Raw genomic sequence first — 72,089 nt, forward strand, 5'->3', positions numbered from 1 at the left:
TTGCAGCATATACTATGTGACTGCTCATGCTCGTAAAGAATATTACCATCTTCCCCTTTTCCAGTGATCTTTAACCAATGAGCAGGGGACACCTCAATAGATTGGCATCAGAACATCGGACCAGTGTGCCTGCCAGCAAGTGACATTGTGGAGGCGATGAGGCGTGGACCTCTCAATCACAGAGCCTGGGACATCCAAGATCACCACTATGCTGGATGATATCTGTGGGCTCCTACAGGGCCTTGCGTTAATAGTCAACACTCACCTTTGACTATTTCAGATCCAACACCCTCTAAACCGATTGGATGGTGAATTGCACAGGCTTCAATCAATTCCATCCAGAATGACAACTGTGCAACTATTTAAATCATTGGACACCGATTTCTACATTAGAAGCAAAATAAAACAGGCACGCTCTTGGGTCAGCTAAGATTTGGCTTCTTTCAAAAGGGATCGCATTGTGGGTTCTACACTTTCTTTCAAAAAGGTGACTCATCCATTTTAGAGACATTAATGACAGGCAAAGGCAGTGAATTTTGACACTGATAAGTACAGTTTATCAGGTATTCAACTGTTGAGGGGAACAATGCCAAGTATCAATCAATTGTTGCCCATTGTCAGCAAACATACACTTTCCAGAGAGACCATTGGATTATTATCAAGATTGAGAGCTCCCATTTAGTTTTCTTTTCCAAAATCTGTGGAGCATGTGGCTAGTTTTATTACTTTGCAATGAGCTAGACTGACATCAACTAAATCAGCATAAACCTGCTGGGTAGAGAAAGGTTCGCTCACCACAATATGATGATACACTCATCTACTGAGTGATTAAGGAAGCTTATTTTATGCTTTCTAAGGCAAGTAACAAACAATGGGAGCAAAGCACGGAATTGTGTTAATAATTAAGATAGAATTAAAAACTAGTGATATCCAAAGGGAATTCTTTTGAGGATTAGGAAATTATTACAGCATACTCTGATGATAGATGCATTTCCTATATTTTATGGGTGTAATTACAATGTTTTTTGGTGATTAAGCAAATATTGAACTGCCTTGTATGTTACACCTGCTCACAGATATATTGAAAATGCATAACCCTTAATTCTATTAGAGGTCATTCAGAATAGATTCATCCCTTCCCATGGATACAGATTCAAATTATAAAACGTTTTTATGTGCACTTGTACTTTACTGATAAATTTGAATTTTAAACACTAAGAAAGAGCCTAATTGATCATTGGTGGTATTGTAATGCAGAGAATTGCAGTTTATTTCAATGGGGTATGCATTAGTCCTAACCTGATTCAACTGAATGGAGGAGAGTCCATCGTGACAGCTGTGATGCCGTTGGATGTAAGGAAAATCAGGTAATGGTATCACACAATATTTTCAAAATTCTAAGCATTAAAGTTAATTAAGGCAATAAAAGTTAAATTGAAAAATGTTATTTGGCTGAATTCCTTTGTTGAAATAATGCACACAAATTTGTGTGAATGTGATAATTCATACTCGAAAAACAGCACAGAGAACCCTCAAAAATTCTACCATTTGTATAAAACAAAAAGTCTCTGGATTTGAATCATAAACTCTGTTTCTCCAATAATTTGTGTTTCTGCTCCTAATATTTGAGCTGTAGAGAATACAACAAATACACAAATGACTTAACAGATACCAGATTGTCTGATGGCTGCAATGAACTTTGACATAAGCAGTTGAGTTTGAATTTTAATTAAACCTTTAACTCGGCTGGTTGACAAAATTTAGTTGACTTGCTGAGTGGCGGACAGTGGGGGTCAGAGAGTCATTGGTAAATATCCAGCCGTGTACCTTTGTCAATTACAGGGATGTTTTAAATTAGATTATATTCCTTACGAAAACAGGCCCTTCGGCCCAAATGACCCTCTGAAGAGTAACCCACCTAGACCCATTCCCCTAGCCTATATCTGTACATTCACTTTAACTTTCTACTCCTGGTGATCATGTAGCCCTGCTATACAGGAAACTGTCCAAATTTCTCACAGTAGTGCCTAGCAGATTAGTCTTTTTTCTGGAGACCCCTGGAACAATTGAGGGGTAGGATCAGCATTCGTATCGCCTTGTAGTCTGCTGCCTCTCCAGCAGATGCTTAGAATGCCCACAGAGTCATTATCATAGAGTCATAGAGACGTACAGCACGGAAACAGACCCTTCAGTCCAACTCGACCATGTCAACCAGATATCCCAACCTAACCTCGGCTCACTTGCCAGTACGTGGCCAGATCCCTCAAAACCCTCCTGCTTATATACCCATCCAGGTGCCTTTTAAATGTTGCAATTGTACTAGCCTCCACCACTTCCCCTGGCAGCTCATATACACGTAATACCCTCTGTGTGAAAACGTTGCCCCTTAGGTCTCTTTTATGTCTTTCCCCTCTCACCCTGAACCTATGCCCTCGAGTTCTGGACTCCCCAACCCCAGGGAAAAGACCTTGACTATTTATCCTATCCATGCCCCTCACGATTTTATAAACCTATAAGATCACCCCTCAGCTTCTGAAACTCCTGGGAAAACAGCCCTAGCCTATTCAACCTCTCCTTATAACTCAATCCTCCAACCCTGGCAACATCCTTGTAAATCTTTTCTGAACCCTTTCAAGTTTCAGAACATCCTTCCGATAAGAAGGAGACCAGAATTGCACGCAGTATTCCAAAAGTGGCCGAACCAATGTCCTGTACAGCCACAACATGGCCTCCCAACTCCTGTACTCAATATTCTGACCAATAAAGGAAAGCATACCAAACACATTCTTCACTATCCTATCTACCTGCGACTCCACTTTCAATGAGCTATGAACCTGCGCTCCAGAGTCTCTTTGTTCAGCAATACTCTCTGGGACCTGACCATTAACTACATAAGTCCTGCTAAGATTTGCTTTTCCAAAATGCAGCACCTCGCATTTTTCTAAATGAAACTCTTAATGGGATCCTCAGGCTCTTTCTCACCTAGAACCTCCTCCAACTAAATTATTGCATGTAACTGGTAGCAGCATTGCAGAATTCACCTCCAAAGTTTGTTAAAATGTCCAACACAAAACATTTACACAACAGTGAGGTTAAATTTTGGTGTTCTCTCCAACAGACTCCATTTATCCTATTCCAAGTTATCAGGCGCTGGCAGGAATACCATTAGGAGTTTGGCACTGGCTGTGGAACCTTATACAAAACTCAGCAATGTGGTCAGTGGTGAATGTGGCAGAATCAGATGAGAACCTATCTCGATTTTGGGAGCACTTCACACCATCTATTATACTTTTCACACATATTGCTGCAAGATTCTGGCTGGGCAGCAGCAAATTGCCAGTTAAACACATTGTTGACACCACTACTCAGCTCATTAATATTCAGCTTTCTACCTTAAAAGATTCTCCAAAACAGACATCAAGAAAACTCAGCATGGAGATCAGAATTCAAGTTCACTGCTTGTTCCGAGGGGCTTCCAAGTTGCGCACAAACAAAGTGCAGCTCTTAATATGATACATGGACACCAGCTATGTGCCCTCCTCATCCACATGTATTGACATCTGCCAACCCATTGCCCCTTCATGGAACCTCTCTGATACACAGGCATGCACTTGAGGGCACTCCAGCATCTAACATTGAAAGGCTGCAGCAGGGACATTGTGAGTGCACAGATCATGAACTGGAGTAGGATGCACATCAGGGCTGGTCCCTTAGTGCTTACTTGCATAGCATCAATCTGCCTGACCTCTGTGTCCAAGCTTAGCATTGCCTTACCTTGCTTTGCTATGACTGTTAGCATGTTGACACTTCAGTTAGAGCTAAAGTCTTTCTGTGCTGCTGCAATGTGGTGTAGACATACTGATCTATCGGGGTAAAAACAATGACTGCAGATGCTGGAAACCAGATTCTGGATTAGTGGTGCTGGAAGAGCACAGCAGTTCAGGCAGCGTCTATCGGGGGTCAAGAGGAGTTGCTGAAACCTTGCTATACAGTACAATGAGATATTAAGTTAATACTTACAGCATACAGCTGCCTCACCAAAGCAAGCACACTGCATATGCATTCAGCCAAATGGCCATGTCTGAAACTGGTGAGGGCTAGTCCTCATTCCAGTCAAGGGGGTGACACTGGTGGTAAGAAAGTCCTGGAACCAACAGTTATGGGCACAGTCTCACACAATACAGGGTTTCACCATGATCAGTCAATCAGTGGAGGCACTCAAGATGAGGAGATCTGTCCAAGTGCAGTCCAGGATGTGTTCAGCCTCAATCCTGTGGGGTCATCACAAGTAGTGAGGGGAAATAGGAACAGAGGAACAAAAGTAGGCCAGTTTGCCCCTCGAGCCTCCTCCGTTAATCTGCCTTGGGCCCATATCCCTTGATTCCTTTGCTTAATAAAACACTTATCTATCTGAGATTTGAAGTTAACAATTGAATTGGCATCGACTGCCATTTGAGGAGGAGAACTCCAAGCCTCCAGTACTCTTTGCATATACAGGTGCTTTCTAACATCTCTTGTGAATAGCCTGGCCCTAATTCATATGTCATCAGCCAGGGAGCTGTAAAGACAGTGGTCAAGGGTCTGGTTGGTCATATCTAAGTGTTGCTCATCAAAGTTGGTTAGAGGTGTAGGACGAAAAATGTCTTGTGGGTCCACCGATTGATTTTTCTGGAGGGCTCAAGAGGGGGCCTGTAGAGTCAATGAGGGGCCACTGTCACAAGAGTTGGGAAAATCAATTTGAGGAGGAGAAAGCAGAGGCATCTTCAAAGGTGTGGACAAGAAGTCAATGGGGGAGATAGAAGGTAAATGGAGGGTATGCAGAACAGCAATCCTAACGAATAGTAGGCTAAGGGAGGGTGGTTAGTGGCAGTGTCCACCACTCTGGCCTTTACAGACAGAGCATTAAGGGCCAGGGTTGGCGTCATTAAGGTGTAATGTGGGGATTCAGAGGGCAGTCAGAACAACTGGGGCAAAGTTCAAAGTGTGTCTCCACATGTGGGTGAATGGGTAGAAATGGGATGTTGGGGTTGTGCAAAGTGATGGGGAACATAGGCAGCTCTGGGAGAAGTAACAGGAGCAGTAACTAATATCCACTACAAACTGTGTTCACTGGAATTGTTTTCTGTTGTTGAGAAGTGAATTGCTACCAGAATTATTGCTGGGATAATGCCCAAGGTGGATGAGTATCAGTTTGATACATTTTTCTGGGTACCAAGACATTGCAGCAACAAATACAAGAAACTGCTATTTGCAAAATCCAGTTAGGTTAAATATGCAATTATTTAATCACTTATTTGCTATGCATGCCAGAGTGCAGGTGTTTATGGGTCAGATGTTGGTCAAAACCAATTTGCAATATACCACTGATAATTGCAAATTGAGCTTAGACATCTCAATAATGTGTAAGTTAGTAGCAATTACCTTGCAAAAGGCCAATGCTGACTGAATTATAAGGGCCAATTCTAAGAGTCCTATGTGAGCCACACAACATCACTTCATCAACTGTTGTGTAACAGTGGCCTGTACTGACTGAGAAGATGGACATTTGATGGGCATGGGGTCACAGGGGGGCTCAAGGCTCTTCCTTTACAATCACACAGCCAGCACAGCACCTTGTTGTTCATACTGAATCTGAAACTGAATGAATGATGGAGTCACATCTCCAGTTATCAGAAGGCAGCTTGTTTCACGCTATGGAGGAGTGTGCTTAGCCCTCATCTGCAGGATATACTAGTGAATATTGCTCTGTGTTTTAAGAAACTCTCTCATTCCTTCTATTCCCATTTTTGCTCATTTCCCATGAGTCATAGGCTGTGCCACCCATAGCATGTTGGTTGCTGTGGCTACTTCCCTAAAAAGGCAAAGAGAGTTGCTGGCACCAAGCTGAAGAACAGCAGCAGGCCAGCATGGTTAACAAGGAATGCCCTGGTCAGGGAGAGCTCACAAGCATCTTAGGATGCTTGGGGAATGCAGGAGGCTTGAAGTCCTTCAGCTACAACTTCATTTCCTGGGGATGAGCGAGGCGCAATGCTAACTCAGGCTCGGTATGCCCAGAGACACTTGTGATGGAACTATGCCTGATGCTAGAGAGGGACCTGATGACTGCAGGAGTAGGAGGCTATCCTCGCCTGGTGACAGAACGTCTATATGGTTGGCTCCCTCCAATGAATGAGCTCTGGGTGAAGCAGAAAATTGCGAACTTCCATGATGCTGAAATTTGGTTTGCAGTGTGGCCATGAGCTTCAGCCTCTATTCTGTTCACTTGCTGTCAGTAAAAGTTCATGTTTGTTTTTTCTGGCTCCTTCCGTGTGTCCAATGCACCCTTCCTGCACAAAAACAAGCTGCAAGTCTGCATCGGGTGCATGGTAGCACTAACTTAGAGGGTGTTCAGTGCGATGTAACTATGGACAGGAAAAGAGTGCAGCGTACTGGTTAAACTGTAACAAGAGAGAAAGACGGGATTACATGCATGAGGGGGAGTCAGCTATGTCAGTGTCCTGATGAAGGGCTTTAGCCTGAAACATCGATTTTCCTGCTCCTCGGATGCTGCCTGACCTGCTGTGCTTTTCCAGCACCACTCTAATCTAGACTCTGATTTCCAGCATCAGCAGCCCTCACTTTTGCCTATGCCAGTGATATGTCATGGGCATCATGGCTTTGTGCCAGCTGTGCTGTCATGTTGTTGGCGAGGGGCAATGGTGGATTATCGATGCTTGCCCAGGTGTAGACCTTTCAAAAATGGTGCGGGCACAAGGGGGCTTCTTTTGACAGGTAGCTGCTATGTGGTGAGTCATTTCAGGAATGGGCATGGTAAAATTGGATAGAATTGAATGTGCTGGACACAAGAGAGGTAGTTAATGGGGTGTATCTTGTAAGAAACGATGAGAGAACTCAGTTGACTTTGTGGCGAAGAGTCCTGCAAAAAACTCAATGCTTCTCGGATTTAGCAAAACAAAAAAGATTCAGCACTAGATTTTGAATCGTCTGCAATAACACAGTACAATGAATAAAATATCTTGAAACAAACTATGACTGGTTTCCTGCAAATAGTTAAAATTTAGTTGACTACCAAGAATACAGAGCTGAATATTTGTTGTTTGGAAAAATAAATAATTGCCTTGTTATGCAGAATGTAGGCTGTGTAAAATTGAAAATAATTGCTGTAAGAATGCTCCATAACATCATCATTATAATTTTCTCCATTATAAAGCTATCTCAGTGTCAAGGCCTCTGAACTTAGGTTCCTCATACTACATTTTATTCAGTTTTCTGAGATTCTAACTTGATCCTCATTCAAATACACAAAATAAATGTCTCTGAAGTATCGTGTAATAATGAGGCCAGAGTGTTGTCTCACCAATGTGATATATGCTTGATTTTCCACTTTTTGTCCGCAATACGTTAGGGAAGTAAGTTTGAGAGATGTTTAATGTGGTTTATGTGGTATTTTCCCAGTTGACCATTTCTGCTATCTTATGGCATTTGCTACATCCATCAGTGAACGATACTTTGTAAGGGCTGATGTGGAAGTGCCGGTGTTGGACTGGGGTGGACAAAGTTAAAAATCACACAACATCAGGTTACAGTTCAACAGGTTTATTTTGAAGTACAAACATGCTCTGAAAGCTTGTATTTCCAAACAAATCTGGTGGACAATAACCTGGTGTTGTGTGGATTCTAATTTTGTAAGGGTTGTTTGAGGCAATTTGATGCCACCAATCTTTGCACTGTCTTTGGTCTATGCAGTAATTAGCGGTAATTTTATCAATAGGAGTTTTTATTAGGTAACAAGAAAATGCATAATAACAATAAGTACAAATACATCTGATCAGGTATAGTTATTGGACCTTAAGGAACTGATACAGATATATCAGTTCCCATTGAAAGCAGAAGTAGCATTTCTTTTGTTTAATTACAACCTGTGTATGACATCAATAGAATGGATGAAACCTACTATCTGATGCAAGGCAATAAAATACTACAAACTGGACCACAACTGAGTTTCCAATGGGAGGTGGCTCCACTCTGATGTTATGTAGTAACACGTGTCATTCATGAAACAATGGATGATAGTTGAGCAGAAAAGTTTGCCCCGCATAGCTCCTACAGCAATATTTTACCATGACCAAAATGATTAACCGCTAATCTTCCATTTTATCTGCCCTAAGTCCAGCTAAGTCCCCTCAACACCCACCCCCTTCACCAACTCTCCACCCACTAACCCAATAACTTTAAATTTGTGAAGATACCTTGGTTTCATACAGGTCAAATTCTGTCCTGATCACAAAGATAGTCACTTTCAGCATACCTTTCAGATTCAGCTCTTGTGTTCATGTGTAGACAAATCTGTAATAATACCTGGGGCCAAGTAATTCTTGCAAAAACGCAACAGTGCTTTGCTGACCAGATTAGGGCTGTGTAAGTGTCTTATGATAGCGCTACTGTTGAATCTTTAAATCTGCTGATTGAGACTAGGCTGACGGCATAGCAATTAGTCAGTTTGCATTGTTGTGGATAGGGTATGCTTTGGGAATGCTCTGGATTGAAGAGTCAGTATCACTGTTATAACTTGCTTGGAGCCAGGGTCTATTCTGGAGCATGCGTGAAACTGGAATGTAATTGGATGCTTTACTGCATCAACCGCACTAAGTCATTTCTTGATTTTACATAGAGTGGCTCATATCAGGCGAAATCTACCAACCATGATGATGGAACCTCAAGAGGAAGGTTGGGAAAATCATTGAGTCAGCACTTCCAAATAACTTCCAGGTCTAGGTTTTCCGATTATGATGTCAACCACCAACCATTAAAATATGTGAGGTCCAATTGACATTAGAATCTGAAACTCAAGCCACTGACTTTCTCAGCTTTAGTTTTTTCTCTACTCCTTGGTATTATTAATGCATTTCTCCTTGTTTCACTTCAGCTCTTATGGCCTTTTTACTGTGGCATTTGATGTGTGCTGCTCAATGAAAAGAGGTATTTCCCGCAATGCATTACACAATGTTTTCTGACATGCAAACCAGTTGGGATATTCCTTGCGATATTGTAATTCCAGTATAATCTCCTTTTATGTAGCCTCTCAACTCAGTTTGAAACAACTTGCTCAGTAGTTTATTGGTTATGATGTCATACAAATTATCCTGGCATGTACAGTGGTGGTAAATGGGCAATAAGTCATGGCTAATAAGTCATATGAGTCATGATTCATAACTGATAGAGCTAGGTTTGGTTGGTCAGCATCATGAAAGATTCTTTTTAACATTTCCAACCACCAGCCGTGACACATTGCGAAAATCTTCTGGCCAGCTGCATCATTTCCTTTGGTGTAGCATGTGTGGAGTGAGAATGGAGTTCTTAGAAAATAATGAGAAAGGATCATCACAATTTAACGGTAAAAATCACCATTCCCAATTTTCCAATTGTGTCCTACAGATTACTCTGCGCAGTTCACTTACCCTCAGAAAGTCACTTTTAGAGGCCTCCAGTCATTTCTTTGACTGTCAGGAGATAACTCCAGCGTGAATCACTGAATTATTGATTGCTGTACAACTGAATTTTTGAAAATGGGTATCTTCTGCTTAAATATTTTTGAGGTAAAGGTAAAGAACAAAAGGAAGGTGTGACAGGGATGGTCTTAGATTAATACATCCTTTACTGGTAGTCAATAGACTGAAAATCCTAATGTGCTCTTTTGAGGATATTTAATTTCAAAATCTTGAAAGATTTCAAATCAGGAGAAATAGCTTGTAGACGCATGAGGACGAATAGTTAAGATAATTAGCAAAGAAAAAATGCCAAGAAGAGGTGACAGTGATATGCATGTTCTGCCTGAAAAAAACTGATGGGTTGATTTAATAATAATTCTCAAAAAGGAACTGGATAAATATTGAAAAGGGAAAAACGACACAGGGCTATGGGGAAAGAGGAAGGGAAAGGAAATTTTTTAAAAATATTCTACCAAAAACTGACCATGAAAGATTGAGAAAATGGTCTCCTTATATCATTCTGACTGTGAAATCAAATTTATGAAGCCAATGACAATATTCAACGCCCCTGGTGCTCACCTTCCACCCTACCAACCTTCGCATAAACCAAATCATCCGCCGACATTTCCGCCACCTCCAAACAGACCCCACCACCAGGGATATATTTCCCTCCCCACCCCTCTCCGCCTTCCGCAAAGACCGTTCCCTCCGTGACTACCTGGTCAGGTCCACGCCCCCCTACGACCCACCCTCCCATCCTGGCACTTTCCCCTGCCACCGCAGGAACTGTAAAACCTGCGCCCACACCTCCTCCCTCACCTCTATCCAAGGCCCCAAAGGAGCTTTCCACATCCATCAAAGTTTTACCTGCACATCCACTAATATCATCTATTGTATCCGTTGCTCCCGATGCGGTCTCCTCTACATTGGGGAGACTGGGCGCCTCCTAGCAGAGCGCTTTAGGGAACATCTCCGAGACACCCGCACCAATCAACCAAATCGCCCAGTGGCTCAACATTTCAACTCCCCCTCCCACTCTGCCAAGGATATGGAGGTGCTGGGCCTCCTCCACCGCCGCTCCCTCACCACCAGACGCCTGGAGGAAGAACGCCTCATCTTCCGCCTCGGAACACTTCAACCCCAGGGCATCAATGTGGATTTCAACAGCTTCCTCATTTCCCCTTCCCCCACCTCATCCTAGCTTCAAATTCCAGCAACTCGATCCCCTGACCTGTCCGGACTTGTCCGACCTGCCCAGCTCCTTTTCCACCTATCCACTCCACCCTCTCCTCCCTGACCTATCACCTTCATCTCCTTCCCCACTGACCTATTGTACTCTATGCCACTCTCTCCCCACCCCCACCCTCCTCTAGCTTATCTCTCCATGCTTCAGGCTCTCTGCCTTTATTCCTATGAAGGGCTTTTGCCCGAAACGTCGATTTTGCCTGTCCTCGGATGCTGCCTGAATTGCTGTGCTCTTCCAGCACCACTGATCCAGAATATTCATGAATTGTCTGGTAAGAATTAATTTCACAGGCTGAGGTTTTCCAGGAACTAATTGTGAGGTTGTGGCATCTTCATCTGACCTGCAGATAGATTGCACTGGATGGTTGTAATCATCAATCGCAGTGAAGGCAACAACCACTCTCACATTTTATGTATGAGCACTTGTTGACCACTTTGACTGGGACAACACATCCATCCTAGGACAAGCCCAACAGAGACATGCACGAGAATTCATAGAACCATGGCATTCCAACCAGAGCTCTATCAACAAACACATCGACTTGGACCCCATTTACCACCCTCTGAGAAAAAAGAACAGGAAATGACACCACCAACCCAAGGAAACCCAAACACATAAATAGAAAGTGGATCATAACATCAGTGCTTCACCAGAGGCTCACAGATGATGTTACCTAGTATGCTGACAAAATGTCTGAAAACAAAACTTCCAGCTCAGCGAGCAAGCTTACATCCAGAACCATGTATTGGATTAGGAAGGAATATGGCAAAGGTAAACTTACCCATCATGAAACAAACGGACTGACATTAATGTCACAAAATGTTCTATTGCACTGTGTTAACTGATACCCAATACCAACCATTCACTTTTACTTCCAAATCGACATTTTTTTGTTTTCTACGAGTAGAAAATAAACTTGAATGCTGCAGGAATCAGGAAAATGTACCATGATGCCTAACATACAGCTCATCATGCATGAGTATGTGAATTCATGTCAAGAAGCTACATTGTATTGATGACAGTTATTGTGTGAAACAGTTTTAAGACCATGCTAGGAATATCAGTGATAAATGCCTGAACAATGGTATACATTAAAATGATTGAAAGTTAGTGTGGATGTTTTGTCCATGGCATTTATACTTAGTGCATCTTCTTTACTGAAGATACTGATGGTTAGATTTACTTGGTTGACTTGTTTGGGTCAAAATTGTTTTTCCTAATTTGATGCACCACTGGAGACTGAAAATACACATCATACAGCTGACTATGGAGACCATATGTTGAAGCAAGAAATATCTTGAATCAGCACATTTTCTGCTACATCTATAGAGCTGAGCATTCTTCTTTTGATTTTATTTCACATCCCCTGAACATTTCAGGCAAGACCAGCATTTATTCTCCATTTCAAGCTGTCCTTCAGAAAGTGATAGTGAGCTGTCCTCTTTAATCACTGCAGTCCATTCAGTACAGATGCATGCACAGTGCAGTAAGGGAAGCAGTTCCCAGAGTTTGACTCAGTGACAATGAAAGACCAGTTATTTAGTTCTAACTCACCTGGAATGTGACATATAGAGGAATTTGCAGGAATGGTGTTCTCATTGTTCTTCTCGGTCATTGAATTCATGACTTTGGAGGGTTTTGTTGAAAAACCCTTGGCAATTTGTTACAGTGCATTTTATATATGGTGTACACTGCTGCCACTATATATTGGTGATGGAGGGAGTAAATGTTTCAGTTAGTGAATGTTTTGATATCTAAGCAGGCAGTTTGTCTGAGATGGACATTGACACTTTTTGAATGTTGTTGCATCTGTACTTATCCAAGCAATGGAGGGTATTCTATCATATGCCAGACTTATGTCTGGACAAGTTATTGGAAGATAGGAGTTGAATTCCTTATCATTTAACTCCCAGCCTCTGGACTCCAACCTATAAATATTTTCTAATCAACCTGTTCAGAGATGCTCTTACACATCTCTGGAGCAGATTGTACCTAAAACCAACCTCGCTACCACTGTGCCCTACAAGTCTAACTTGTATAATTGTTTCAATTAGTTTTCTGGTTAATGCTGAACTCCAGGATATTGATGATGGGGAAATTCAGCAAGGATAATGTAATTAAACAATAAGGAAAGATGGTAGGATTGTTTCTCATTGGGGTTGGTTATTATCTAGAATTTGTGTGGCATGAATTTATCAACTCAATCCTGAATGATATCCAAGTCTTGTGGCATGCAAGCACAGTGTCTGTAGATGGTTTCGCACCTTGTCCAATCATCAGGGAACATCTCATCTCCACTTCAAGTCACATCGAATGAAGTGAAAATCATTTATGAATGAGCTGAAAATTCTTGGGACACTACCCTGAGGAATTTCCACAGTGATGCTCTAGAATTGGAATGATTGACTTTCAATAAGCGCATCTGGCTCCCTTTGTGCTAGTTATGATTTCTTTGAATCCTGTTGACTTAATTTTTTCTTGAGTTGCTTGAAGTCCTTCAGTCAAATGCTACCCTGTTATTGGACAATCATTATCACATCACCTCGAGCATTTAGCCCTTTTGTTCACCTTGGACTAAGGCTATAATGCAGTTCCCCTTTAAAGTCAAACTTTTTTTTCCTATCTTTTTGACTTCCAAAATGATAAGCTTCCCCTTAAAAGATTGCAGCTGTTTTAATTGTGAGAACAATCCTGGATAAACCATTTGGAAAACTGTGCATTTGTAACACTTAATGACAGTGAATAACCGTGAGCTCCTGATGATTTGTCACTGCTGGTTTTGTTTGTACTCTCCTAGCTATAAGATCCCTGCACCAACCATCTTGGAATGAGTGACCTCCTCTGAATTATCTAATCATTTTGTATCTATTCTTTTGCTCACAACTACACAAGTTGCAGAGAAGCACCTTCTTCCAGTTTGCAACAAGTAAGACACATTCTTAATAAAACACAATACTTTGTGTATCTATTAGAAGCCTTTATCATTTAAAAAATGCACCAAGGTGCTTTAACTGAAATACAGGAGAAAGTGAGGTCTGCAGATGCTGGAGATCAGAGCTGGAAATGTGTTGCTGGAAAAGCGCAGCAGGTCAGGCAGCATCCAGGGAACAGGAGAATCGACGTTTCGGGCATAAGCCCTTCTTCTTTCCTGAAGAAGGGCTTATGCCCGAAACGTCGATTCTCCTGTTCCCTGGATGCTGCCTGACCTGCTGCGCTTTTCCAGCAACACATTTCCAACCCCGTAACTGAAATACAATCAGACAGCAGTGGATGCTGTTGTATAGGTTTCCTTTGTTGTGTTAACTTATTTAAAAAAGTAACTGCTTACTGATATTGTTGTGAGTTGTGATGTTCATCTGCCTCAGAATTTCATTGAAATTGTTGAGTCAGACATGTAGCATACTTGCCTCTGAATCAGAAGGTTTTGGGTTGAAGTTCCACTCCAGCAAATGAGCTCAAACAGCAAAGTTGTTACTCTAGTGCAAATCTGCACTGTTCTGCCATGGTTGATATCTTTCAAACAGGGTATTAAATCAAGGCATGCCTCATCTCTTTGGTGCATGCAAAAGATTCTATTTTGAAGAAGAGCAGAGGAATGGCCTGACCATTATTCATCCCTCCATCAACCACAACAAAATAGAATCTCTACTCACTGTCACATTGCTAGTTGTGAGAGTTCACTATGCCTACTTTGGCTGCCTACAGTACAACGGTGACTACACTTCAAAAGTACTTAATTGCTTAAAGGTCAGCATGATGGCTCAATGGTTAGCACTGCTGCCTCACAGCACCAGGGACCCAGATTCAATTTCAGCCTGAGGCGACTGTGTGGGGTTTGCATATTCTCGCTGTGTCTGCATGGGTTTCCTCTGGGTGCTCTGGTTTCCTCCCATAGTCTGAAGATATGCAGGTTAGGCCATGGTAACTTGCTCTTGGTGGTAGGTGCATTAGTCAGAGCGAAACGGGTCTGGGTGGGTCACTCTTCGAAGGGTTGGTGTGGACTTGTTGGACCAAATGGCCTGGTTCCACACTGTAGGGAATCTAATCTAATCCTTAAATGCTTTGCGACATCAGGTAGTCTCAAAGGAGGTTATGTAAGTGCAAGATTTTGTTTCTCTACCCATAGTAATAGCTGCTTTTGGAAATTGTGCTGGGCAGAATAGGCAGCAGCAAATACAATGCTAACAGGCATGTAAGGTTCTTCTTGGCCAATCTCCAACTCAACATATGAAAGAAGAAAATGCTAGAAAAACTGAGTGTGTTGGTAGGGTTGCCAAAGGTGATTAAATCTGTTCATGGTGTTTTTATCACGTGATGCTCCATCAACATATCAGTGCCTGTGATATACTGTGTCTTACACGAGTTGGTCAATTGACTGTCAATCATATTGTACATTTTTAACCAATTTTATTTCCAATATTTTCATATCTGGTAAAGCAAAATACCCAAACAAAATTTCTTCTTCATGTGCTTTAACTTAAAACTGCATTTAGCGATACTGTTCTGGAATATGTCGAGGCTGTAGATGACTTCATGTACATTGTCTCTGAGGCTCTTTGCTCCTTATCACTAAATAAAGTTCTTCACCTCCTGATGTACTGTGAAACCTCCTTATTCACAAAGAACCTGAAAACCATAGAGTTTCTTCACAGCACAGGAAGAGGCCCTTCAGCATATTGATTCTGTGCTGGTCATCAAACATCCAACTGTTCTGATCCCATTTTTTTAGCACTTGGCCTATAGCCTTCAATGCTATGGTATTTTAAATATTCATCTAAATAGTTCAAAAATATCTTGATTTCAACCTCTATTGGCCTCTCAGGCAGTAGTCTAAGATGCCCACTTAGTGAAGACATTTTCCTCAAATCTCCTCTCATATCCCTGCTCCTTACTTTAAAACTGTGCCCATGGGTTATTGATCCTTATACTCAAGGGAAAATTGTCTATCAACTCTGTCCATGCCCCTCAAAACTTTGTACACCTCAGTTAGATCCTACCTCAGCATGCATTGCTTTAAGGAAAGCGACTCAGAATGCCTAGTCTCTCTTCATTGCTGAATCGTTCCAGCATAGGTAACATCTTGCTGAATCTCTTCTGCACCTTCTCTAATGCAGTCACATCCTTCCTATAGAGTGTTGATCAAAACTGAACACAGTATTCTAGCTGTGGCCTAACTAACATTATATAACCTCCTCGCATTTATATTCAATGCATTGACTATTAAAGTATACTAGTTGCCATCTGTAGTGATTGGAACCAGGAGTTTCTGGGAGTAATTGAGGATTCACAGCGGAGATTCATCCCGAAAAAGAAGAAGCATGGTGCAGTGAGGATGACGCAACCATGGCTGGCTAGGGAAGTCAGGGACAGCATAAAAGCAAAACAGAAAGCATACACAGAGGAACTTCGAATACTCGAAGACAACAGACAGGCAGTATTTTGTTCGGTTAAACGAATTCTGGATAATCGAATGCCGGATAACATAGTTTAGTCAAGAATTGGGACTTGCAATCTTGCCGGGTAATCCGAAACTAGGATAATTGAATGCCAGATAACCTAGGTTCCTCTTCAATGTGGTGAAGGGCAGTAGGAAATCAGAGGATTGGGAAGCTTTCAAAGACCAACAGAGTGTAACAAAGTTTGTGCGAAGATTTGTAGATCGGGTGCTCGTTGTTGTGGTTCTGTTCGCCGAGCTGGAAGTTTTTGTTGCAAACGTTTCGTCCCCTGGCTAGGCGACATCATCAGTGCTTGGGAGCCTCCTGCGAAGCGCTTCTTTGATGTTTCCTCCGGTGTTTATAGTGGTCTGTCCCTGCCGCTTCCGGTTGTCAGTTTCAGCTGTCCGCTGTAGTGGTTGGTATATTGGGTCCAGGTCGACGTGTTTTGTTGATGGAGTTTGTGGATGAATGCCATGCCTCTAGGAATTCCCTGGAAACACGTCGACCTGGACCCAATATACCAACCACTACAGCGGACAGCTGAAACTGACAACCGGAAGCGGCAGGGACAGACCACTATAAACACCGGAGGAAACATCAAAGAAGCGCTTCGCAGGAGGCTCCCAAGCACTGATGATGTCGCCTAGCCAGGGGACGAAACATTTGCAACAAAAACTTCCAACTCGGCGAACAGAACCACAACAACAGAGTGTAACAAAAAAAGAAATAAGGACGGAGGATATTAAATATGAGGGTAAGCTAGCCAGTAATATCAAGGATGAATAGGAAGGGTTTAGAGGGATATGGGCTAAGTGAGGGCAACTATAACTGTATGACTATAAGACTAAAAAAATTTCTTTAGATATATATAGGGCAAAAGAGAGGCAAAAGTGGACATTCATCCACTGATAAATGATGCTGGAGAGATAATAAAGGGGAACAAGGAAATGGCTGAGGAACTGAATAATTACTTCATGTCAATCTTCATGATGGAAGGCACAGGTAATATCCCAAAAGTTCAAGAGAGTGAGGGGGCAGAGCTGAGTATGGTGGCCATTACTACAGAGAAGGTGCTAGAAAAACTGAAAGGTCTGAAGTTGGATAAATTACCTAGACCAGATGGATTTCACCCCAGAGCTCTAAGGAAGATAGCTGAAGAGATGGTGAAGGTGTTAGTGGTGGTCTTTCAGGAATCACTAGAGTTAGGAAGGGTCCAAGAGAACTGGAAAATCACCAACATGACACTCCTGTTTAAAAAGGGAGTAAGGCAAAATAGGGAAAATTACAGACTGATCAGCTTAACCTCAGTCGTGGCAGAACTGGGAATCCATTGTGAAGGATGAGATTCCTGAATACTTAGAAGTGTACAGTAGAATAGGGCAAAGTCAGCATGGTTTCATCAAGGAGAGGTCATGTCTGACAAATCTGCTGAGGCTACTGTGTGAGATCAGGCCCTTGGAGTCAGAGGCAAGGTGCTAGCAGAGATAGAAGATTGACTGTCTAGCAGAAAGCAGAGATTGGGGATAAAAGAGTCCTTCTCAGGATGGCAGCTGGTGACAAGTGGTGTTCTGCAAGGTTCAGTGTTGAAGCCTCAACTTCTGACTTTATACAACAATAATCTAGATGAAGAAAGTGAGGGCATTCTCGCTAGGTTTGCAGATGATACAAAGATAGGTGGAGAGACAGGTGGCATTGAGGAGGTGGAGAGGCTGCACAAGGATTATTCAGGTTAGGAGAGTGGACAAAGAAATGGCAGATGGAGTACAACGCAGGAAAGTGTGAGATCATGCACTTTGGGAGGAAGAATAGAAGCATGGGCTACTTTCTAAATGGGGAGAAAATTCAGAAGTCTGATCTGCAAAGAGACTTGAGAGTTCTAGTTTAGGATTCTCTCAAGGTAAACTTGCAGGTTGAGTCGTAGTTAAGAGGACTAATGCAATTATGACATTTATTTTGAGAGGATTTGAATATAAAAGCAGGAATGTACTTCTGAGGCTGTATAAAGCTCTGGTCAGGCAACATTTGATGTATTGTGCACAGTTTTGGGCCCCATATCTCAGGAAAGATGTACTGACCCTGGAGGGTTATTAGAGGAGGTTCACAAAGAAGGTCCCCAGAATGAAAAGCTTAACATATGAGGAATGTTTGAGGACTCTGGGTCTATATTTAATGAAGTTTAGCAGGATGACGGGAGACCTAATTGAAACATACACATAGATTTGGGCAGCATGGTGGCTCACTGTTTAGCACTACTGCTTCACAGCACCAGGGTCCCAGGTTCGATTCCAGCCTCAGGTGACTGTCTGTGTGGAGTTTGCGCATTCTTCCCGTGTCTGCGTGGGTTTCCTCTGGGTGCTCCGGTTTCCTCCCACAGTCCAAAGATGTGCTGGCCAGGTGAATCGGCCATGCTAAATTGCCCATAGTGTTAGGTGCATTAGTTAGAGGGAAATGGGTCTGGGTGGGTTACTCTTTGGAAGGGTGGTGTGGACTTGTTGGGCTGAAGGGGCTATTTTCACACTGTAGGTAATCTAATCTAATCTCATACAGAATACTGAATGGCCTGGACAGAGTGGATGTTGGGAAGATGTTTCCATTGGTAGGAAAGACTTGTACATGAGGGCACAACCTTCGAGTAAAGGGAATACCTTTGAGAACTGAGATAAAGAGAAACTTCTTCAGCCAGAGAGTGGTGAATCTATGGAACTCATTAACACAGAAAGCTCTGGAGGCCACGTCATTGAATATATTTAAGACTAAGATGGATAGGTTCTTGAGTATCAAGGGGACGAAGGGTTATGGGGAGAAAATGGGAGAATGGGGTTGAGAAGCTTATCATCCATGATTTGTTATGGACCAGGCAAGACCCCCTCAAAATATTTCAAGAAAGTTGCCCAGGCCCTAATGTTGCTAGTTGTTTTAAGCAGGTGTAACACAGAGATTCCAGAATGGATGCAGTTGGTCAAACCACTTTGTTTTATACAAAACAGAATTTATTTACAAGATTACCGAATGAAACACAAACAAACGAGAACAGAATACAGAATACAGAATAATTTAGCCTAACAGAAAATCCAACAGATTATCCCAACTTTAGGATGCTGTTCCAAATACTTGCAACAATCCCCATAAACACCCCTTGGCACCAAAGGTAAACTCAAACACACTGTCCTACACGAGAGAAGTTAGAGAGAGAGAGAGAGAGTACCAGCCTAGATCTACTTCTTTGGGTTCAGCTGCTTCAATACACTACTGCCAAAAACCAATCCAAACCAGAGAATAGCTGAGCTGGGAGAACTGGCCACTCCCCTTTCATTGTATAAGTGTTTTTGTATTAAACTTAGAAGCCTTTTGCTTGGCGTAGTATCTGTTAGTTAAAATCAAATTGGCCGTAAAACCCTTCAACATAGACTTTTCAGAGTCTTTTACAACCTTTCTGAAAAAAGTCCGAAAGAGAGCATACCCTTGTTAAAGGAGCAGCATTGTCACATATTGAATGGCACAGCAGACCCAATGGGCTGAATGGACTAATTTCTGGTCCTAAGTCTTATGGTCTTATGGAACGTGGCGGACCTTGTCTTTTGCGAGGTCCTTGATTGAGGTTGTTAACCTGGTCCAATCAGGAAAGCCTTGGCTAACCAATGTAACCAGCAAATGAGAATCTCCTCAGTTGAGGACTGACTCTGAGCTGGCTGGCCACAGCCAGTATGCTGTGCAGTAGGAAATAAAGGGTGACTTGGTGACAGGACACCAGTCTCCATGCAATCGTTTCACCTTCTATCTACCTTTCCACATGTCCTGCTACTTTCAAGGATCTATGAAGATGTACACTACAGTCCCTCTGATCCTCTGTACATGATTAGATTAGATTTCCTACAGTATGGAAACAGGGCCTTCAGCCCAACAAGTCCACACCAACCCTCCGAAGAGTAACCCACCCAGACCCATTTCTGTCTGACTAATGCACCTAACTCAATTTAACTTGGCCAATTCAGCTGATCTGCACATCTTTGGACTGTGGGAGGGAACCAGAGCACTCGGAGAAAACCCACGCAGGCACAAGGAGAATGTACAAACTCTACACAGTCGCCCAAGGCTGGAATCAAATCCAGGCCCCTGGCTCTGTGAGGCAGCAGTGCTAACCACTGAGCCACCATGCCATCCTGATGCTATAGTAGCATTTCTAGCGTGCTACTATATAATGTGTACTCCCTTGCCTTGTTAGTTTTCCCAACATTGATAACCTCACATATGTCAAGATTTAAGTCATTCGCCACTGTTCAGCCCAATGTCCCTCCTCAATGTACATCTACAAAGTGTGTAATAAAAGGTAGTTCTCTAGTGTGTAAAACCTCTCCCATCACATGTTCGTTCTAACCTGGTGTCTCCATTCTTATTGATGTCTTAATTGTGTAAATCAGTCTAAAGCAAAGCCTTGTAATATTTTTAATCTTTGATGAATGCAGTAATAGTTCAGAGATATTAACAATACAAAGCCTTTCATTGTTTGTTTATTTTCAATCTCATTGTACCACAGAAATGATAAAGAACAGCAATATCCTGGAGATTGACTCTTCAACTCCTGGAGATTTTCAGACCAATCCTGAAAGACTGGCTACCCCACCTGCAGGTTCGGGAAGCACCTGTAGAAACAGAAATTGTGTTAGCATTTCAGGACAATCGTCTTTTGTGAGAAGTCATTTACCCGTAAGTGCTGAAATTTCCTTTCACGGTTTCAAAATGTGCACAATTATTTCTTCCACTTGATGCCCACAAAAAAACAAACATCCTGAACAGCAAGTCTCATGGGATTGCAGACCACTGATGCAAAAAAGAAAAAATTCTAAACATCAGGAAGCCAAGTTATTAATGCGAAATGGTGAAATTTCATGGTTAATGCATAGACAGGTTAATTGTTTCGAATACGGGTGATTTTTCAGAATCACCAGACTCCCAATTCACAGATTCCAAGCAAATAAACAAACAATGGAAGGCAATGATCAGTTAATATTGCTGGACTCATCAAGGGTTAATAACAATATAAGGTTTTGTTTCAATGAGCAGACTGATATCAGCAACAATAACAATGCATTTGCATTACTTGCACTGTTAGATTAGAGAATGTCAAACTATACCCATTACAAGCATCGGATAGGTCAAGCAGGGTGCACTAAGTAATAGCCTAAGGGTAACAATTCTAAATAATTATACAGAGCGAAGGTACATCTAGATTAAATATGTGAAGTATGATAAAGCAGCCTGACCCTGAAGGGAATTGAGTGTGATAAAAGGTTTCTGCAATAAAAGAATGCGCTTGATCCCCTAGCCTGTACTAAACTCAATCATTTTGTTAAGAGCCCCTCTATGGATGCATCAACATGAAAAAAAAATACAAAGAGGTCAATTTTCATCTGTGTTCCATTTAGGCTGGAAAATGGAAAGAATTATGGATTACATTTTTTTTCAAATCTTGCTCAATGGCAGCCCAAAGCCCGTTTTCTTTTCCATGAGACCGCTATATGTAAGGTCAACCTAAAAGTGATGGGAACCTTATTTATCAGGCCTTAATCCAATTTTAAAATTTCCCCAAGTGTACCTTATCCCACTAGAACTAAGCATTGAGTAGGAAAATCAATAGCCTGGTGCAAAGGTTGATATCCAGACCGGCACTAAAACGTTTGTGGTCACACAGCCTACCTTTTGGGTCCTTTCTCCCTAAGCAGCCACCCAATAAATTGCTGACTTCAACTGCAGATCTGCAGACACCCACCTGATAGCGTTCCTTCTCCACAAACAAGTCACCTGGTTGAAGTCACACAGATATGTAGACAATGCCAAGCCATGCAAATGGTTCAGGCTTTCCGCCAGTGTGCCATCAGACAGAGGGCAACCATCCTTGCACTAGCCACCTGCTCAAATTGCACCATGGTTTAAAATGGCTTTTGTAGAGTCTGAGCTAAGGAAATGGATTTTCCAATTATCATTTGAATCCTGCAGGCTTGAAAGCATCACTGCCTTCACGAGCAGTGAAAGCACGTCAGATTGCAAAGCTGGTGATGAACGATGTGCAGGCTGGGTACGTGGCATTAAATTAACTGAAGCATTACCATACACATTAAAGAGACAGCAATACCATTCATGAGCCCTCAAAGCACTTTGGTCGAAAACTAGAGAAAATTAAAATGCCATTAGCTCCTGAATAAATCTTTGTAACTTCCAATTGCCTTATTGCTTGTTTATTATTATTTTTGATGTTATTTATTTGCTTCTGGTAGTTCATTAACTGTTCCCTTGCAGAAGACTAAGGAGCAGACTATTAAGTATTATTACATGGTTTATAGTGTTCATTAAAACCTAAGTAAAGTTGATAATTAAGAAGGTCCTCAAGTAGCTTTGTGGTTAAATACACTGCAGCTGATCCATATGTGTGACATGTGCTGACATACATGCATAATGCAAACTGCTGAAATTCATCGCAGGTACTAAAACAGAATGGACAGTTGAATCAAAGCAGGCAACCATAAAGTATAAAATATATAACATTGCTACAATGTAAATTAAATTTAATGCAGACAATGTCAAAATCCTACACAAAGGAACAAAATTTAACATGATATAAATACTGCATGAACTAGGTTGCCAAAGCTAAAAGGCAAACCGAGAGAGAAATTCAGATTTCCTGCAGCCACATCAGCAATTTAGGCTGTCAATATAGCCGTCCAGAGCCTGATCCTGCCATTGATAATTTCCTCAATTGTTTCCTGCACTTATATATAGAAAACATTGCAATGAGTAATCAGAACAATCACCAAAGTTCTGATAATTCCTCGTATAGGTCAACTAGGTAGCATTTCTAAGCTCTAAAATGCTTTTTGAAAAACACAAATCTAAAATATGGTACGCCTCAAATGCTGTTTCTGCATAGGGCTGATCCCTTTGCACTGCAATGGGTTAGCTCTCCTTCTGTTAAAACAGGACCTGAATTTGAGAAGAGAAATTTAACTGAGTGTTCACTGGACCTGTCCTCCAGCCTCAAACTGATCCTTGTTTATTAATGTGATCTTGAAAAAAGGTTTAAAGTATGTTTTGCAAAATCATGATCACAATTATGTGTAGTTGGAGGACCAAAGCGACAGAAACAAAAAATCACTTGTTATTGATGAAGGCTAATGGTAGGGAGCCATCAAAGTCACAAGAGATTATGGAATGTCATAGTGTTATTGTAAATTACTTCATTCATACTTTCCTATTTCTCATGCACTAATCATGGATGCCAACAACAAGTATATGCTCTTGTAATAGCCCAAGTCTTCAGGAGAATATTGCCCTAATAATAACTTTATGCTTACAAGTGTTGGCTCAGGTCAGAGATATTGTAGGCAGTTGAATAAGAAACCATTCACAGACTACATAGAAAATCAGATAACTCATGTAAAGCCATAAAAAAGCAACCTCCATTACATCTTACTTCATCTTTGTTAATAACTAAACCTGTGACTGTGAGCTAGAACTGTGAGAGGGTGAGATGGTGGTGTTTGATGATGCTATCAGATATGTGATCCATAGGCCCAGGCTAATGGTGCAGGGATCACAGGGTCAAATCCCACCGTGGCAGTTAGTGGAATTTAAATTCATTCAATAATATCTGGAAATGAAAGCTAGTCTTCAACTATGAAACTACCTGGTTTACTGATGACTTTGTGCAAGTAGGTTTGTTATTCTTACCTGATCTGACCTCGGTGTAATTTCAAACCCACAGCAAGATGGCTGCCTCTTAAGTGTTAGAACATAGAACATAGAACAATACAGCACAGAACAGGCCCTTCGGCCCACGATGTTGTGCCGAACATTTGTCCTAGCTTAAGCACCCATCCATGTACCTATCCAATTGCCGCTTAAAGGTCACCAAAGATTCTGACTCTACCACTCCCACAGGCAGCGCATTCCATGCCCCCACCACTCTCTGGGTAAAGAACCCACCCCTGACATCTCCCCTATACCTTCCACCCTTCACCTTAAATTTATGTCCCCTTGTAACACTCTGTTGTACCCGGGGAAAAAGTTTCTGACTGTCTACTCTATCTATTCCTCTGATCATCTTATAAACCTCTATCAAGTCACCCCTCATTCTTCGCCGTTCCAACGAGAAAAGGCCTAGCACTCTCAACCTATCCTCGTACGACCTATTCTCCATTCCAGGCAACATCCTGGTAAATCTTCTCTGCACCCTTTCCAAAGCTTCCACATCTTTCCTAAAGTGAGGCGACCAGAACTGCACACAGTACTCCAAATGTGGCCTAACCAAAGTCCTGTACAGTTGCAACATCACTTCACGACTCTTGAATTCAATCCCTCTGCTAATGAAGGCTAATACACCATAGGCCTTCTTACAAGCTCTATCCACCTGAGTGGCAACTTTCAAAGATCTATGAACATAGACCCCAAGATCCCTCTGTTCCTCCACCTCACTAAGAACCCTACCATTAACCCTGTATTCCGCATTCTTATTTGGCTTTCCAAAATGGACAACCTCACACTTGGCAGGGTTGAACTCCATCTGCCACTCCTCAGCCCAGCTCTGCATCATATCTAAGTCCCTTTGCAGCCGACAACAGCCCTCCTCACTATCCACAACTCCACCAATCTTTGTATCATCTGCAAATTTACTGACCCACCCTTCGACTCCCTCATCCAAGTCATTAATAAAAGTTACAAACAGCAGAGGACCCAGAACTGATCCCTGCGGAACTCCACTTGTAACTGGTTTCTCCTCCATGGCCAAGCAAACCATTTAGTTCAAGGGCAATTAGAAATGGGCAATAAATCGTAACCTTGCCAGTGCATTCCACATGCCATAAAAAAAATTAAATAAAAACAAACCTCCTTGCATAAAGGCCATCAGTAAACCAGGCAGTTTCATAATCTGAGACTAGCATTCACTTTCAGATGTTATTGAATGAATTTAAATTCCACTAACTGCCATGGTGGGCTTTGACCCTGTGACCCCCAAGCCATTAGCCTGGGCCTTTGGATCACGTGCCTGATAGCATTTGGTTTAGATAAAAGATCTGGATTAGTGCAGGCTTGGAGGGCCGAAGAGCCTGTTCTAGTGCTGCAATTTTCTTTGTTCTTTGTTCTTTTGTTCTTTCTGCTACAGGAGTTAAAAAGTAAAATGTTGAGTTAATGAGCTAACCACTTGGAATACATGTAGAAGGTTAGGATAAATCCCCAAGTAGTGGAGAATAAGCTAGAAAATGTTACATTTAAATGGTATAGTGTTCTTGTTAAATACAGTTTGTGCACTGTGTTCAATTTCAATTACTAAGATGATCTGACAATGATGGCAAAACCCAATAACTCCCTCACTTGATCCCTTTCTACCCCTATCCAGTTTAAAGCTCTCTCAAACACACTACTTATGCGATGGTACAGTTCTTACTTGCCTCGTATAAATGACTTGGATGACAAGATAGATGGGTGTGTTAGTGAGTCTGCAAACAACACGAAGATCAGTGGAGTTGTGGATAGTGTGGAAGGTTATCAAAGGATACAGTGGGATATAGATCAGTTGCAGCTATGGGCAGAGAAATGGCAGATGGAGTTCAATCTGGGTACGTGTGAGGTGCCACACTTTGGGAGGTTAAATGTTAAGGAAAAGTATAGAGTTAATGGCACGACCCTGAGCAGCACTAATGTACAGAGGGATCTCAGGGTTCAAGTCCATAGCTCTCTGAAAGTGGTCACACACATAGATAGGGTGGTAAAGAAGGTACTGTATATGGCATTCTTGCCTTTATTGATCAGGGCATTGAGAACAAGAGTCAGGATGTCATGTTGTAGCTTTATAAAACTTTGGTTAAACCACACTCCGAGTATTGAATTCAATTCTGGTTGCCATATTACGAGAAGGATGTGGAGGCTTTGGAAAGGATGCAGAAGAGGTTTACCAGGATGCTGACTAGATTAGAGGGCATGAACTATAAGGAGAGACTAAAAAAAGTCAGGTTGTTTTCTGTGAAGCAGTGGAGGCTGAGGGGACCTCTGATAGAAATTTGTAAAATTATGAGATGCATAGATACTAATGACATTTAGAATCTTTCTCCCCGAGTTTAAATATCTAATACCAGGGGGCATGCATTTTAGGTGAGAGGGGGATAGTTCAAAGGAGATGTGAGGGGCAAGTTTGCATTGCCAGGGGTAATGGTGGAGGCAGATGTAATATGGGCATTTAAGGGACTTTTAGAATATGCAAGAAATGGAGGGGATATGGACCAAGGGCAGACAGAAGTTTAATTTGATCATTTCCAGCACTGCATCGTGGGCCAAAGGGCCTGTTCCTATGCTGTACTCTTCTATGTTCTGTGCTCATACCAATGCCCCAAAATAGAAAGCCATTTCCCCCCTCACCCATTTCTAAGCCTACCTTTCATTCTTTCCCTTTCTCTCAAATATTAACTGAGCTTGGGAGGTCAAAATCTTTGTGACACTTTGTCTTATTTTCCGTAAACATGCATCATACTGTTTTGTGGTGCACGCAGGGAGGCTACATTCCTTCTCCCCACTCAAAGCCTCTTGATGTCTCTGAGGGAGCTGTCACCATCTTTTTGGCACTGCCATCTGCATGGCTGATGGTGCATTTCAAACAATCACAAAACGGGGTTGTCACCTCTGGTATGTTCTGGGAGATGTCATCACATAACTTCCTACCTTCAGCTGCCCTGGTGACTCACCACAGAACCCTGCCTTTCCATGGCTTTTTAATGCATGCCCAGTTTTGTAATTTGCTGAAAACCTTAACCTCCTTCCACCTATCGCATTTCCAACGCCCCTCCTCCAAGTCCCTCCTCCCTACCTTTTATCTTAGCCTGCTTGGCACACTTTCCTCATTCCTGAAGAAGGGCTCATGCCCGAAACGTCGATTCTCCTGCTCCTTGGATGCTGCCTGACCTGCTGCGCTTTTCCAGCAACACATTTTCAGCTCTGATCTCCAGCATCTGCAGTCCTCACTTTCTCCCAGTTTTGTAATTTGCCTGTTTGGTCATCTTTGTCATGCTTTCTGAGTGGTTTACAGTAATGCCACTAATTGGCAGTAAAGATCAAAAGTGCTATCCCTGCCCAGGCCATGCCTTTACCTCCCAATGCCAGTTTATAGTCTGAAATAGCTCTGTCCTCAGCTTCAGATCTATAGCAGAGACAATTTCCTGGATCTTCAGCCTCCTTGGATTGCTGACCCAATCTTCTGCTCTTATCCCTCAAATAAACCGGTGTTTACACAGCTTTCCAGTTTCCTAGAATGGACCTAAATGTCCCCTTAAGGATGTACAGGACAAGACAAATGGGCCATATAAGAATAATCATGAAAGCTTTAAGCTGCAGGTAAAATGGGAAAATCACGTTAACAGAAGTAAATGGAAAACAAGCACATAGAGTGTTCTCTGGACAATTTTAGATTAGATTACAGTGTGGAAACAGGCCCTTTGGCCCAACAAGTCCACACCGACCCGCCGAAGCGAAACCCACCCATACCCCTACATTTACCCCTTACCTAACACTATGGGCAATTCAGTATGGCCAATTCACCTGACCCTGCACATCTTTTGGACTGTGGGAGGAAACCGGAGCACCCGGAGGAAACCCACGCAGACACGGGGAGAACGTGCAAACTCCACACAGTCAGTCGCCTGAGGCGGGAATTGAACCCGGGTCTCTGGCGCTGTGAGGCAGCAGTGCTAACCACTGTGCCACTGTGCCGCCCACCGTGCTCCTTTCTTAAAGGAGCATATTGTAGAGCCATTCAAGGAGCAGGATGACCTGTTCTTGTGCACTGAAATAAAATTAATCAATCAGCTCACGGTGCAAGAGTCTCTGGATAAGGGTGATCACAACATAGTCCAATATCATGTTTACTCACAAAGCGAAATGTGGGTCAATCAGTTGAGTTTTAAACTCAAATAAGGATAACTATAAGTCTGTGAAGGCTAAGATAGCTAAGGTGGACTGAGAAATGATGTTAAAAGGTAGCAGAGTAGAGCTGCAGTGGCAGACTTTTATGGAGCTATTTAATAACTCTGAGCAAGTATTTGTCCTCAGCAGAAGTAAGGGCTTTTTTTGTGAAGGGTGCATCATTATAGAAATTAGGGTTAACAAAAAATTGAAGGAAACACTCTACAAATTGTCAAAAATAGTGGTAAGCCAGAGAATCAGATAGACTTTACGAACCACAAGAACAACAGAAAGATAATAAAGGGGCTGACAACAGAGTTTAAGAGAAAGCTAGTTAATCATACAAAAACAAAGTCTCTCCAAGTACATGAATAGGAAAAGAGTAACTCCAACTCATGTTGGTCTTTGAGGGATTGATCCTATGGAATTAGAGTCATAGGGTTACAGAGATGTACGGCACGGAAACAGACCCTTCAGTCTATCTCATCTATGCTGGCCAAATATCCTATATAAATCTACTCCCATTTGCCAATATTTGACCCACATTCTTCTAAACCCTTCCTATTCATATACCCATCCAGATGTCTTTTTAATATTGTAATTGTACCAGCCTCACCACTTTCTCTGGCAGCTCATTCCATACATGTACCACCCTTTGTATGAAAAAAAAGTTGTTCTTTAGGTCCCTTTTATATCTTTCCCCTTTCACCTTAAACCCATGTCCTCTAGCTTTGGACTCTCCTAACCTGGGGAAAAGGCCTTGTCAATTTACTCTATCCATGCCCCTCATGATTTTATAAACCTCTATACGGTCATCCGAAGAAATGGTAAAGGTTATGATGGATATTTTGCAGAAAGCTTCCCAAAGATGAAATTAAATGAAATCATGGAAATGGTAGAATGCAAGACAAACACCATCACTGTGGAAATATGTTAGGAAAACTATTGGACCTAAGGACTAACAAATCCCCAGGAGCAAAGGGTTGCTGAGTTTGCCGATGACACCAAGATAGGTAGAAGATTAGAAGATTAAATATCATTCCTGATGAAGGGCTTTTGCCTGAAACATCGACTTTCCTGCTCCTGCTGTGCTTTTCCGGCACCACTCTAATCCAGACTTGGGTTTCCAGCATCTGCAGTCCCTGTTTTTACCCAGATTAAGTATCAAGTAAAGGCAGGGAGTTTACAAAGAGATATTGGAGATGCAATGGCCTAGTGGTGTTATTGCTGGGCTGTTAGCCCAGAAACCCAGGCAACAATCTGGGGACCCAGGTATGAATCCTACCACAGCTGAATGTGGAATTTGCATTCACTAGAAATTTTGAATGATGACCATGAAAACTATTCTTAGGGAAAACCCCCATCTGACTCACTAGCATCCTTTAGGGAGGGAAATTGCCATCCTTATCTGGAGACTCAAATGGATGAAAGATTGGCAGATGAAGTAATTTGGGTCAATGTGAACTTGTCTCCTTTGGCAGCAAGAAAGGTAAGTCAATATGCTATTTCTATGGACAGGCAGTGCAGGAATCCAGGGATCTGTGCATTTTGGTACATGAATCAGATAAATTTAGTAAATAAGGACACCAAGTAATTGTCATTTATTGCTAATGGAAGTGAATGTAAATGCCAGAACATGATAATGCAGATGTGCAGATTTGGCTTGACCACCAGTCATCTCTCTCTCTAATGAGGGAGCAGCCCTATTCTCTGGTAAGACTGTGGCAACTTCAGCTCAGGCTCGGTCTTCAGATTTATTCAAGGTGAATTGGGATAGAGTTTGAATGGACAAAGAGATTAGGGGTTATAGGGTGCAGAAAGGAGAGTGGAACTAAGAGCACAGGTAAATCATACTGAATGGTGGAGCAGGCTTGAAGGGTCAAATGGCCTATGTTCCTGTTTGAACTATCTTTCAGGAAATTATAGGAACATCAGAATGTTTAATGAAAAAAACAGGATGCCTGACTAATCTCATCAAGAACTTTGTTTATCATGTGGTTCATAATACCCAGACTCCAGAATGGCTCAGGCCATGTGCCAACATGACAGTGTAGGCAGATTTTCTATCGTGCCAAATTTGTGCCCACTTAAAATTATCCTCAGGCTACGTCATTGGCATTCACATTATTAAAAGTTATAATGACTTACTATTAGGGGTGGGAGGAAATCAAAGGAGCGGAACAAACTCTGAGTAAGGAAGCTGTAGGCTCACTTAAGCCACAGTTAATAGGCTGCCTCACAGCTGGAGTTAAACCACATCTTTGATCTTCTACATCCCACAATGCGGAGCATGACCTAATCGATTTGTAAAAGAGACCAGGTGCATTGGGAATATTGACCGATCTCCAAATAGAGTTAAAGTACAGCTGGTTGATATACGCACCCTAGGAGGATTGGGTTTAAAAGCTTCCAGCTCATTCCTGGCCATTTGATGCAAGTTAATTGCCTTTTCTAGCAATGCCCCTGTGACTAACGAACATGAAAGCCTCCTTCAGGAAAATGCCAAGAAGAGTGAGCTGAGTTGAATAGCTGTGAGGAGCTATGTGGTGTAAACATCAAATTGAACCCTTCAGCATTACTAAGAGAAAATGGTAGCTTCTTATTTTTTCAACATCTGGTGAAATAGTATTGATGCGTTTACCTCATGGGTGATTTATGATTCATGAATGTTTGTGATCTGAATGAATGATGGTACTCATCTCAGGAGTGAAATAAATACTTCTCCACTATTAATGTAATTCTCTTATTTATTACACTCCCATTTGGAAAGGGAGTAGACAATGACCTGGACCTCAGTTTCTGAATGAGTGCATACACATGCATCATTTGCATACTAAACCTCTGTCAGGTTTGACATGCTTTGCCTTCAGATTGAATTCAACACAGGTTGAATAATTACCCATCTGTTCTGCAGGCTATCTCCACCTCTCTAGGTAATTGCTTGAGGTCGCGTGAGTTATTGGAACAAGATAAACAAAGAAGAGAGTGGTTGCCTGGTTTGAACTGAGTTTGCGCTTGCATAGACTTGGTGCTGGTGGTTCAGTTTGTGAGGATTATGTGTGCATGTCATCATGGAAGAGGTACAAGGTGATAATGCATTTCGGAGCATGGCCAAATTAAGGAGTCATGATTTGGAGATGCCAGTGTTGGACTGGGTGTACAAAGTTAAAAATCACACAACACCAGGTTATAGTCTAACAAGTTTAATTGGAAGCGCACTAGCTTTCGGAGCGACGCTCCTTCATCAGGTGATAGACTATCACCTGATGAAGGAGCGTCGCTCCGAAAACTAACGTGCTTCCAATTAAACCTGTTGGACTATAACGTGCTGTTGTGTGATTTTTAACAAATTAAGGAGGATATTCATGTGGTCTTATGGCTGACAGAGTCAAAAATGCTCAGGAGATCATAAAAGGCCATATACGGTTGCTGCTGGTGTTCCTTGCACCTGTTATATTTTTGTCATAAATGCACAGTAAAGACCATGTCTGTGGTGCTTCTTGATGGACAAAACTGCTTTCAGAACAAAGTGTCCTCACCACTGGTAGAAGGAGATTGAGGACCACTTCAATCTTCCAGTCTGCAATCTTCTTCCCAACTAAGGGATGCAAGGAGCCAAATGCTTAAAACTAGGACATCTCATCCACTTACCTGACACCGGAGTCTGGGAGAAAGGTAAAAACCCCTTTGGTGTCCAAGCAGAGCAAGGTCCTCCCCCTAACTGAGACAGACAGCATCTGTGAGGAACACAAACAGAAATTGCTAGAAAATTTCAGCAGGATTGGCAGTATTGTTGGAGAGAAAGCAGAGTTCATATGTTGGGTCCAGCGACCTTTTTCAGTCTGTGAGGAGCTGCTCTTCCAATCACAGTCTCTCTTGCGCTTGCTGGCAATTGCCTCATTAGTGATTCGATCAGCAGCCAACGAAGGAGAGAACCAGCCAGTGGCTGGAAGAGCAGTTTGCAAGGTAACTGGCTGAGGCAAACACTTTGCTGGAATTGGTGTCAGGGATCAGACCCCAGGAATTGGCTGAGCATGGTCTTGGACCGTGGAGGCTGTCGGGTACAGCTCTGTTTATTGGGGGAGCTGCCAAATGTTGTCTGGAGATTGTTTGGGGATGACAAGGGGGGCCGCAACAAAGAGAAGGAAGATGTAAGGGGTTGAGGGCGTTGACAGAGAAGGTTGTAAAGTGTGGGGTATGGTGGCAAATGAGGCTGCAATGGGGAAAGAGAAAGAGGCTACAGGTTGAGATGGAAGAAGGATGCTGGAAGGGATTGGGCTGAGAAGAGCACCACATGGTGGATCAGAGAGGTGGCTGCAACTGTCAACAAAAAGGAGGCTGCAAGCAAGAGAGAGAGAGAGGAGCTTACAAAGGAGAAAGAAGAGTTTTTAACTTGTCAGCAGTTGAATACTCAACTATCTAAGAATGAGGAAATCCTGAAATCAGTGATGAAATGAATGTGGAATCTGTAGATTAAGGCCACATTGGATCACGAGCTACTGTTTGGGGAAAAATGTATTGGATACCATTGAAATCATCCTGGTAATTGTTAACTTTAAATCTGAATTTGACCTTGAGATGCAGTAAATAAGGTAATGACTGCCTGGTTAAACTCTTCCAGCTTTGTGCTAACCCTCACCCTCTCGCTAACCTTTGAGTACATGTGATAACAACACATTAGCTGTGACCTCACAGTCTGCAGAAGCAATGTTTAGGATGTTGGCATTTTTGTGTAGAAGTGTCTCTAAGTTATTCTTTTTAAAGAAACTTTTGTTTTTAGTTGAGTTGACTATGTCAACTTAAAGACTGACGTATCTAGGAAAATTGATGCTTTCCCATAAGCTTGATGGAGAGCTGATAATTGAGCATATTGTGGAATTCTTCCATTTCTGCTCCTGTTACAATTCAAAATCCACATATTTCAACCCAAAGTAATGGAGTTGATTGCATAACGTGCAAACGAAAGATCGGCACAGTTGTTTGACAAATCTATGGTTGAAAGTTTAACACATTAGGGTTTCAGTCATCCTTATAAGTTGAGGCAACAAGTTCAAAAGCAAAAAGGTTTTTGTGACCATACATAGGACAGTGTGACCTCATTGTAGCTTTGGTTTATTATTCTGGGCAGCAGAAAGATGAAAAGGCATTCACTAGAGATTTACTAGAATGGTTCCAGAGATGAGAGATACCAGAAGTAGTTGACATTGCTCTCCTGATAGCCAGCAGCTGGAGGAGATTTTATGGAGGTGTCTAAAATTATGAAGGGTTTACATCGAGTAAATTAAAATTGTTTCCAATGTTTGAAGGATCAGTCATCAGATGGCCCAGATTTGTTATCATTTAACTTGATTAGCAAAAGAACCAGAAGCAACACAAGGAAAATCCTTTACACAAACAGTGGATCAGGGTTAGGAATCGATCTGACTCTGATAGTGTGGTTGGTTACAGATTCAAATTCATGATCGAAAGGAAGCACAATAAATACTTGGCAAAAGAGGTTAGGGCAAGAATAGATTGGGGGGTTAGGGGATAGCAGTCAAACTGACAAAGTATCTCTTTTAAAAAAACTTGCACAAACTTGCTGGGTTGATTTGGAATGGGAATGAAACAATAAAAATGGGAAGGTGCGGGTGGGGGGGGCGGATTATGGGGAGCCCAGAAGCAGGAAAACCACCAAATCCTAGCCTTGCCTGACACCAGATTCCCAAAGCAACTGAGCAACTGCTCGATGAGGAATACAATTGGAGCATGATTGGACAAGGACAAGGAACAGCCGGAAACCTTTCGGGTTGATTTTGGAGTATCACTGAAGAGGTCAAAATCCTTGCAACCTCATGGTGGGGGCCCAGGCTTGTGACCAATCTAAAAGTACACTCAGGAAGGCATCAACCACATTGAAAGACTTCATTAGGAATGTGTAGCAGCAAAGTCAAGGTGTCACAGTGAGGGTCCAAACCTTCGAAAATCCCACCTACTAAACCTTTCAAACATATGGCCCCCATGGGTCATACATTGGAACCATCTTAAACATAATCAAATCAGAATGGAATCATGTCATTTTTGATCCCAAGGGACTGCCAAAAGGGGAGAAGATATTCCCATTAGTGCCTTCCTACAGAAAAGAAAAGGGTTCAAAATTATTTCCAAAATTCACGATGTACAGGCGGCTTCCATTCTGAAGTCAGTTTGTAAATTGATTTGTAATCAAGTCAGAACACAATGCAGGACAGTATAAAGGAGCCGTTTATAAGTATAGGAAATACCCAAATGTTGGATCTTTAAAATTACATACCTGTATAGCATCAAGTTTGCCAGGGCAAGTGTTTGTAATCCGAAGCTCATAAATCGGGAATCCCCTGTATTCTATTTTTAAAATAACACCAACAACAATTTGCTGCTGTTTTGATGTTGCAAAGTATCCCAAGGTGCTTCACGGCAGTCTCCTCAAGCAAAACATAATATTCTAAGGAGATATTAAGACCTCTGGTCAAAAGTTTGATTTTAAGGAGGGTCCTTAAAAAGGAGAGAGAGAGGGTTAGGAAGGGAAGTTTACAGCTTAGAGCCTTGGCAGTTTAAGAATCAAAACAGGAAAGCTCCAGAGACCAAAATTCAAAGAACACAGATATTGTAGGGGAGTTGATAGATATGTTTGGGGCAAATCCGTGAAGGAACATGAAAACCAGGAAGTGAATTTTCAAATGGAGACTGTGGTAGACCAGAAGTCAACGCAGTCTGCTGGATTATAACATTCAGACATCAGACTGTTCAAAATATATGGTGACTTTCAATTTTATCTTGCAATACAGGTAGAGCTTATTGCATAGTTTTTGATAGGTCACTTAATGCAGTTTAGGTGTCACTAAAATCTGTTCTGGAGTCTCAAAGAATTGGTGAAGGAGAGACAGTCAGAATCATCATATTAGGCAAAGCTCCAGTTACCTGTAATATTGAGGGCTTTGTAGATTATTGGAAGGTAATCAAACAATAGAAATGAAAGGCTGTTTGCATACACAGGACTCTAGTCCAAGATTACGATGAGTCAACAGTTAATGTATTTTGGACTCTGTTCATTGACGGATAAATGTTGGCCAAACAAAAGCATTACATTTTTTTGCCATCAGTTGAAAATTCATTCATAACAATACACAAGTGTCAGACAATGAAAATCTCCAAGAAGAGATCATTCAGCTCTCACTCCTTGACATTCAACAGCATTGCTGTTGCTGAATCCACTACCATCAACATCCTGGGGATTACCTTTGAAAAGAAACTGAAATAGACCAGTCATACAAGTACCATGGTGACTGGAGAAGGTCAGAGGATGGATGAGTAACTGATTTCCTGACTCCTCAGATTGTGGGGAAATTGTTGGCTACATTTACAAAGTATAAGTCAGGAATATGATGGAATTTTCTCTATTTGCCTGGATGAGTACAAATTCAACAACACTCAAGGCTTGACACCTTGCAGGGCAAAGTAACTTGCTTGATTGCATTTCATCCGTTATCTTCAAAATTCATTTCCAATACCACTGATGCACAATGGTACCAGTCAGTACCATCTTCAAGATACATTGCAATAATTCACCAAGGCTCCTTAGACTGCACATTCCAAGTTCTGACCACAACCAACTAGAAGGACAGCGACAGAAGATAAATTGGAACATCACCACCTACAATCATTCTGACTTGGGGCTATATTGTCACTGGGTCAAAATCCAGCAACTTTCTCACTATCAGCACTGTGGGTGTACTTGTGGACTAGAACAGTTCAAAATGGCAGTGTACCATTGTCTTCAGAATGACAATTAGGTGCGGGTTTGGTCAGTGATGTCCACATCCTGTGAATAAGTACAAATTAAATCTTTTTCTGAAAGCACCACTTCTAACCATACTGCAGTCTCTGTGTGTCACACTGGAATATCAAAGTAAATTACTTACCCAAGTTACTGTATATAGTAATTGGCTGAAAGATTTTTGTACCATTGGGTCTTTTGAGTGCAGAACATGTGACCCAATTGGCTGCCATGCTACACATTGTCGATATACAGTTTTAACACCAATTACACAGTAGTGCTTTGCCACAGCTGATTCAGGTTTTATAACCATGTTGCAGAACTTATTACCTAATTCATACCCATGTCAGATACTGTCCCTATGCTTTATTGCTGTACTAAGCATTGCAATGAATCTCAATATGTTTATTGCACTGTCCATTTAAGTCTGCATTATAAGTCAACAAAAGATGACATTAGATCAAGAGAACCTGTCAAAAAAAGGGTGAGCATGAGCTTTGGAAAGATTTTAAAATTAAGCAAAATAGGGCTAAGAAATTGCCAAAGAAAGAAACAGAAAATGGATTTTAAAAGCTTCTGTATGTATGTAAAAAGAAAAAGCTCAGCAAAGGCAAGTGTGGGTCCAGTACAGGCAGAGACAGGAAAGTTGAAAATGGAAAATAGAGAAATGGCAGAGAAACTAAACACATGCTTGAGTCCAATTTTACACAGCATGGTACAGATATTCCTGAAATAATTGAGATCCAAAAATCTAAAGATTGTGAGGAAATTGAAAGAAAATAGTATTATTAATGTAGTGGTATTGAATAAGTTAATGGTAATAAAATCCCAAGGACCTGATGACATATATTAGCATGGGTTGATGATTGGTTAACAGGCAGAAAATAGAGAGGGACTAATAGGCTGGCAGGCTGTGACCACTGGGGACTGACAATGGTTAGTGTTGTGCCCTAGCAGTTCACAATCTATGTCAATTATTTGAGTGTACAGACTAATATTTCCAAGTTTGCAAAACAAAAAACTTGTGGATGACCATAAAGAAATAGTGCATGGTAGAGGTGTTAAGTCAATACTTTACATTTACCTTTTGCTGCAAGACAGATGCAGCCTAGGCTGTAGTGACAAAGGAGAAAACTCAGTCAGTACAAGGGTTTTGGCTTTCTCCACCAATGTTCTCCCCTATTCTGCTGGTGGTTATGACTTATATAGATGAAATTAAAAATCACACAACACCAGGTTATAGTCCAACAGGTTTAATTGGAAGCACTAGCTTTCAAAGCGCTGCTTCTTCATCGGGTGGTTATGGAGCAGGACCATAAGACAGAATTTATAGCAAAAGGTTACAGTGTCATGTAGCTGAAAGATATGAAACAAACTTAGAGTTAATATATTTCAGCTGCATGACACTGTAATCTTTTGCTATAAATTCTGTGTCTTATGGTCCTGCTCCATACCTGATGAAGAAGCAGCACTGTAAAAGCTAGTGCCTTCAAATAAACCTGTTGGACTATAACCTGGTGTTGAGTGATTGTTAACTTTGTCCACCCCAGTCCAATACCGGCACGTCCAAATCATTAAGTAGATTAAGCAGCCTTTAGTAAGTTAGCCACTGTTGAGCCTAAACAGTGAACATGGAGAGCTATTGTAAGTGTTGAGCAATATTACTAAAATTCTTTCTCACCCAATGTATACAAATACTTGCTCAAAGCTAATGAGCCAACTATGCATTCACGGACAAATACTGACATAGAGACACCGAAGAACAGCATATAAAGATAGCCACACTCACAAAGATAGATACATGCAAACATAAAGATACACAAAGGCCCATGTACATATGACATTATCATCATCATCATCATTATTGGCATTGTCTCCCAGATGAGGATGACTCTGTTCCCCTCTCCATAGATGGCTGTAAAGACCAATACGGTGACCGCAGGCTTGGGGCCAGAGGGTGGTCTTGGGAAGAGGTGGTTGGGGCGTTGGTGTGCCAGCGCACTCCTGTTGCTGTTTTCGCCTGACTTCCGTTTTTTTTCCCCCAGTGAGTCTCGAGGTGCTCAACACCCGAATGCTCCTCCTCCACTTTGGACAGTCTTGAGTCAGTGATTCTCAGGTGTCTGTGGGAATGATGCACTTCACCAGTGAGGCGTTGAGGGTATTACCGAAGTTCTCCTTCTGTCCACCTGGGGCTCGCCTGCCATTTCAGAGCTGGGAGTAAAGCACCTGCTTGGGGAGTCTCGTGTTGGTCATGCGAACAGTATGCCCAACCCATCCAAGCAAATCAAGGGTGGGCAGTCAGTGCCTCGATCCTGGGGATTTTGGCCTTTTCAAGGACACTAGTGTTGGTGTGTTTTTCTTCCCAGCGGTTTCAAGGATCTTGTACAGACAGCTTTGGTGGCACTGCTCCATGTCTTGAGGTGTCTGCTGAAGACAGTCAATGTCTCAGAACCATATAGGATGACGGGAACCACTACAGGGTCTTTAAACCATGAGCTTGCTGTCAGATCTGATGTGGCTGTCCTCGAACACCTTTTCCTCAGCCGGCTGAAGGCTGTGCTAGCACACTGAAGGTGATGCTGGATCTCTTCATCAATAGCTACTTTGGTCGACTGGACACTCCTGAGTGTTTGAAGTGGTCAACGTTCTCTAAGGGCTCCCCGTGGACATTGATGACCATGGATTCGCTCCACAATGCCAGGCCACGTTGCTGAAGGAACCTCTTCTTGTGGATGTTTAGGGTGAGACTCATGCTCTCATAAACCTCAGTAAAGGTGCAGACAATGGCCTGGAGCACAGCTTCTGAGAGAGCACATACACAAGAATCATGTGTGTGCTGCACCTCGATGACACTGGTTGGGGTGACTTTGGTTTTGGCTTAGAAGTGGTGGAGGTTGAATAATTTCCCACAGGTTCTGTAAGTTAGCTTCACTCCAATGGGGAGCTTGTCAGCAGTGAGGTGAAACATTGCAATGAGATAGATCGAGAACAGTGTTGGGACAATGATGCAGCCCTGCTTGACGCTGGTCCGAATTGTACAATGGGTTGGTGGTGGAACCATTTATCATTACCATGTCTTCCATGCTGTCATGGAGCAGCCGAATAATGGTGACAAAACACTTGGTGCAACATTTCCATGTAACGTAAAGGCAAACACACATGCACACAAAAACGTATCGAACACGCATCCAAACACACACTAAGACATAAAAACACATTAGGACATACTTTTACATGCAGGAATATAAAGAAATATTTAGACAGACTGACACAGTCAAAGAATGTGATTTGCTTACATATACATGCATCTCAAATTTGTCCACATACAAAGACAAATAAAGAAACTAACACAAATACATGCACACAGAGTTGTATATACATATGCACACACATAATACTTTCAAGTATTGTACACTGTAAGATATCAGCTTCAGGAACACAAGCCTATTTTTCCTTTTCCAGCTGAGGTGAGCATTTGTGCTTCCCACTGCTTTGCTGAATGAGATCTGCTTATTCAACATTGCTCAAACTCCGGCTGGTCCGTGTGCTTAGTCCCACACTGGCCAGTGCATGCACTTATGATACTGGGAGGGTTCAATACACTTTTTCTTAAATAAGCAGCAGAATATGACCGTTGGGAAGTAAATATTAATAAAAAGAATTGATTCCACAGGCAAAACAAACAATGGAACAACAAAGTTTTTATATTTAACCAACTCCAGAGCTTAATTTCTTATGATAACATTGTTAAAATCAACTTAAGTAAATATTTGATCAGTTCTGAGTTGAAGTGAAAGGAAATTGAATGGTGTGCATTTCATAGGACTAGCTTCCAATGTATGTTTGCAGATGGCATGACAGTGGAAGGCAATGTTTCTGTAAGTAATTTTATTTTAAGCATTCTTGCTGTATTCTGCTGATGAGAAAGTAACTTAAAACATTGGTCCCTACTGAGTGCTAATGTAAATGAATAGTTTTTAGATCTTTTCTGGGGGTTGTATGATTCATTTCCCTCGGGGTGTTTAGGAAACTGTGATGTAGGAGCTAACCCAGCATGTTTACTGCGCTTGAAAAGAGTTAAGAACGGCTTTGAACATAGTCCCATATAAACCACTCTAAATGCTGTGATTGTAGTGCATTATCTAGATTTGCGAACTGAGTCATGGCCTGATTGACTTGTATGGAAAAAAAATGCAACATTGGTTTACTTATGCTGGCAGCAAAGGTGTGGCCTGCAACCAAATTTCAACAAGTTTGGTATAATTTATGCTTTGCCTTTCTAAAGTTATAATTTGCTATTCTGAGTCTTTTAAAGGAAAATACGTCAGGTTAAAGTTAGACCTTGTACTCTAAACGTAATGTCACATCCTACCACCTAATCCAGAGCAATCCACAAAATTGAAGCAAAATGTGTGAATTATATAAGAAACAGCAAAAATTTGATATTTGCTAAGAGCTACTCCCACTCTGTGGTCATTACTTCTGAAGTGTAGTGAAAATCCAACTTGCAGCATAAATGGAACTATGGTCAAACTACCTTTGAAATAAATTATTGACCTTTTGCCACTATTTTCTGTGGATTGTTGTTTGCAACTTAGTTGCCATTGTCCATAATTAAAACCCAGGAGAGACTAAATGACGTGATGCAAAATTAGATTGCTATATTTGAATGACATTTACTTGTTGCAACCAAAGGGGAAGATCATTATGGGGAGACAGTTCACCCCACCATTGCTGGGCAAGGTTCCCTGATTTTTCTTTACAGTTTCCGACGGAACACCCAAATTATTAACCCACCGGGTGAGGTGGGATGACCTATCTCCCCTTAATGATCTTCTCTTTGATTGGTCACATGGAGGTTAATTTGAAAATGATCCCTTCCATTGTGGATATCTTTCTTCCAAACCTAAATGAACTTGAATTATAAACACCTAACCAGGTCATTACCAAAGAGAGAAGAAAAATAATAGTATGACACATATATACACAAAGTAGAAATTACCAAGGTGTCTCAAATTATTTATTTTGGTAACATCACCACTTAGGCTTGCCATGTAAAGCTTTTTTAGTTTGCGAAGTGTCACGTTGCATCAAGAAAGGCTTACTAGAGTTTCTTCTCTTCTCCCTGCCTATCACATCGTGTTGGAAGGACTTAATGATCAGTGAGTCAGTAAAGAGCACCATTATTGTGAGGGTGACTGTCAAAGGAGACATTCTTGGTTAATCCAGGAATTTGGTTCAAAGTGGGAATTCAACAGCTAAGTATGTTTCATGTTCAATTTTAGAGTAGAAGTGAGATTCAGACTGAGAACTAATCGATTGAAATTAAATTAAAAGAGTCTGCCTGATAGCCGTAGTCATCTGTCAAATCACCTGAAATCTCATAATTAAAAGGAAAATACTGCAGATGCTGGAATAAATGGTTATTTGAGAAAGGACAATGCCAGAACAATGGCTCAAAATGAACAGTTCATTTGGAGTGACAGCACAGACATAATGGGCCAAATGGCCTCCTTAGAATCCCGACCGTGTGGAAGTAGGCCGTTCGGCCCATCGTGTATACACTGACCCTCCGAAGAACATCCCAACTAGACCCACCCTATCCCTGTAACCCTTCATTTCCCATGGCTAATCCACCCAGCCCCATACATCCCTGGACACTATGGGCAATTTAGCTTTGCCAATCCACCTGACCAGCACATTTTTGGATTGTGGGAGGAAACCGGAGCACCCGGAGGAAATCCACGCAGACACGGGGAGAACAGGCAAACTTCACATGGGCAGTCACCCGAGAGTGGAATTGAACTCAGGCCGCTGGTACTATGAGGCAGCAGTGCCAACCATCGTATTGCCCAAAATGCTATCCTCTAAATGAGATTCTGTATTCAACCAAGCAATGTTCCCATCTATGCCATATTCTACCGAGAGGCTAATGCGAGATGTACCCTTGTCATTTTGAAGTTGTTGATGATCTCACATTAAACCTCCCAGCCCTTGGCTCCTGAATTGGTCATCACATGTCAGTACAGGGACAAGTTACATTTTATTGTAACTTATGAATTGTTTGCTTTCTGAGGAAAGCAGGTAATGAGAGTGAAAAGCAGTGTAGAAATAATATATTCTGATATAAATAATTCTTCTGAATGTGAACAGAACTGCCAAAATAAGTAATAGTTTTCATGTTCCAAAGTATATGAATAAGCCTTTACGATCTCTTCATGTAGTGACATTTCAGATAAAGAACACTATGACCCTTAGGACGTTCAGAATATTTAATTATATCTCAAACTTCTGCCAATATTTGGTGCCTTCTAAAATCTGAGCTATCACCTATAATTTATTGCGGTTTTCGATTACAAGAAAATTGTTCTTGTTTTCACGAAAAAGAGATGGCATTTTGTACTTTATTAAATTTACCTTGAAGCAATCAGATCTCCTTGTTCAGTGTGCAGCAAATCACACTGTGATCTGAGTTGAAAGGGGATTTGGCAGCAGTTCAGGATACAGGGCATGTTGTATTACCAGTATTACACTGACAAGTCTGCTTAGGTATGATATGATTGTAATATTCACTCGCAGGGACATTTTAAGTCCCTGAGGGGATCTGGATTTTTCCCATACAGACTTATTCCAATAAAAACATCAACAAGTGGCAGTTTCCCATGGAAACTACAGAAGGAATGTAGCCCTCGGAAATCATGAGTAAATACCACAGCTGCATGACTTTGAAGAGCAGGTACAACTTCTTTCTGTTAACCTTTCACTGTGGAAATCTTCCATTCTGAAGACAACTAAATACCCGAATTTCATCCTATTCCCCTCCTATGGATTTTCTTCCTTTGAGAATTATCGTTATCCTGTTTTAGACATCTTGGTGAATTCTTGTGACTTATTTAAAGCTTCTAGGGTGACCCATGCTAAAATTGGGTAGTGTGATATGACTTAATATAGGGAAACAGGCTGAGTTGTGCACTTAGAATAGACTGTGCATAACACTTACAACTTAACCCAAAATAGTTCTAAAGTGCTGGGATGTACCAATTTATAATAAAGTGTTTTCTGGATTTCTGCCCTTTCTGGCTAGATTGAACTCCTGCCATTTAACTCATTCATGTTTAGCTCATTCTTAACAGCCACATGAATATTAAACCACTGCAATAGCTCTCCCGTTATTTGTGGCCTACCTCTTTCACTTGCAGTCTAACATTTCATAGAGGGATGGCTGTGGGAGGGTGGTTGTTGCAGGGAATTTTAACCCCAATTATGAATAGTTTATCATGACCATGACCATCTCCATTGATGTCAACTTTTATATTGAATAGAGCATGTCTGAATACCAAATAGAACAATAATGGCTACTTATAGTTGGAATCAACCACCTTCTGAGGCAATAATGCAGCTTTTATGTTGAATTTTACATTGGTCTGAATTTGAGATATCCAGTACATGCTTCCTGGGATCAACAAAGTTAAAGGAACTCAAAACTGGGCCATACCTCAGAGCTGTAGCTAAACTTATGAATGCATCATTTGAATAAACATTCACTCATAATAACTTGCATCTCTGTTCCTTCAGGCATACACCCAGGAAGGAGTTCTTAGGCAGGTATAGCTTTAATCTGATCTTTTGAGGCTTTCAGACTCACAGGATCAGGTAATGGGGAGCACATTGGGTGTAATTGGCAAAATATCAGAAGATGAAGACCATCACTTTGAAGATTGAACAGAATGCACTGTTGGGGATAGGCTGTGTACAGGCAGAAGGTGCACAGAAGAAAGATTGAGTATGCAGGACAGACTAACCATCTCACAGAAATGGCAGAGGCTCAGTTTCTTGACATCTTTGGAAGAGCAGTATTTCTAGCCTGAGGTTGTCACATCAGGTAGAGGCATGCTGTTCCAGCATCCAAGAAATTTCACTTGTTACTTGCTGGAGCACATGGATATGTCTAATCCATGGTTGTGAAGGTCATCACCAGCCACAGTGTTTTCAATTCTGCTTCCTACAACAATAGGACATAGCTTGAGAGTCTCACACTCTTCCTGTACACTTCAATGTGTCATGTAGGTGATGGATGGCCAGACCTGGGATTTACCTAAACTTTCCTGTGCTGACAATCTCCAGAATGAATGTGCTTTCAGATTCACACTCTGATTGGATTTTCACAGAATCCTAGAGCTTTTAACAATTGGAAAAGAGGCCTTTGGCCCATCGTGTCTGAGATCATCATCAAATATCCATCCATTTTCCAGAGTACCATATACGTAAGGCAGTTGAAACAACACCACAGCAACTTCTCTTTTATCAAGCAAACAGAAATCAGTCTATTAATGCACAGCTGTTGTGCAAACATAAGAAAAGATCTGGTGCTGTTCTGCACCAGATTTCTGGGAACTGTCACAATACATTCATACCGTCGCACTCCAATATTCCAGGTCTTTTCATTCTAGGAAGCAGACTTAGTGGAGACCTTGGAGACCAGGGATAATCCATTCAAACTTGGGACATGATGTTTGTGAGGAACATCATCAAAGAGTTGCAGGAAAGTGACGTGCATACCAGATATGCTTCTGAGTCAGTCACTGGTATGTAAAACATGTAAGTCAGGAACTAAATATACATGGAGGTGCTGTTTAGGTACTAACCAATGAGGGTGTTCTGAAGGATAGCAATGTGCTGCTTCCTGTCCACAAGTGCACAAGAGAGAAGTTTGAAGCTGCAGCAATATTAAAGAGTTCCTCTCCCATTTTGAGATGAAGGGAACATGGCAGAGGCTGGAGGTGAGGTAACCTTTGCCAGGCAGCCACATGTGTTGCTACTTGGGATGCCAGGGATGCTTCGCAAAGGCTCACCATGGTGTTAAATTACTGAGCAAAATGATAAAAAAATCAATCAATCTACTCCTCCACCAGTGAGAACACCATAAGACCATAAAACACGGGAGTATAATTTGGCAATTCAGCTCTTTGAGTCTGCTGCACCAATCAATGAGATCACGGCTGATCTGATCATCTTCAACTCCACTTTCCCGCCTTTTCCCTATAATTCTTGATTGCCTTCCTGATAATTCTTGATTCCCCTTACTTCAGTCTTGAATGTACTTAACAATCCAGCCTCAATAGCACTCTGAGGTAAAGGAATTCCACTGATTCACCTCTTCCTGAGAGAAAAAGTTCTTCCTCATTTCTGTTATAAATGGGTGACCACTTATTCGGAGATTATGCCCTCAGATCCTAGACTCTCCCATAAGGGGAAATAATCTTTCTGCATTTAGCCTGTCAAGTTCCCTAATAATCTTGTGTGTTTCAAGAAGTCACCACTCATTCTTCTAAATTCCAATGAGTCAGTCCCAATCTATTCAACCTCTCCTTATAAGGTAGTCCCTCCATAGCTGGTATCATCTGAGATAACCTCCTCAGGATTGCCTCCAATATCTTTCCTTAGATAGAGTGTCCAAAAATGTTCATAGTGTTCCAGTTGTGATCTGGCTAATGTGTTGTACACTTAGCAAAGCCTCCTACTTTTACAGTACATTCCCTTTGAAATAAAGACCAACATTTGATTGGCTTTCCCCATTACCCGCTGAACTTGGATGTCAGCATTTTGTGATTAATGGACAGAGATTCCCACATCACTCTGTTCTGTGGCTTTCTGTGGGTTTTCTCATTTAAATCCCTGGGGTGGGGGAGTCCAGAACAAGAGAGCATAGGTTTAGGGTGAGAGGAGAAAAATTTAAAATGGACCTAAGGGTCAACTTTTTCATGCAGAGTGTCTGGAAAGAGCTGCCAGAGGAAGTGGTGGAGGTTGGTAAATTACAACATCTGGATGGGTATCTGAATAGGAAGTGTTTAGAGGGATATGGGCCAAGTGCTGACAAATGGGACTGGATTAGGTTGGGAAATCTGGTCAGCATGGATGAGTTTTCGCAAGGGTCTGTTTTTATACTGTACATCTCTATGATTCTATAAATAATAACTTGCATTAAACAGTCCTTTAACCACTCATCTACATATGAAATCAGAAGAAGTACGAACAAGAGTTGCTCATTTGACACATCAAGCCTATTTGGTCAGTTACTAAGATCAGGGGTTTATCTGACATTAATCTGACATTAACTCCACTTTCCCGGCTGGCCCCATAACGCTTAACTTTTCACAGACGAAAGAATCTGCCTCACTCAAAGATAGTCAAAGTTCAAGGCTCAACTACGTTCTGCAGAAAAATGTTTCCAAAAGGTAGTAACCTTCTGAGGGAAGAAATTCCTCCTTAAATCCATCTTAAAAAGGAAACCCCTTTTATTTAAAGTGTGTTCCTTAGTTCTGGGTTCTCCCGCAGTGGGGGACATCATCTCAATAACTCCCTTGCCAAGCTACTTCAGAAGCTGATTTGTTTTATTAAAGTCATCACATATTCCCCTAAACTCCAATGAGTATAGGCCCAGCATTTCCCTCTTTAAATGATCCCTTCATCCCAGGAAACAGTCAGATGAAACTTCTTTGAACTGTTTCCTCTGCAAGTATTTTGCTTCTTAAATAAGGAGTTGAAAACGATATACTCCAATACAATCTCACAGTACAACCTCTTTATTTTTATAAGCTGTTCCCTTTGCAATTATAATCTTCCTAATTACTTGGTGTACCTGCAGCTATTTTTGGGATTTTTAAAGTGTATTCATTTTTTGGGATGTGGGTATCTCTGGCTGGCCAGCATTTATTGCCCCTGAAAAGGTAGTGGTGAGCTGCCTTCTTGAACCGTGCAATCTACATGTGCTTTGGGTTGTCACACAATGCTGTTCAGGATGGACTTGCAGGATTTTTACTCAGCGACAGTAAAGGAACAGCGATATTTTTTGAAGTCAGGATGGTGAATGACTTGGAGTGGAACTTACGGGTGGTGGTATTCTCTTGTATTTGCTGTCCTTGTCCTTCTAGATGGAAGTGCTCATGGGTTTGGAAGGTGCTGTCTGGGGATCGTTTGTGAATTTCTGCAATGCATTTTGTAGATAGTGCCATTGCTGCTCCTGGGCATCGGTGGTGGAGGGAATGGATACTTGTGGATGCAGGGCCAATCAAGCAGGCTGCTTTGTCCCAGATGGTGTCAAGCTTCTTGAGCATTGTTGGAACTGCACTCAAATAAACAAGTGGGGAGTATTCCTTCACACTACTGTCTTGTACCTTGTAGATGGTGAACAGGATTTGGGGAGTCAGGAGGTGAGTTACTCATCGCAGCATTCCTAATCTCTAAATATTTAGCCATTGTGTTTATGTGGTGAGTCCAGTTGAGTTTCTGGTGAATAATAACCCCCAGGATGTTGACAGTGGGGGGACTCTATGATGATAACACCATTGAATATCAAGGGGCAGTGGTCAGGTTATCTCTTATTGATGATGGTCATAGTCTGGCATTTGTCTGGCGCGAATGTTACTTGCCACCCAAGCCTAGATATTGTCCAGAACCTTTTGTATTTGCACATGGATTGCTTCAGTGTCTGAGAGGTTATGAATGGTACTGAACATTGTACAATCGTTGGCGAATATCCCCACTTCTGACCTTATGATGGAGGTAAGGTCATTGATGAAGCAGCTGAAGATGGTTGGGCCGAGGACACTACCCAGAGGACATCCTGCAGAGATGTCCTGGAGCTGAGATAACTGACCTCCAACAACTATGATCAACTTCCTTCAGGTATAACTCTAACCACCAGAGAATTTGCCCCCCGATTTCCATTGACTCTAGTCTAGCCTGGGTTCCTTTATTCAAAACTCACTCAAATGCAGCCTTGATGCCAAGGGCTGTCAGTCTCACCTCACCTCATTCATATATAAGGACTCTCAAATGCAAAATGTAATAATCTCCCTTATTCAAAGTTTGTGAGAAGATTTGTAGCTCGGGTGCTCGTTGTTGTGGTTCTGTTCGCCGAGCTGGGAATTTGTGTTGCAGATGTTTCGTCCCCTGTCTAGGTGACATCCTCAGTGCTTGGGAGCCTCCTGTGAAGTGCTTCTGTGATGTTTCCTCCGGCACTTATAGTGGTTTGTCTCTGCCGCTTCCGGTTGTCAGTTCCAGCTGTCCGTTGATGAATGGTAGTGTGGCTAGTCCTTTGGGTTGCGGCATGTCCTCGTTCTGTTGTTCCACAACAATCCGTTGTTCCGTTGTTCCACAACAATCTCCCTTATGTGATGCATTGCTTTTGCATTCCTCTTGTCAAAGTCAAGCATGGGCTGAATCCTGGATCGAAGGCAGCAGAACGAGCATAGGCCAGGACAAGTACTGGAGTGACAGGCAGGCCAAAATTCTGGACCAATGGCAGCAGGGGAATCCTGAGTCCCAGAGCAACATGAGGTTTAGCAAATCCTGGGACAATGTGACTTAGCTTGTTGTTGCTGAATGCCTGTGAGGACTGGTCTGGAGGCTGGAGTGATGTGGGACAGTTGTTGGACTGGAGCTTGGTGCCAAGTGCTGAGCTGTTGCTGTTTGGAACTTTTTTTACTGACTGTATTGTAAATCCTTATCACAATGTTATAACTACCTCACTTGTAACTCATTCTCAGACTCCGTAAGTAATGGTACTTTTCTTTTAATCCTCTTTTGTAATACGACACTTTATTTTTGTTCTGTAAGATTTGAACGCCGATACTTCTACCTAAGATGGTGCCTTTAAAAGACAGCTATCATAAAAAAACTTTTCACTGTTCTCCTGTACTGGAGTACAACAGACCATAATGGATATTTTATATTTTATTCTATACATATTTTCCAACATTATACTCCATTTGACAATTTTTTGTCCATTTACTTAACCTGTGACTATCTCTTTTCAGACTCTTTGTGTCTGCCTCACAGCTTGCTTTCTTACCTAAGATTGCACCACCAGCAGATTTCACTACAGTACAGTAGGACCCTTGGTCTAATTAATTAATATATATCATAAGTAGTTAATGCCCACCACTTCATTAGTTACAATTTGCTATCCAGAAAGTGATCCATTTATCGCTGCCATCTGTTTCCTGTTAGTTAGCTAATCCTTTATTCATGCTAATACATCATCCGCAACGCTGTGAGCTTATATCTTATGCAATAACCTTTTATGTGGCATCTCATTGAATGCCTTTTAGAAATCTAAATACACGATATGTATGCTTTGCACATCATCCAACTGGTGATGTCCAACTGAAAGTCCAACTCAATAGTCAGAGAGCAATGATTGGAAAACTGTGGAATAGAATTATTAGAAACTGAAATTTAACAATGTAATATTATAATTTCTTCAATTTAATCTTTATCATTTCTACTCGGTGCAATATATGAAATGGAACAGAGGAAGAGGCAGGTTGTTCAGATCGCTTCCTCTCTTCTGTAATGGCTTTAGCAAATGACCTCTGGGTTCATGAATCTGTGAGGATCCTGTCAAAGGCTGCTCCATCTGTACCTGTGGCAGTCCACCACAGCAATCTAGAGAGAGCATGCTGGGTCCTGGCTGATGTGTATTTTGAGGAGGGGTGAGGGGGCAAAGATTGAAAAGTCAGGGCGCTTTGAGTGGCATTGGAATGCTTCTATTGCATGGGCTATCATTTTGCCCTGGGCCATTTGTCCTGAAGTGCAGCTGGAGATCTGTTTGATGGAATTCAGTGAAGCATTACAGGTCCATTGCTAAGGTATTGTTCATTTTGTTTAAAGCAATGGACAAGTTGTATTAAAGAACTGTACAGAGGTACTGTTTTGCTGGATGAGCTCATTCAAGAGCCTCACTTGAATCTTCATGGAGTTATAAGTCTCTCCATGATAGTCAAAGTCACCAGTGTCTGCTCACATTTCCTCAAGAGTTAGGAAGTATCAGATGTTGCTGCAGCTTCAGAAAGAATAAGGGGTCCTCTCAGGAATTGTTCTATTGCAGATGTAGGTTTGCTCACTGAGCTGGAAGGTTCATTTCAAGACGTTTCGACACCCTACTAGGTAACGTCTTCCATGAGCCTCTGGGCAAAGCACTGCTGATGATTCCTGCTTTCTATTTATATGTTTGGGTTTCTTTGGGTTGGTGATGTCATTTCCTGTGGTGATGTAATTACACATAACCCAAAACATATAAATAGAAAGCAGGAATCATCAGCAGTGCTTCACCCAGAATCCCACTGAAGATGTTACCTAGTAGGGTGACGAAATGTCTGGAAATGAACCTTCCAGCTCAGCGAGCAAACCTACATTCAGAACTCAACCTGAGTTATAAATCTTCTCAAAACTCATGTTGTTCTATTGCTCTTTTGCCAGGTAGCTGATGAAGGAGCCGTACTCTGAAAGCTAGTACTTCCAAATAACCCTGTTGGACTATAACCTGATGTTGTGTGATTTTTAATTTTAAAGTTCGGAGTCATCCTTACAAGTCAGAGATGTGGAGTGCTTTCTTTTTGTCTCAGATGGTTGGAGAACTTTGGAAGGCAATGGCAGAGGGGTTATCAAATATCTTTTGAGATGGCGGTAGATGCATGACTATTTGGCTATTGAGTCTTATTGTGGGTGGACAGGAATGAGAATTTTGAAAAACAAAGAGATCGATTATGGTTTTACTGAATGGTGGAGGGAGCTGAGCATTTACTTTTGCTTCTTATGCAGATATAAACTTTTCAAGATATTACAGGCATCCTATGGGGCAAACAGAAACTCCATTGTTTGGGGAAATCCAGCACTAGAGCTATAGCTTAAAAATTAGAACCAGACATCTCAAGAGTGAAGTTGGGATGCACGTCCCCTTGGAAAGGAATCCTCTTCTGCAAGTGACATTTTAGGCTAGGCCAATGGTTTACTTTAAATCTAAGATTAATAGATATTTTGATAACTAAAGACATGAAGGGGTATTACAAAAAAAGAAACCATAAAGTAAAGTGATAGACCAGTGATGATTTTGTTGAGTGGTGCATTACCAATTGGCTAAGTGGCCTATTCCTGTGTTCCCATCAGTGCTACATTAGATCATCCAATGTAGATCTTGCACATCATTAATTACTGGAGGTATCTCCTCCAAATATCAAAATCTTGAGTAGGATGGGCCTTAAATAAAAGTATTTAAGGTGGTGCAGCACAAGCTAAATAATATGCCTTTGAGAAGTTTAAGGCAGTATGCTTGAATCATAGAGGTGTACAGCACGGAAACATACCCTTCCGTTCAACTCATCCGTGCCAATCAGATATCCCAACCTAATTTAGTGCTGTTTGACAGCACTTGGCCCTTATCCCTCTAAACCCCTCCCATTCATAAACCCATCCAGATGTCTTTTAAATGTTGTAATTGTACCAGCCTCCACTATTTCCTTTGGCAGCTCATTCCACATTTGCTCCACCTTATGCATGAAAAAGTTTCCCCTTAGATTCCTTTTAAATTTTTCCCTCTCACCCTAAACCTATGCCCTCTAGTTCTGGACTCGCCGACCCCAGGGAAAAGACCTTGACTATTTACTCTATCCATGCCACTCATGATTTTATAAACCTCTATAAAGTCAGCCCTCAGTCTCTGATATTCCAGGGAAGACAGCCCCAGCCTATTCAGCCTCCCCCTGTACCTCAAATCCTCCAACCCTGGCAGCATCCTTATAAATCTTTCTGAACCCTTTCACGTTTCACAACATCCTCCCGAGAGGAAGGAAACCAGAATTGCATGCAATATTCCAACAGTGGCCTCACCAAAGTCCTGTACAGCTGCAACATGACCTCCTAACTCCTGTAGTCAATGCTCTGTCCAATAAGGGAAAGCATACCAAACTCCTTCTTCATGATCCTATGAATTTTCCAGCTAGGCCAGTTCTGTCAGCAGCCTGGTTTGCTGAACAATGGCTGTCTATCTGTATTCAAGATAGTAAACGAGAGACTGATCTTGCTGAATTATTGATATCAATCAATGTGGAAAAATCTAATCATCAATGAATGAGTCTTTATCTGCCTGAGATATTTTCCAATATTTGTACTGTCACAGGCAATGTCCATAATTATGCTAGGCTGTACATAATAGAGTCAAATATTGACACGTAGTAAGATGTAGCAAGATTGCTGCTCATGCCCCACACAAATTTGACATTTCATTGAGCCCCCATCATATAATCCTCTATTTTCCACTGCCTCAATTCCCCTCAAATGCTGATAACCAAAACAAAGTAGACAAGCAGGAAGCTGGAAGAACACAGCAAGCCAGGCAGCATCAGGAGGTGAGGAAGTCAACGTTTCAGGCAGGTCTGTGTAACCTTTAAGGCAACATGCTTTGCCATTATCTTCAGACCTGGAGGTGGGGATAGGGGGACCCGTAGATACAGAGTGGAAGGGAAGGGGCAGATGGTGAGGTAGTGATAGGTGAATGCAGGTTGAGGGTATGGCTTGGTTAGTTGATGGGAGGGATGAATCCAGTTAGTAGCTGGAAGGAGGGGTCAGTAGGTGGAATGGAAGGAAGGACATGGGGCTGGGAAGGGAGTTGGAGGATGGATGGGAAGGTGATTTGAAATTAGAGAATTCAATGTTGAGTCGTCTAGGATGTAGGCTGCCCAGGTGGAAGATAACATGTTGTTCCTCCAATTTGCAGTCTGAAACACTTCCGCCAACTTGAACTAGACCCCACCACCAAGAAAACACTTCTGCCAACTCCAACTAGACCCTACCATCAAGAACATCCTCCTCTCCCCATCCCTCTCTGCCTTCCACAAGGACCATTCCCTTTGCCACTCCTTGGTTCTCGCCATTCTCTCCATCAACTCCCCTGAACACCCCAGTACCTTTCCTTGCAACCATAAAAGATGCAAAATCTGTGGCACACCACACCCCTTTGCTTCAGTCAGCGCCCCGAACAGTCCTTCCAGGTGAGACAGAGGTTCACCTGCCTCTCCTCTAACCTAGGCAAAAGTGAGGACTGCAGATGCTGGAAACCACAGTTTAGATCAGAGTGGTACTGGAAAAGCACAGCAGTCAGGCAGCATCTGAGGAGCAGGAAAGTTGATGTTTCGGGCAAAAGCCCTTCATCAGGAACAGAGGCAGGGAGCCTCCAGGGTGGAGAGATAGAGGAGGAGAACTTCTTCAAGATAGGCATCCTCTAACCTAGTTTACTGTACCTGGTGCTCCCAATGTGGTCTTCTCTACATCGGGAAGCCCTAATGTAAACTGATGCAACATTTTGCCAAGCATCTCAGCCGGGCCCATAAGGGCCACCCATTTCAATTCCTCTTCCCACTCCCTCTCGGATGTGTCCATCCTTGGCCACCTCCATTGCCACAGCAAATCAGACCGTAAATTGGAGGAACAACACCTCATCTTCTGCCTGGACAGCCTACAGCCTGGAGGACTCAATTTGAATTTTCCAGTTTCAAATAACCTTCCCATCCATCCCCTGATTCCCTTCCACCCCTCCTTCCATTCCTCCGGCTGACTGTTCCTTCCAGCTACTAACTGGGTTTACTCCCCCCATCAACCAACCAGGTCATGCCCTCTACCTGTGTTCATCTATCACTACCACACCATTTCAACCCTCACCCCACCCAAAACCCTCCCTCCCCCTCTATCTGCAGCTCCCCCTACCGCAACCCCTTTCCTGTCTAAGGGTTATACCCAAAATATCGACTTCTCCACCTTCTGATGTTGCCTGGCTTGCTGTGTTCTTCCAGCCTCCTGTCTACTTTGGATTCTAGCATCTGCAGTTTCTTTTTGTCAATAACCAAACCAATTGATTCAGGATTCCTGAAATGTTGATTCTCCTGTTCCTCAGATGCTGCCTGATCTGCTGTGCTTTTCTAGCACCATGCTCTCAATCCATTCAGGAGCAATTTCTATATTCCAGGTACTGCAGTCATTCTGCACAAGCATAGACCAGGTTAGGGCTATGCTCGGATCAAAATTTAGCAAACAAAAAATTGATGAGAACGACATCAATACAGTGAACAGGGCAGTTCATTTGCAAACAATGAATTGCTTCCCTCTGAGTGCTCCTCCATGCTCAGAAATAAAGAAATAAACTGTTTAAATGATAGCACTCCAGTTACGGAAGGTTGCAGGTTCATGCTCCACTGAATGACTGAGCAAAGTAATCTAGTTTGACACTTCAATGCAGCACAGCAGGTATACCATAACGCTAATGTTAAAGGCTGAAGTAGAGTACTTTTCTATAACAGTTATTACCCACTTCTAACGTAAACTGTCATCTGTCCCCCTTTCCACTTTTAAAATAGTGTTTCTACATTGACAGGATCAAAGATGAATATGGCAATCTACTCACTTATCGTTAGAAATGTTGAGGGAGTAGAAACCAACTGCTCACTTCGGTTTCACTGAAACACATTTCTCTTAATCCACTAGAACCTCCATAGATCTGCCTTTTTAGGGACTAGCATGCAAATGTTCACTGAGTTTAGGGGAGGAAATCCCATGCAAACCTGACAGCTGTATTCTTGCAATTAAGAAAAGCCTAGAAAGAGCATTGGAATGTCACTTTGCTGGTTTGAAACTGATGTCTGTGTTGCTACGCTGTATTTTAGTGGGAAGGGCTATGCATAGTAATACTGAGTATCAGGATTGGGGAGGAGCACAATGAGGGAAGCATTTCGTGATTTGCAAATAGACTGGCCCTGTTCACTGTTTTCATTTCATCCTCATCAGCTTTTAGACTAAATTTTAATCCAAGCATATCCCTAACCCGGTCTATGCAAGTGTAGAATGACTGTAGTCACTTCTGCAACCAGAAAGCGCCTAGAAATGTAGAAGTTGCTCCCAAATGGATTGGTGTTTCTATCAGCATTTGAGGGGAATTGAGGCAGTAGAGAATAGAGGATAACATGATAGGGTTCAGGGAAATACAGATGGGAGCAGATCATATGGAGTATTAGGTCCGTCCCTGAACCCCTGTTGGCTGCAAAATTGAGCCTGACCTGGTAGGTTATGACATGATTACTTAAAAGCCACGATATAATACCTGAGATGAGCCATCTTAGGCCTTGTGAAGCCTGTTATATTGCAACAGGTCTGTGATGACTAGGAAGGTAACAGGATAGCAACCTGAGGAACTGTACAGATCCCCAATGCCTAAATGAGGGGACGATGCAAAATTCTGGCATACAACTCAAAGGGATTCCATTAAAATTACAAAAATTAGTGGATGCTTATGTGAGTGTTTTTAGATTAGATTCCCTACAGTGTGGAAACAGGTCATTCAACCTAACAAGTCCACACAGATGCTCCGAAGAGTAACCCATCCAAACCCATTTCCCTCTGACTAATGCACCTAACACTATGGGCAATTTAGCATGGCCAATTCACCTGACCTGCACATCTTTGGATTGTGGGAGGAAACCGGAGCACCCAGAGGAAACCCACGCAGACACGGGGAGAACATGCAAATTCCACACAGACAGTCGCACGAGGCTGGAATCGAACTCAGGTCACTGGTGCTTTGAGGCAGCAGTGCTAACCACTGAGCCACCGTGCCACCCCCATAAACAACCCATTCACAAATGAACAGAGCCAAGCAGCCAATCCCTGATCGGGGATTTTTGATCCCTCACAACAAAATGCACAGAAACTCATCCACATAGCTAGGGATAAACAGTAGAAAATCATTCTTATCATGCACTATAAGTTAACTTCCCAGCTTTACTGGAAGGAGATTATGTACTGCATTATAAACACACTCAAATGAACAAAATTAATTTGATTGCCTTGTTACCTGAATGATGTGGTAAACAACATATGACCTTTACTGTAATTCTTGAGGGATAATTCTGAAGCTTGTTCAGACTATATTAATACTGAACTGCCTTCAGTAATGATAAATGCACATGATCTTACTTCCTTGCAAAATTTGCTTATTCCCCTTTTCCAATTGAAAAGTGACGTCTTTTAACTCAAAACAAACATCAGACATGTTGGCATTGGACAGGGACGTAACTTGTCTCAGTTATTGGCAATCAAATCTCAACCATCTGGTAGAGTTTGCAATTGAGAACATGGAGAGAGTGAACAGGTAATGCATTTGACTGTGAGGAGACTGACAAATGAACCTAAACACATTAACAGAGGTCAAGCAAAGCATCATGCGGATGCTCAAAGTCTAAATAAGAAAAATAGAAAATGCTACTAAGATTCAGACAACATCTGCAAAGCAAAAAGTTTACTCCAACTGTCAAGACTGTGTGGGAAGCAGGTAGGCCTCATTAGGTGGCCCGATGGACTGCAGTTTTGATAAAGACTCACAGGACTCAGAAAGTTAACTCTGCTTTCTCTCTCAGCTGCTGCCAGACCTGCTGAGTTGCACCAACAATTTCTGCTCTTGCTTCAGATCTCCACAGTTCTTTTTTTGATTAGGTTAGATTACTTACAGTGTGGAAACAGGCCCTTCGGCCCACCGAAGCACAACACACCCAGACCCATTCCCCTATGTTTACCCCTTCGCCTGACACTACGGGTAATTTAGCATGGCCAATTCACCTAACCTGCACATTTTTTTTTGGACTGTGGGAGGAAACCAGAGCACCCGGAGGAAACCCACGCAGACATGGAGAGAATGTGCAAACTCCACACAGTCAGTCGCCTGAGGCAGGAATTGAACCCAGGTCTCTGGTGCTGTGAGGCAGCAGTGCTAACCACTGTGCCACTGTGCCACCCAGGATGAAAGCAAAATGTCTTCACACCACCACAGGCATTGTCGACAGCAACAATATGGCTGGCTGGAGGTGGGATGATAAGTTGATCCAATTAGTTGGCCAAATTACAACCAATTCCCATTCCAATCCTCACCTCCTTGCTTTGATACCTGAGGAAGGCCTCTGCTATATGGAGTGACCACCAAGTAAATTGTGATGATTTTCCGCTCCATATCCCACAAAGGGGTCTCCTAGCAGGAGTGGTTGCCCTGGTAGCTCTAATATCTGCTGGAGGAGTCTCCTCAGGGCAGCCTGCCTGGTCCCAGCATGGTAAACAAAAATTTCTCATGTGGCCATCTCAGGGTGGATGCTTCCTCTTCTACTCCTGAAGCCTCAGCTGTAGCAATCTGTATCAGCGGCACTGCCCAAGCTACCAGCCCTCTGATTCAGTCACCAACTTAGAAGTAAGCCTGCCGTCCTCACCTGAACCCCACCATCACGCTTGGACATCAGTACTGTGTAGAAAACAGTCAACAGCGCTTTCTCCAGAAAGGTTAAGCTACTGCAGCAAACTACTCAGTCATAATCCTGGAATTCCCTCCCTCAGGGCATTTTGGGTCAACCTTCACGTGGAATGTAATAGTTCAAGAAGGCAGCTCATTATCACCTTCTCCGGGGCAACTAGGAACAGACAAGGAATGCTGGCCAGCCAGTGACACCAACATCTTTACACTTGCAGTAAGGTTCCATTCTTACTACCTGCTGTGCAAATTCAACCCCGCTATCCTGACAGTAGTAGACATCCCTACTCCAGTGGAAAATGCTCTTGGTGTAGTATGCAACAACTACAAATAGTCTTGAGACAGTGTACCCTGGAGCCTTGTTCCCCGCAGCCAGTGGCTTCAACCAGGCCATCATCAAGAATGTGCTATCAAAATATCATCAACAGGTCTCCTGTCACACCAGAGGTCCAAGCATCCTGGACTATTGCTACACAGCCATCAAAGATGCCTACCACTCCATCTCCTGTCCACATTTTGGAAAATCAGATCACAACGCTCCTCCGTCTGGCTTACAAGCAGAAGTTGAAGTGTGAGGATCCCCAGTACAGAAAATAGTGCAGTGTTGGTCTGAGGTGACAGAAGGGCATCTGCAGGACTGCGTAGCATCAGTGGAGTGGTCCACATTTAAGAGCACAGCAGCCAACCTAAACCAGTATGCCACTACCATTACAGACCTCATCACCAAGTGTGTAGAAGACTATGTGTTGAACAAATGAATCCAAATATTCCCCAACGGAAATCATGGATGAAGTGGGCGATCTACTCCCTGCTGAAGTCCAGGTCTGAGATGTTAGAGTCATAGACTCATAGAGATGTACAGCACGGAAACAGACCCTTTGGTCCAACTCGTCCACGCCAACCAGATATACCAACCCAATCTAGTCCCACCTGTCATATCCCTCTAAACCCTTCCTATTCATATACCCATCCAGATGCTATGTAAATGTTGCAATTGTAATAGCCTCCACCACTTCCTTTGGCAACTCATGGCATACACATACCACCTTCTGAGTGAAACAGTTGCCCCTTAGGTCTCTTTTATATCTTTCCCCTCTCGCCCTAAACCTATGGCCTTTAGTTCTGGACTCCTCCACCCCAGGGAAAAAACTTTGTCTATTTATCCTATCCATGCCTCTCATAATATTATAAATCTCTATAACGTCACCCCTCAGCCTCCGACGTTCCAGGGAAAACAGCCCTAGCCTATTCAACCTCTCCCTGTTGCTTAAATCCTCCAACCCTGGCAACATCCTTGTAAATCTTTTCTGAACCCTTTCAAGTTTCAAAACATCTTTCTGATTGGAAGGAGACCAGAATTGCACACAATATTGCAAAAGTGGCCGAACCAATGTCCTGTACTCAATACTCTGACCAATAAAGGAAAGCATACCAAACGCCTTCTTCACTATCCTATCTCCCTGCGACTCCACTTTCAAGGAGCTATGCACCTACACTCCAAGGTCTCTTTGTTCAGCAACAGCCCCAAGGACCTTACCATTAATTGTAAAGTACTCCTCTGATTTGCTTTCCCAAAATGCAGCACCTCACATTTATCTAGAATAAACTCCATCTGCCACTTCTCAGCCCATTGGCCCATCTGGTCAAGATCTCATTGTAATATAAGGTGACCTTCTTTGCTGTCCACTACACCTCCAATTTTGGTGTCATCAGCAAACTTACTAACTATATCTCTTATGCTCACATCAAAATTATTTATATAAACGATGAAAAGTAGTGGACCTAGCACTGATCATTGTGGCACTCCACTGGTCACAGGCCTCCAGTCTGAAAAACAACCCTCCACAACCACCCTCTGTCTTCTACCTTTGAGTAGTTCTGTATCCAAATGGTGAGTTCTCCATATATTCGACAAGGTCTAACCTTGCTCACCAGTCTCCCATGGGGAACCTTGTCGAACACCTTACTGAAGTCCATATAGATCACATCTACCACTCTGCCCTCATCAATCCTCTTTGTTACTTTTTCAAAAAACTCAATCAGGTTTGTGAGACATGATTTCCCACACATAAAGCCATGTTGACTATCCCTAATCAGCCCTTGCCTTTGCAAATACATGTACATCCTGTCCCTCAGGGCTCCCTCCAACAACTTGCCCACCACTGACGTCAGGCTCACCGGTCTATAGTTCCCTGGCTTGCCCTTACCACTCTTCTTAAACAGTGGCACCACGTTAGCCAACCTCCAGTCTTCTGGCACCTCACCTGTGACTTTCGATAATACAAGTATCTCAGCAGGAGGCCCAGCAATCACTTCTCTAGCTTCCCACAGAGTTCTCGGGTACACCTGATCAGGTCCTGGGGATTTATCCACTTTTACGCGTTTCAAGGCACCCAGCACTTCCTCCTCTGTAATATGAACCTTTTGGAAGATGCCACCATCTATTTTCCTACATTCAGTAACTTCCATGTCCTTTTCCACAATAAATACTGATGCAAAATACTCATTTAGTATCTGCCCCATTTTCTACGGCTCCACACAAAGGCCGCCTTGCTGGTCTTTGAGGGCCCTATTCTCTCCCTAGTTACCCTTTTGTCCTTAATGTATTTGTAAAAACTCTTTGGATTCTCCTTAACTCTATTTGCCAAAACTATCTCATGTCCCCTTTTTACCATCCTGATTTCTCTCTTAAGTATGCTCCTACTGTCTTTATACTCCTCTAAGGATTCACTCAATCTATCCTGTCTGTACCTGACATATGCTTCCTTCTTTTTCTTAACCCATACCTCAATTTCTTTCTAGAACATAGAACATAGAACATAAAACAATACAGCACAGAACAGGCCCTTCGGCCCTCGATGTTGCGCCAACCTGTGAACTATTCTCAGCTCGTCCCCCTACACTATCCCAAAATCATCCCTGTTCTTATCTAAGAATTGTTTAAATCTCCCTAATATGGCTGAGTTGACTACATTAGCAGGTAGGGCATTCCACGCCCTTACCACTCTCTGTGTAAAAAACCTGCCTCTGACATCTCTCTTAAATCTATCACCCCTCAATTTGTAGCTATGCCCCCTCATACAAGCTGATGTCATCATCCTCGTAAAAAACATTTTTACTGTCTACCCTATCTAATCCTCTGATCAGCTTATATGTCTGTATCAAATCCCTTCTTAGCCTTCTTCTTGCCAATGAGAACAGGTTCAAGTCTCTCAGCCTTTCCTCATAAGACCTTCCCTCCAGACCAGGCAACATCTTGGTAAATCTCCTCTGCACCTTTTCCAATGCTTCCACATCTTTCCCGAAATATGGGGACCAGAACTGTACACAATATTCCAAGTGTGGCCGCACCAGCATTTTGTATAGTTGCAGCATGATATTGCGACTCCAGAGCTCAATCCCTCTACGAATGAAACCTAACACACTGTATGCCTTCTTAACACCACTATCCACCTGGGTGGCAACTTTCAGGGATCTATGCACATGGACTCCAAGATCCCTCTGCACATCTACATGACCAAGAATCTTTCCATCGACCCAGTACTCTGCCTTCCTGTTATCCTTCCCAAAGTGCCCAAGTTGGGCAACCTTGACCTCTAAAGGAAATCGAGATACAACCTCCGTGAGGTCTTCAGAGGCACCACCACCTCCCCTTCCCCCACCCTCTTAGGTGTCTCACGAACTTGATCGAGTATTTTGAGGAGCTAACAAAATGTTTGGGCAAAGCAGTTGATGTTGTCTACATGGACTACAGTAAAGCTTTTGACAAGGTCCCTCATGGCAGATGGGTATAAAAGGTGAAGTCACATGGTATCAGCGATGAGCTGGCAAGATAGATACTGAAATGGCTTAGTTGTAGGAGGCAGAGGGTAGTGATGGAAGGATGCTTTTCGGAATAGAGGGTTGTGACAAGTGGTATTCCTCAGGGATCAATGCTGGGATCTCTGCGGTTCATGATTTACTTAAATGATTTGGAGGAAAGCGTAGCCAGTCTATTTAGTAAACTTGTGGATGATACAAAGATTGGTGGTGGTGTGGGTAGTGAGGAGGATTGCCAGAGGATACAGCAGGATATAGATCAGTTGGAGGCATAGGCAGAAAAAATGGCAGATGGAGGTTAATCCGGACAAATGTAATGTGATACATTTTGGAAGGTCAAGTGCAGGTGGAAGTTATACATTGAATGGTAGAATCCTTCGGAATATTGTTATGCGGAGGGATCTGGGTTTGCAGGTTCACAGATCACTGAAGGTCAATAAGGTAGTAAAAAAGGCTTATAGCGTCCTTGCCTTAATTGGAAGGGGTATTGAGTATAAGGATAGACAAGTTGTACTTCAGCTTTATAGAATTTCAGTTAGGCCACACCTGGAATATTGCAAACAGTTCTGATCTCCACACTACCAGAAGGGTGTGGATGCTTTGGAGAGGGTACAGAAAAGGTTTACAAGGATGTTGACTGGTATGGGGATTTTAGCTATGAAGAAAGATTGGATAGACTGCGTTTGTTTTCACTGGCATGCAGGAGGTTGAGGGGTAACCTAATACAAGTTTATAAGATTGTGAATGGCATGAATAGAGTTGAAAGTATGAGGCTTTTTCCCAGGGTGGAGAGGTCAATTACTAGGGGTCACAGGTTCATGGTGCGAGGGGAGAAGTTTAAAAGAGATGTGTGAGGCAGGCTTTTCACTTGTGTGAGAACCTGGAACGGTTGCCTGAGGAGGTGGTGGAAGCAGACACAACAACAGCATTCAAGAAGCTCACAGATAAACACATGAACAGGAAGGGAAAATAGGGATATGGATTCTGTAAGTGAAGACAGTTTTTGTATGTAAGGGCAAGATGTGGCAAAATGTGACGGTGCAGGCTTGGAGGATCTCGAGGGCCTGTTCAAGTGCTATATCGTTCTTTGTTAAAAAGTTCAACATTATAGTCCTTCTTAAGTACTGAGCCATGGGCCTGGGTCTAGGCTCTTACATTCCAACACTGAGACAGTCACCAGCACAAAATAGTCAGCCAGGCTCCAGTTCCTTCGTTGTGCCACTGCCACAGAACCATATCACCGTTCTTCAGGATTTGGAGAAGCCGGTGTTGGACTGGGGTGTACAAAGTTAAAAATCACACAACACCAGCTTTAGTCCAACAGGCTTATTTGGAAGCATTAGCTTTTGGAGCGCTGGTCCTTCATCGCTCCTTCAGCGCTCCGAAAGCTAGTGCTTCCAAATAAACCTGTTGGACTATAACCTGATGTTGTGTGATTTTAAAGTATTCTTCAGTGTCTTCTTGTGTCTACCATTACCGATGGTGCCATAAATCCGTGCTGGGCCGATCTCAGTAATGCAGCCACTGCTGAAGCTGCTGGGTCCTGCACCAGGCACTGTGCCTAAATCTGACTCCATCCAGAATCTAGAGGCCAAGTGGAAAATCCCAGCTAGCCTCCATTAACGGTTGGCTCAATTGACTTTGAGAACAATAAGATTTCCAGAACTAACTCTGAGTCTGAGAAAATGGTCCGGGTGTAGGAGGGTTTCAAGGAACAGTATACTACCATTTGCTCTCATTCCCAGCACTGGTGAGAACTAAAAAGAAAAGTCCAGATCGGTTGACATGCTGAGTTAAATCCCAATATCAGGGCACTCATACAATAATGACCAATCACCTTGCAACCTCTAAGCTGTCCTGATGTCTGATATCAAACTGGTGAGGACTGCCTTGGCAGATATCAAAGCTTTTTCCTTTTCAGATAAAGAGGCAGAGGCTGAATATACCTCAGAAATCATTTTTTGAAACCTTTTTTACATCTTACCTAATTTGTCCACATCTTTCTTGCAGAGTGGAGCTAGACACGAACATAACGGTCCAACTGAAGAACTGAGAAACACATGTACATTGAAACACAAGTAGCAGTCTGATGTGAGACTTTATCCAAGTCTGGATCTCCATATAAACAACATTCATCGACATTCCCCTACCCACTACCTTTGCCACATCTTCAAAAAATTCAATTATGTTTGTCAGCCATGATGTACATATCAAGAATCTATACTGGCTATCCCTGATTAACTCAAAATTTTGAGGTGATCAGTTACCCCATCCTTGATCATAGACACCAACAATATCCTACCATAGATGTTAGGCCAACTGGTCTGAAATTCCCTGATTTTCTTCTTTCGCCTTCTTAATGGGCAATATCCATTCATTGATAACCTACTCACTGATGCTCAGTTTGGTTTCCCTGTCTCCAAACCTCATTATGCCCCTGGTCAAACATTAAATCACAAAAGGATCACAAAGTGTAACCGCACAGATGGGGGGCATTTAGGCTATTGCTTCTGCACTTGCTATTCAAATGAATATCATTACCTATCTTCTGTTTCTCCCCCCAGTATCCATGCACATTATTTTTATCCAATAAATCAACCAATACCCTCTTCAATGCCTGCATTGAGCCTTCCTCCACTTCCAGGCAATACATTCTAGTCCTAGCTACATTTATGTGAAAAATATTTTTCGTACATCATATTAGCTTAATTTGCAAATCTCTTTAAATCCATGCCCTCTCAATCCTTTTACAAGTGGAACCAATTTCTCCCTCGCCACACTCTTCAAGTAGTTCAGGATTTTAAAAACCTCTACCAGATCAGCTCTCCAATCCAAGAAAAACAGTCCCAACTTCTTCAACTTATCTTCATGATTTAAGTTGTTCATGTCTGGAACCATTCTTGTAAAACACTTCCACATTCTCTGCAATAGACTCACATTTTATTTATAATATGGTGCCCAGAACTATGTACAGTATTCCAGCTGACATCTAACTCATGCTAAACATCGCCTTCTTGCTCTTATACTCTCTGCCCCAATTCATAAAGCCTCGGACGTTGCATTATTTACTTGCTTCCCTCTCTATCTATTCTTCAATCTTCATTGATCTGTGTGCATATACACCCTAGATCTGTCTGCTCCTGCACCCTCTTTAGCATTGTATCCCCTATTTTACATTGTCTTTCAATTTTCTTCCCACCACCATGCATTCATTCACATTTCTCTGCACTCAACCTTATTTCCCACCTATTTATCCATTTCACCAACTTGTCTATGACCCTTTGGAGTTCTAAATTGACCTCAGTTTCCAATTCGCCAAAGTTTTGTGCCGTCTGCCAAATTTGAAATTGCCCCATGCAAACCTGAATCCAGGTTATTAATATATATCAAGACAAGCTATGGTCCCAGTATCCTGGAGTACTCCACTACAATGGACGAAAAAGCTGAACTCAAGAAGTTAAAAATCACACAACACCAGGTTATAGTCCAACAGGTTTAATTGGAAGCACACTAGCTTTCGGAGCAACGCTCCTTCATCAGGTGAATATGGAGGGCTCGATCGTAACACAGAATTTATAGCAAAAATTTACAGTGTGATGTAACTGAAATTATATATTGAAGAATTGATTGCCTGTTAAGGCTTAACAGACAATCAATTCTTCAATGTATAATTTCAGTTACATCATACTGCAAATGTTTGCTATAAATTCTGTGTTACGATCGAGCCCTCCACAATCACCTGATGAAGGAGCGTCGCTCCGAAAGCTAGTGTGCTTCCGATTAAACCTGTTGGACTATAACCTGGTGTTGTGTGATTTTTAACTTTGTACACCCCAGTCCAACACCAGTATCTCTGAATCAGAACTCAAGAAGGGAAGTGACAATGACTGTTCCTTACATCAAGGCAGTATTTGACCGAGTGTGGCATCAAGGAGTCCAAAACAAAACAGACATAAGCAGGAATTAACGGGGAATCTTCAGGTTGCTTGGAGCCATATCTACCACAAGATTATTGGAGGCCAATCATCTCAACTATCCCCGACTCAAATATACTTACCTCCTCATTTCACCAACTGTAATGCCAGTACCTTATACACCCACCTATTAACTTATCCTTTACTTATTTCCCTTACACACTTACTTTCTCTCCAAAGCTTCTTAAATAGATCTTGGGATTTCAACAGCTTACTTCCTGAAATAAAACAGCCAGTGCCATTAACAAAACTGCATTGTGGCTTGTACAAAGTTTTCCTTCATCATTTGATGCAAAGGTTCCTCTACTTGGTGAGTTCTGCAGGATGCTCCAATAGCAGACAGGTCCGTAAGATCAGAGGTAGGTAAATAGGTAACTCTTTTGTCTAATTTAGTTTGGAAGTAAGGATTCCCAGCCAGGCTGCAAGATTTGACCCAATCTTTCCTCCGATTTCCTTCACTGTGTGTAACCCATTTGTTGATCTGCACAACTCCTTGAAGCCTGTTGGCCCGCGGTGTGTGCATTCTCTTAAAGGGACCACTGCTTGTAAATGGCTTATCCTCCCCTTTGTGACAGATTCTCAATGTTGTGCACCTGAAACTGGGAGTGAACATTGCCTTTCGTATTTTAATCCTTCTCTTCTTTTTGCTTTGACTTTGCTCTGTTTTGAAAATAAGGAATTCATCTTTAGTTTGAGTACATGTACTGTGATAACAATCAAAAGACATTCACTGAAAATTAATGAGCTAACTGTGGCAACAGAGGCACCTGAATACTCCCCCCTTCTCTCAAACCCCATTTCAGAATTTAGTTTCCTTCTTGTTTCATTCTGTTCTTTCTCCCTACACCAAGCCTAATTCCTCGGCCAAGAGCCAAGACATGTGAGCTGTTCCCGGAGCTGTGCCAATGTGGACTTTTAAACCTACAATAGGATTTAATTTCCTCTGAGAGTGTACTGCTTATGATATTTACATAAAAGCCCTTTGTGTCCATAATAAATGCAGTCATGGGCTTGTCTAAAATAAACAGTCCAATGACTACATTAAAATAGCACATAAAAGAAGTTTGCACAATCTTGTTTTGATTGATGTCAATTTGTGGGTAAAATTGCAAAAACTGCATACATTGTCCATTTGAGGTATTAGGCAATTATCTAGTGATTGCATTGTTTTATCTCTAAAACATGTCAGAGAACATTATGAGTCACCACAGTAAAAGACAGTATCACGTACCAGGAATAAAAAGGCAGCAGTTTCTGCACTTAAATGGAAACTTTCAATAAAATGTCATTTGTTGGATGGTCATTGTTGAAGGAGAGCATGAAAGAAATGCCTTTGGTGTGCAGCATGGTCCCACACTCCCAACAAAATAGATGACCAGATTATTAATTTTTTGAGATATTATGGAGTAAATAATCATCCAGTGTGAAAAGCTTCTTTGTCATTCTTCAAATGGTGCCATGGGATCTTAAACGCCCACCTGAGAGGGCAGACAGAGCTTCCAATAAATGTCAATTTGAATGACAACACCTCCGTGAGTGCAGCAGTCACTCAGTAACCAATTCAAGTGCCAGACTCGATTTTGCTCAAGTTTGTGTTGAGACTTGAACCCCTGGTTTGATTCATAAACCAATAATGTTCTTAAATTCAACAGCTTTCAAGGCCTATCTTTCTCTCTACCCTTTCTCTCGTTAACAGTTTGCCAAGGAAATGGAATTCCATGAGAAAGGACCCATTAAAGTTACAGCAGGAGTTTGGGAGATTCTTACAGCTTAGATTTAATAAACTCAACTTCACAACTTTTAACTTTCAGCAGCAACAAAAAACAAGGGATAGACATTCACCCATTCAATTATACAACCTCCGAATAGATAGGGAGGTCAGTGGGATGGATATGGTGAACAAGCCATTACCATACATTTTCTACCACCACCAAAAGTTAAATTCTATCCTATCGCCTCTGGTCTCTTCCAGTGCCAATACTCCTGAATGATTATAACTTCCCTCATTGATCGTAAAAAATGAAACTCGAATAATAGCATTCCAAAGAAACTGAGCTGGTAAGTTTCCCATCCTTACTTTAATGGAATAGCCAAAACTGTGGAATAAACCAAAGCCAATATATTACATCTGACCATTCAAGAGCCAAACGTGAAGAACCAACAAAGACAAGGACAGACTTGGTCTTATCCCAATGCCCAGATCATCTAACTGAATTAATTCTGGACACATGCTTAAAGCATTAATCATATGATAAATTTATCATTCAATTTATAAGTAGATTTTGATATATATCTGTTTTATAGAACTGCATAGAGCAATAGATAATGTATTACGGTTAAGAATGCGTCTTTGCTTTCTTGACAGCATTCCCATGCTAGGTTTGAAACAGCACCAAACAATCCCAAAAGTTCAAATTGTAACTGGGAGTAGTACCATAGTGGTAATGCAATGGAAACGGCAATCCAGAAACCCAGGCTACTGTTCTTTCAGTGTATGCCTGAATCCCACCAAGGCAGAGATTGAAATTTGAGGGATTTTAAAATATCTGAAATAAAATACCAATCTAAAAGCAGCCATGTAGCCACTATTGATTGTCAATAAAACCCCTTTCTAATTAACGGAAGCCTTTTGGCCAAAGAAATCTGCCATCTTTACCTGTTCAGGCCTCCATGTGACTCCATACTCACTGCAATTGGTGACTTAATGGACTGAATGGCTGAATTCCACACTGTAGCAATTCTATGATTCAATGTGGTTGATTCTCAACTGCTCTCTGGGCAATAAATGCTGGCTTAGCCAGGGATGCCCACATCCTTTATTTATTTATTCATTTTTGTGGGATGTGGGTGTCACTGGGTGGGCTAACATTTATTCCCCATCCCTAGTTGCCGTTGAGAGGTCGGTGGTGAGCTGCCTTGTTGAACTGCTGCAGTCGACCTGCTGTGGGTTGACCCACAATGCCATTAAGGAGAGCATTCCAGGATTTTGATCCAGTGACAGTGAAGAAACAGCAATTTATTTACAAGTCGGGATGGTGAGGGGCTTGGAGGGGAACTTAAAGATGGTAGTGTTCCCATATATCCTACGAATGGATAAAGAAAAATTAAAATTTTGGATTTATATCCAATAGATTATTTATATTTCATGAATGCGCTTTTGAATGATATGCCCTTCAACTCTCCAAACTCACTGTAAGGTTTATTGTAGTCATAAAACCCTTTAGATGTTTGGAGAGTGTACCTTTGACTTGGGCTTCGATAAGTGAAAATTCTTCCCTGAAACTTGCTTCATCTTTTCTCAAAAGGCGAGGGTAAAAGATGAAAACACTTTGATTGTGAGTGTGCAGTTCAGCATTAAAATGTGTACTCGTCAGTGGGGATTTACTGGGTCAATTATCTGCAAAGCCACAATACAAAAACTTCTGTTTTCCTTATTTTTCCTTTCACATATATCATTCATTAGCAGGCATTCACAAGCAGTGCTGTCCTTGCAAATGATGACTGACAGACCGTGGATTCCCGTCGAGTTACATCACACTAGGAAACATTCAGCAACAATCCGGCCTTTCTGTCTGGAATTAGGAAGGAAACAGTGAGTCCCTCTGTTTCCTTCCACAAAATGTCATCACGAGCCTGTGATCACTCGATGTCAAGGCCAGAGAACCGTTTAAAGGAACTGAGTCATTTTAAAGGGAAGTACTTTTAATTGTCCCAAGAAGAAGGGTATTTGCAAGATGTTACAAAGGAAACAAAATCATAGACTCAACGTATTCCTCTCAAGAAAAGATGACTCGTCACATCCACAAACTCCGTTGTTTTTGCTTGAACGAAAGAGGCCGTTGTTTCCTTTGTCTTTGAAACAGTTGATTTTTTTTTGGATTCATAAGGATCATACTTAAAAGTAGATGCCTAGCAATCGTGCTTATCTAACATTATAGTAGAAATATTTTACTGGTTTGAAGATGCAGAAATGTGGCTATAATGAAGGGAGAGTTAGTTACATGAAGTTTGGATATGAAACCCTGGCAAAGCCAAACTGACTCTCAGTGTTTGTTGTTCTGAGCTCCTTATGAAGAATGGCCAATTAATGGGGTGTAGCAGGATTCTTGGCACCCACAGTACTATATCCCAGCATGAATCATCACTTCCAGGAGAGGGAAAACAAGCGTGTATCCAGGCAAGTCCAATTGTACAGGCTAAATTTCTAAATGCACTGTGTGACTCAAGTTTTCATAATTACGTGAGTGAGACTCTTTTTAAAAAAAGTATCCTGTGTGGCAAAGGTCCCCTACAAGATTTAGTATTCGATCAATGCCATGGTGTTCAAGGCTCTACATTCTGAGTTTGCACAGCCAGTTGGGAAATGCTGTGCACTGATAACTGCAAACACTGTCAACTGTGCAGATGCTTTGTCCAGTGATTTTTTTTTCAGCCACCCTCTATTCACCCTTTTCTGCCTTGACATTTCATGGACTTCACGGTAGTCTTTCTCTTGCAACCTCTCTCGCTTTCCTCCTCGCCTTCTTTCTTCCATCTCACTTGCTCCCTCTCCTTACCTTGAAGCATATTTGTTTTGCTCTCTCCTGACAATGAAGGCCTATACTGGGATTCTGTAATGTGGGTGCCATCTTCCCTACAACACCCCATTCTGTAGAAGGAGCACTGAGCACCAACAAGCACCGAAACATATTCAAGAGGAAGCCAGAGAGCCCTGCATGTATGGACAGTACCTAACTTGGCTGGTGTGAATGAGTCAGTATAACCAATGTACCTCAAAATTTGGGCTAACATTGACAGGTTAATAATAACAAGGAAGTTTGCATGTGGCAATCTGTGGTTACAACACCTGGATTGTGACTGTTTGAACCAGCTTAGTTTAAATGCAATTTCTTTCTGGCTTCTCTTAAGTGTAAAAGAGAAAACAATGTGTGAGGTGGCTCCGAGCCAAATTGTCTGCATATCCCTGTTTTTTTAATCTTAACTGAGCCAAACTCAGACTGGGTTTATTTGGTGTCAGTGAATCTGGCTGAGAGAAGGAAAACTTCTCTGCTTGATGGTCCCTTATTTACCAGAGTGTCAGAGTAAAGGGAGGGAGCATGAATGATAAAAGAATAAAGAGGAATAGAAAGCAGAGGGAGCCTGTTAGAGATAGAAGTGAAGTCGATGAAAAATAAGACGGAAAAGGGCAAGCAAATCATTAATGGAGACAAACAAAACACTTCAAAAATTTCAAAGTAGACATTCCATGTCAGCAAGCAGTCATTATTGTCAACCTATTGGTCAGTCCATGTTTGAAGTTGAGTTCCATCTTTGTGAATTTTCTTCTTGTTATAGCATTCTGATCTTCATTGCCTTCCATGTATCAGACTTAGTTACATCTATGTGAGACATTACACTTGGTCCAGGGCTCTCTGTTGCAAGCTGTTGCAAGTCAATCCTTTTCCAATAGACTTTCAGGATATCTTTGAAACGTTTCTGCTGGCTTTTCTTGAGTCAGTCATGACCTAGGTATAGAGAGCATGGTTCAGAAGGCATGTGTTCAGTGCTCTGATGAAGCAGCCTTTCCAGTGCAGATACCTCACCAGAATGGTCACCCCTTTTCTCAGGATACCTGCTTCTTAGAGAATCTTAATGTTGGCACAACCATTCATTCAGATGACACCTACAATCTTTCATTGGCAGTGCTGTTGGCATCTGTTTAGCTTCCATGGCTGTCAGCAATATTTTACTCAAGTACTTTACCAATGGGGAGGTGATGGCCTAATGGTATTATTACTGGTCTAGCAATCTTGACTAATAATGGGGACCCAGGTATTGTTCAGGGACCTTGGTTCAAATCCTGCCATGGCAAATGGTGGAATTTGAATTTAACAAAAAGTCTAATAATAACCATAAAGCCATTTTTGATTGTTGGGAAATTCCATCTGGTTCACTAATGCCCTTTAGGGAAAGAAATTCCTGTCCTCCCTAGGTCTGGCTTAGAGCAATGTGGTTGACTCTGACCTGCCCTCTGGGCAACTGGCGAGGGCAATAAATGCCCACATCTGTAAATTTGTTTTTAATTCTCAGAAGGAAACATCATCAACAAAAAACAACAACATGCATTTATGTTTCGTTATTAACATAGGAGAGAAATTCAAGTAATTTCAGGAAGAGTCAAGAGCATGGTGCTGGAAAAGCACAGCAGGGCAGGCAGCATCTGAGGAGCAGGAAAATCAATGTTTCGGGCAAAAGCACTTCATCATGATCAGCCTGACCTGCTGTGCTTTTCCATCACCACACTTGACTTTAATCTCCAGCATCTGCAGTACTCAAGCTAGAATGGGTATCAATCCAAGAGTGAGATTAGAAGGGTTGGTTTTAGGTCTTAAGGGAAATGGAGAAGTAGAGGAGTTCAGGGAGGTAACTCACAGAGATAGGAGGTATCAGTGCCAATGGAGGATCAAAGATGGGAGGTGGCGTAGTGCACAATATCCAGCTTTGGCAGTTTGAAGGAATGATAGGAGGATTAAGGCAGACTGCAAAGATAGGAACAGTTAAAATCCTGAAGCTTTTTCAAGAACAAAGAATGGTACTGCACAGGGCCGGGCCCTCTGGCCCACCAAGTCTCTGCCAAAACATGATGCCTTTCTAAACTAAAATCCTTTTGCCTCGATGCAGTCCATATTCCTCTATTCCCTGCTTATTCAAGACTCAATATGTCAAGATGCTTATTAGATGTTGCTATTGTATCCACCTTCACCAACTTCTGCAGCAGTGCATTCCAGGCACTTACAACACTCTGTCTAAAAGACTTGCCTCTGACATCTCTTTTAAATTTTCCCTTTTAGCTTAAACCAATGTCCCTTCATAATTGACATTTCGACCGTGGGATAAAGACTCTAACTATCCATTTTATATTTCTCATAATTTTATAAACTTCTATCAAGTCGCCCTTTATCCTTGAAGTGAAAACAAACCAAGTCTGTCAAATCTCTCCTCATTGCCAATACTCTCCAAACCAGGCAAAAGTCCTGGTAAACCACATTTGTACCCTTTCCAAAGCTTCCACATTCTTCAGGTAATGCGGTAATCAGGATTGTACACAATATTCCCAATATAGCCGAACTAAAGTTCCACACTGTAGCAACATGACTTGCTAATTTTTATTCTATGTCCTGTCTGATGAAGGCAAGCATGCTATATGCTTTCTTGATCACGTTATCCACTTGGGTTGCCACTTTCAGGGAAATGTGGACCCGTACACCTAGATCTCTCTGTATATTGATGCTACCAGG

General features: G+C 42.0%; 1 long non-coding RNA gene across 2 annotated transcripts; it reads right to left on the reverse strand.

The window, feature by feature from the left end:
• Window positions 1-20,661: 20,661 nt before the first annotated feature.
• Window positions 20,662-54,296, reverse strand: LOC122550313 (uncharacterized). 2 transcript variants are annotated; one of them, XR_006311814.2, is made up of 3 exons: window positions 54,140-54,296; window positions 31,761-31,846; window positions 20,662-20,809 (listed from the first exon to the last, which is right to left on the reverse strand). It is a non-coding gene; the product is annotated as an uncharacterized LOC122550313 (long non-coding RNA). The 2 variants fall into 2 exon arrangements; XR_015757132.1 differs by lacking the exon at window positions 54,140-54,296 and adding an exon at window positions 39,349-39,582.
• Between the last annotated feature and the right edge of the window lie 17,793 nt (window positions 54,297-72,089).

The sequence above is a fragment of the Chiloscyllium plagiosum genome, unplaced genomic scaffold (genome assembly GCF_037043375.1).
Source record: "Chiloscyllium plagiosum isolate Xiang-an unplaced genomic scaffold, Cpla_swu_hap1 HiC_scaffold_5, whole genome shotgun sequence".
Classification (NCBI taxonomy): domain Eukaryota; kingdom Metazoa; phylum Chordata; class Chondrichthyes; order Orectolobiformes; family Hemiscylliidae; genus Chiloscyllium; species Chiloscyllium plagiosum.